Source organism: Grampus griseus (assembly GCF_964374135.1).
Source record: "Grampus griseus genome assembly, chromosome: 20".
Classification (NCBI taxonomy): Eukaryota; Metazoa; Chordata; class Mammalia; order Artiodactyla; family Delphinidae; genus Grampus; species Grampus griseus.
This window is the reverse complement of record NC_139014.1, coordinates 23,298,813-23,359,760: the sequence shown is the minus strand read 5'-3', so window position 1 is coordinate 23,359,760 and position 60,948 is coordinate 23,298,813. Positions and strand designations below refer to the sequence as shown.

General features: G+C 43.4%; 1 protein-coding gene across 1 annotated transcript; it reads right to left on the bottom strand.

The window, feature by feature from the left end:
• Positions 1–2,723: 2,723 nt before the first annotated feature.
• On the bottom strand, positions 2,724–27,862 carry B4GALNT2 (beta-1,4-N-acetyl-galactosaminyltransferase 2 (SID blood group); the record flags this gene model as incomplete). Its single annotated transcript, XM_082678951.1, has 10 exons — positions 27,786–27,862; positions 26,711–26,848; positions 23,272–23,378; positions 22,050–22,087; positions 19,276–19,456; positions 18,155–18,241; positions 6,505–6,692; positions 5,629–5,769; positions 3,763–3,982; positions 2,724–2,929 (listed from the first exon to the last, which is right to left on the bottom strand). Exons 1-10 carry the CDS (start codon positions 27,842–27,844, stop codon positions 2,724–2,726), a joined length of 1,365 nt encoding a protein of 454 aa, XP_082535077.1. The 5' UTR covers positions 27,845–27,862.
• Positions 27,863–60,948: the final 33,086 nt, after the last annotated feature.

Sequence of the window (60,948 nt, the reverse complement as noted above, 5' to 3'; positions counted from 1 at the left end):
CAGCCTAGAGCCCGTGCTCCGCAACAAGAGAAGCCACTGCAATTAGAAGCCCATGCACTGAAATGAGGAGTAGCCCCCGCTCGCCGCAACTAGAGAAAGCCCGCGTGCAGCAACAAACACCCAATGCATCCAAAGATAAATTAAAATAAATAAATTTATTTTCTTAAAAAAAGGAACAGAGAAACATTTCTCTAGAGCCTGAACAGTGTTTAGTCCCAAGAGGGGATATTTAGGGAAACAGGTTATGCTGTCCCGGCGCTAAGCACTAGATCCTGAGTGACAGAGATGCCCAAATGTTCATCAGTAAATACATGTGTTTGTTCTTTTCCTCCAGTTTTATTGAGATATAAATGACCGACAGCACTGTATAGTTTAAGTAGAGCATAATGATTTGACTTAGCATACATCATGAAATGATTATCACCATAAGTTTAGTGAAAATCTATCATCTCACATAGGTACAAAATTAAAGAAATAGAAAAATAATATTTTTTTCTGCGATGAGAACTCTTAGGATTTACTCTCTTAACCACTTTCATATATTACACACGGCAGTGTTCGTTATATTTATCATGTTGTACATTATGTCCCTAGTACTTATTTATCTTATAACTGGAAGTTTGTACCTTCTGACCACCTTCATCCAACTTTGCCTTCCCCCACCCCCTGCCTCTGGTAACCACAAATCTGATCTCTTCTGTGAGTTTGTTTGTTTTATTTATTTGGTTGTGCTGGGTCTTAGTTGAGGCAGGCAGGCTCCTTAGTTGCGGCTCACTGGCTCCTTAGTTGTGTCATGTGAACTCTTAGTTGCAGCATGCATGTGGGATCTAGTTCCCTGACCAGGAACCGAACCTGGGCCCCCTGCATTGGGAGCGTGGAGTCTTAACCACTGTGCCAACAAGGAAGTTCCTGTTTGTTTGTTTGTTTTTAACATCTTTATTAGAGTATAATTGCTTTACAATGGTGTGTTAGTTTCTGCTTTATAACAAAGTGAATCAGTTATACATATACATGTGTCCCCATATCTCTTCCCTCTTGCATCTCCCTCCCTCCCACCCTCCCTATCCCAGCCCTGTTTGTTTCTTGTTTTTTTTTTTTTTTTTGCGGTACGCGGGCCTCTCACTGTTGTGGCCTCTCCCGTTGCGGAGCACAGGCTCCGGACGTGCAGGCTCAGCGGCCATGGCTCATGGGCCCAGCCACTCTGCGGCATGTGGGATCTTCCCGGACCGGGGCACCAACCCACGTCCCTTGCATCGGCAGGCGGACTCTCAACCACTGCACCACCAGGGAAGCCCTGTTTGTTTGTTTTTGAAGTAAATACATGTGTCTGTGATATGCAGGGTTCTCTAAAGCACAGGATCCAGGTAGGGGCTCGTCTTGCCTGGGTCTAAGGACAGTACTGAATGGAGCAATCCAACATTGTCCCCCTATATAGCTATGGTGTTGTACATAAAATACATACTATTGCACTAAATGATCATGCATGCTAAAGTTATAAAAACTTTATAACTATGTTTATGACATACACAATGGAATGAGGTGTGTACTTTACTCCTGTTTGGGAGAATAAACAATGATCGCCAGTCTGTATTTGTATCTGAGAAACGCTAAATTGAAGTTAAGCCAATTTCTTTACAGCAGGACTTCTCAGAACCTTGAATATACTAATGTGAATTGCGACTGTCCAAGAGGGAGACAGAGCGTGCAGTATTTTTCAAAATTATTTGACCACCAAAACATTTTTCATGAAGTTTTATTAATATCTCACAGACACATTTTCAGAGATCCTGAACTACCCTCGGCCATCTTCAGTAGGAAAGAGTAGAAACCAAAAGGCAGAGCCAGTGCAGCACTGGGAGAACCTCCTGACTCCCAAGGTAACCGAGAGAGCCTGCCTCATCGTGACGGCTCCACTCTGCAGATGACACGGGTCTCGAGCGGTCAGCAACTGATCTCAAGGCCCTAGAATTTAGTGGCTTGGCCACTGCACTTACGCCGTTTATCATGGCTCCTCAGCACAGTGTCTGAGTTCAATCCCAGGAAGTATGGAATCTGTCTTTATGATAGGGAGTCTGATGCCAGGGAAATCTTTATTCCAGCAGTGAGTGGACTACCCCAGGGATCTCATCCCTCCAACTGCCTGCGTCCCATCTGTGTGCCGGGCTCCAGGTGAGCTGACTCCCTCCTCGCCTGCCTGGTCCGCCTCTCATCATCTGATCCGATTCCACTAGTGGACTGAACTGAACCAGGCTTCCACCTTCTCCAGGCAAGGACCCTGGGTTATTCACATTATTTGAGTCCACAAGGTAGGACCAAAAAAAATCTGTGGATGGCAATGATGCTGGAGATGATCTGTGATATAATTTCCACCAAATAACCCTCAAGGACCCAGCAGCCATCTTTTTGACTGAGGATACCAACCCATCATATACTCTTTTGTGTGAGATGAAATGAGATAATGTGAGACACTATATGTACAAATGTTTCATAAATGGTAAGACATCATACAAACAATAATGAATACAGTCTCCGTTGCCCTGATCAGTGATTGGTCCATTTCTAATAACCCTCAGGTTTGATTGAGATTTCCAGTACCTGAGCCAGACCCATCTGCCCTGTCTGTCTTATCTAGAGTTCAAATTTTGATAGCCCATCCACCAGTTCCTCTGTTTTAGATACCTGCAACCGCTCAGCATAGCGCTTTTCCAGTGCCCGGACAACCTTTACGTGGCACATTGGAGATGGTTCTTGAAGTAGTGGAGAGCCAGCTTGAACTGGATCTGAGCTTTGGTGTTGGTCCGGTATATGTTGTAGCTCTTCTCCAGGGCTGCCAGCTCTGGGTCCGCCACTGGAGAACGGGGCTGGTGACCTACAATCACATTTGAGCAGGACCCCACAAGCAGGCTTCCGAGCCCATCGATAAAGAACTCTGCCAAGAGAGGGAAAGTGCGAGAAGGAAATGTGAGCTTCCGCCAGAGACCCAGGGCCATACTGCAGGTCTGGGAGGGGAGTCGGGGGGAGGGGACACAGTTTATACCCCTGGGGAGCTTCCGCCCCTGTGAAGCCACCTGCCCAGGCTACTGAGTTGAGGACAGACAATGGTATGGGTAGAGAGACACAGATTGGCTTCCAACTGGACGGAACTGTGGACTCCAGGACTGAGAGGAATGAGAGGGGAAGGTCACCAGCTGCAGTTTCATAGGAGAGGATGTCTGGAAAAGAAGCAGCAGCAGCCAGGTGAGAAAAGAGGGAGGGGCCAGAGCTGGAGGCAAAGGAAGGGGAAGGGCGTCGTGGAGAAGCAGAACAGCCTGGGGGAGACAAGAAGGCAGAGAGGGTGGTGGGAGGCAAGAGAGACCACGAGGGACTTCCCTGGTGGTCCAGTGGCTAAGACTCTGAGTTCCCAATGCAGGGGGCCTGGGTTCAATCCCTGGCCAGGGAACTAGATCTCACATGCCGCAACTAAGGGTTCGCATGCCGCAACTAAAGACCCTGCATGCTGCAACAAAGATCCTGCACATGGCAATGAAGATCCAGTGTGCCGCAACGAAGACCCAGTGCAGCCAAGTAAATAAATAAATATTCTAAAAAAAGAGAGAGACCACGAGCTCTCCATTTTAGGGAGAAAGGGTGAGCTCCCCATTTTGGGGAGAAAGGACAAGCTCCCCTGAGCAGTGGCACACGGCCCTCCCTCCTTGGGAAAAAATAGGCTTCTGAGATCTGTCCACAGCACAGCTCCCTTCCTCACTCTTCCAGCCTCCCCACCTGAATGAGCCACTCGCTGCAGGCGGGGGTCGAAGCCCACTCTTTGGAGCCGCTCTGTGTGGGCCAGGAAGAAGTTGACAACGCCACTCGTCACCACGCAGCTGGGGAAGCCGTCCAGGGGCCGGAAAGATCCTGACCGCCGGTGGAGACAGTTCCCATTCTCACTGTGCTCCAGGAACAGCTTAAACTGGAACACGTTTCCAAGCACACTGCCGCCTACCTAGCCGGTGGGCAGAGAAATCCACATTAGAGAATAGACTCAGTATCCATGTAGCTGCTGTCAAGAAGCCTTCCTGGACTGAACCTCAGTTATGATAAAAATCACACCCTTTATCTACCCTTCATACTACACTTACACCAAGTCCAAAGGGCAGACAACTCTGCTCCGTTTACCCTCCAGCAGGCTCACTCTTTCCAGGTGACTCACTCCCTTCCAGTACAAGGAGTGGTGTTTAGGTGCAAGAGGCAGCCTGCTCGTGCAGGGGTCCCTGTGTGGACTTCCTGCAGCCAGTAGTTTGTCTCAAGCTGCCTTCGTTCCGTTCTCTGCTCCCGGCTCACCTCTCTGTGCTGCCCGTCCCTGCACTCGTGGGAGATGCATGCATCTAGCTGTTGGAGCCCAAACAAAACAGGACAAGCAATTATATCTATTCCTGAACCATCATAATCACCCTGGGTAGCACACCAGTCTGATTGTCTGCCATCACCTGTACTTTCCCTCCCCCCTTAGTAAATGAACCCTCTTGAGTTTTAACTGGACTAAATTAAAGTCTAGCCAATTAACCCAATAAAGATGAAATTTTCCCACTTCCCTTGCAAGGTCTGACCATGTGTCTAAGTCCTGGCTGAAAGGATGTGATTCAGAACAGATGTCTGCAACTTTTATAAAGATCTCAATCTTAAAAGAGAACTTGTCCTTCACTTCCCCTCTCCCCATTTCTTCCGACCATACAGCTGAGGACCACGAAGATGGACAAACAACGGGGAAGGAAGCTGGTCCAGGATGACCCTGGAAGGAGAGTCGAGTGCCAGCTTGCATTCTTACACGGGTGGGAACTGCACCTTCTATGTCATTTACGCTATTGTGATTGGGTCTCTAGAGACATCTTAGTCAAGTCAGATGCTTTGGGGACTGTCCACCTGGAGTATGAAGTAACTGTGGTCACTGTGCTACTTCTTATACATTTTCTTTCTTTTTAACAGCTATATTGAGATAGCTTTGACATATTAAAATTGTATATATTTAAGGTGTACAGCTTGGTGTTTTGATGTATGTATACGTTGTGAAAAGATCACCACACAAGCTAATTGACAAATCTATCACCTCTACCTAGTAATCTCTGCAAATTTCAAAAATACAATGCAGCATTATTAATTACTGTCACCTTTTTCTTCTCTTTTCTATATGTGACTTGACTTTTGATGTTTTTGTTATTTTTTTAATGTCCTTAAGGCCACATAGTCTTTTATAGCCTTGTGCCATTTTCATTTTTGTAACGGTGTGTGACAGCGCCAGAGCCCCGCTCGCTTTCTCTGGCCACTCCAGAGAGGAGGAAGGTAGAAGTAATAAACACACCATTTTAAAAACAGAAAAACGGTGAGTTTTGGGCGTGGGTGTTGGTGTAATTTGCTCAAAGAAAAGTAAGAACAGAGGCAGAAGCGGAACTCGTGTGTCTGATTCCCGCGTGATGGTCTCAACCCCGGAGCTGTGCTGCATCACCTCCTGCACCGGGCCCTCCCCCACCCCTTCTGCCCTCCCTTCTCTCTTTCCCTCCTCTTCTTTCGCATACTTCCCTCTCTTCCTTTCTCCTCCCCTTCCCCTCTCACTTGTCAGATTGCAATGGGGTAGAACCAGCAACTCTCCCTTACCACGTCCAGTTCTGTCTTCTCTAGGACATCCACCAGCACCTCAATCTTGGTCTTGTCGTTGAAGAGAAAGTCATCGTCCACCCAGAGAACGTATTTGGTGGTGACCTGAGATATGGCCAGGTTCCTACCAGCAAACCAACCCTGTGAGTAGAGTGAGGTTAGATGGTGGTTGCCTGCCCTGCTTCATATCAGCGTCACCTGGGAGATTTCTCAGTTCCCAACAAGCAGGCTGCACCACAAACAGTGGCTGAGAACCTCTGGGTTAAAGGGAGTCCATGTCTCAGAGACACTGGAAGAGGGACAGGGACTCTCTGGATCAAAGACTGAGACAAAGGCAGAAAGTCCTTCCTTGGCCCTGTGGCTAACATGGACCGATGGAAGTCCCCTTTCACCCCAGAGAGTCTCTGTGGCTCTCCCGCCCTTTCCCCTCATGCAGCCTGGAAGCTGTTGGAGCGGGGGACACTCTGGTACGTATAATATCCACTATCCACTTCCTCCTGTGTGTGCTTGAAAGATGGTGCATGGGGGAGAGAGACGCTCCAGCGAGGGGGTAATTATAGGGATGAGAGGTTTCTCTGCTGTTGGACCTGCATGTTAGGAAACCTTAGCCTGTCGGACACCTCAAGTCACTTAGAAGGCCCTCAATCAATTTCCACACCAAGTGTGAGGAGAGGCAGATTAACTACCCTGTTAATGCAGAAAAGGGAGAGTGGCCTGATTTCTCTGTGAATTCGGAATCAGCAAGGGGACTCCCCGCCCATGCCAGGCCCCTGCTGCCTTGGGAGGGCCACTGAAGCAGCCCCATTCAGGGCAGAACCTGACTGTGGGCCCTCTTGTCCCGGGATCCGGGTGTCTCCCCATCTGGGAGGGACATACCTTCCCATAAGGCATGGTGTAATACTCCACGTGGCTGTCATTAATTTTCAGGGGCTCCTTGCTGTCATCAGCCACGATCACGGTCAAATCTGGGTAATACTCACGAATGCTCCGGACCATGGTCATGAGCTTATGGGGACGGAGGAAAGTTTTGGTGGCAATGGTCACCAGGTCTCTGAGCTTCCTCTCTGAGCAAGAAAGGGTAGATGTCAGAGCTCTGTCTTCAGGAAGCCTCGCTGTCCTGACTTGCATCATTCTGGGGGCACATGGGTCGTCTGGTGCGGTGGGGTCAGCTAAAGTTAACGCATGCTGAAAGCTACACCCTCACCTATTGTTGTGGGTGAATGCAAGAGAACCCGACTGCAGAGCCACTTTTCAGAATGACAGAAATCAGAAATCATTCTATAAACCCTTTTCAGTACATGCTGCAGCATTACCCAGCTTCTCCTGGGTCTGTGGGAGAGAATGGAAATGAGACAGGGAGACAAGAGTACAGCCATTTTGGAAAAAGACCGGTCTTGGGTAAACAAGACTTGCAAACTAAAGAACAAAGGCCCTGGGGGCCCGAGTCCCAGAGGAAAAAAACCAGACTCACAGGAATAAAAGATTAACTTTATCTCTGTGCCACTAAGAGTATACCTAGTTGCCACAAGACAAGAAGCTCAACTGTAAGTTTTCGCCTAATCTGTTCCTGGGCTTTCTTACAGAACATTCTCATGCATTTCTTCCCCCTCACGGAAGGGCTCCCTATTCCTGACAGCCACCATGCAGCCACCCGCTGCTGAGCAAAGAAGTTGGATGATTTCTGGAAATTATCCGTGATCGTGAGACAAACCTCCCTTTTGTTATAAAAGCAACTCTTCCCTTCTACTCGAGGAGTTGGCACTTTTTTCCCGCCTTCTCTCTCTCTCTCTTTTAAATTTTATTTTATTTTTTATACAGAAGGTTCTTATTAGTTATCCATTTTATATGTATTAGTGTATACATGTCAATCCCAATCTCCCAATTCATCCCACCACCACCACCCCCCCGCCACTTGGTGTCCATACATTCGTTCTCTACATCTATGTCTCTATTTCTGCCCTGCAAACCGATTCATCTGTACCATTCTTCTAGGTTCCACATATATGCATTAATATACGATATCTGTTTTTCTCTTTCTGACTTACTTCACTCTGTATGACAGTCTCTAGATCCATCCACATCTCTACAAATGACCCAATTTCGTTCCTTTTTATGGCTGAGTAATATTGCATTGTATATATGTACCACATCTTCTTTATCCATTCGTCCGTCAATGGACACTTAGGTTGCTTCCATGTCCTGGCTATTGTAAATAGAGCTGCAATGAACATTGTGGTACTTGACTATTTTTGAATTATGGTTTTCTCAGGGTATATGCCCAGTAGTGGGATTGCTGGGTTGTATGGTAGTTCTATTTTTAGTTTTTTAAGGAACCTCCATACTGTTCTCCATAGTGGCTGTATCAATTTACATTCCCACCAACAGTGCAAGAGGGTTCCCTTTTCTCCACACCCCCTCCAGCATTTGTTGTTTGTAGATTTTTTGATGATGCCCATTCTAACTGGTGTGAGGTGACACCTCATTGTAGTTTTGATTTGCATTTCTCTAATAATTAGTGATGTTGAGCAGCTTTTCATGTGCCTCTTGGCCATCTGTATGTCTTCTTTGGAGAAATGTCTATTCAGGTCTTCTGCCCATTTTTGGATTGGGTTGTTTGTTTTTTTAATATTGAGCTGCATGAGCTATTTATATATTTTGGAGATTAATCCTTTGTCTGTTGATTCGTTTTGCAAATATTTTCTCCCATTCTGAGGGTTGTCTTTTCCTCTTGTTTATGGTTTCCTTTGCTGTGCAAAAGCTTTTAAGTTTCATTAGGTCCCATTTGTTTATTTTTGTTTTTATTTCCATTACTCTAGGAGGTGAGTCAAAAAAGATCTTGCTGTGATTTATGTCAAAGAGTGTTCTTCCTATGTTTGCCTCTAAGAGTTTCATAGTGCCCGGTATTACATTTAGGTCTCTAATGCATTTTCAGTTTATTTCTGTGTATGGTGTTAGGGAGTATTCTAATTTCATTCTTTTACATGTAGCTGTCCAGGTTTCCCAGCACCACTTATTGAAGAGACTGTCTTTTCCATTGTATATCCTTGCCTCCTTTGTCATAGATTAGTTGACCATAGGTGCGTGGGTTTATCTCTGGGCTTTCTATCCTGTTCCATTGAACTATATTTCTGTTTTTGTGCCAGTACCATATTATCTTGATTACTGTAGCTTTGTAGTATAGTCTGAAGTCAGGGAGTCTGATTCCTCTAGCTCCATTTTTTTCCCTCAAGACCACTTTGGCTATTCGGGGCCTTTTATGTCTCCATACAAATTTTAAGATTTTTTGTTCTAGTTCTGTAAAAAATGCCATTGGTAATTTGATAGGGATTGCACTGAATCTGTTGATTGCTTTGGGTAGTATAGTCATTTTCACAATACTGATTCTTCCAATCCAAGAACACGGTATATCTTTCCATCTGTTTGTATCATCTTTAATTTCTCTCATCAGTATCTTATAGTTTTCTGCATACAGGTCTTTTGTCTCCATAGGTAGGTTTATTCCTAGGTATTTTATTCTTTTTGTTGCAGTGGTAAATGGGAGTGTTTCCTTAATTTCTCTTTCAGATTATTCATCATTAGTGTATAGGAATGCAAGAGATTTCTGTGCATTAACTTTGTATCCTGCAACTTTACCAAATTCATTGATTAGCTCTAGTAGTTTTCTGGTGGCATCTTTAGGATTCTCTATGTATAATATCATGTCGTCTGCAAACAGTGACAGTTTTACTTCTTCTTTTCCAACTTGAATTCCTTTTATTTCTTTTTCTTCTCTGACTGCCATGGCTAGGACTTCAAAAATTATGTTAAATAATAGCGGTGAGAGTGGACATTCTTGTCTTGTTCCTGATCTTAGAGGAAATGCTTTCAGTTTTTCACCATTGAGAATGATGTTTGCTGTGGGTTTGTCATATATGGCTTTTATTATGTAGAGGTAGGTTCCCTCTATGCCCACTTTCTGGAGAGTTTTTATCACAACTGGGTGTTGAATTTTGTCAAAAGCTTTTTCTGCATCTATTGAGATGATCATATGGTTTTTTTCTTCAATTTGTTAATATGGTGTATCCCATTGATTGATTTGCGTATATTGAAGAATCCTTGCATCCCTGGGATAAATCCCACTTGATCATGGTGTATGATCCTTTTAATGTGTTGTTGGATTCTGTTTGCTAGTATTTTGTTGAGGATTTTTGCATCTATATTCATCAGTGATATTGGTCTGTAATTTTCTTTTTTTGTAGTATCTTTGTCTGGTTTTAGTATCAGGGTGATGGTGGCCTCATAGAATGAGTTTGGGAGTGTTCATTCCTCTGCAATTTTTTGGAAGAGCTTGAGAAGGATGGGTAATAGCTCTTCTCTAAATGTTTGATAGAATTCACCTGTGAAGCCATCTGGTCCTGGTCTTTTGTTTGTTGGAAGATTTTTTTTTTTTTTTTTTGCGATATGTGGGCCTCTCACTGTGGTGGCCTCTCCCATTGCAGAGCACAGGCTCCGGACATGCAGGCTCAGCGGCCATGGCTCATGGGCCCAGCCGCTCCGCGGCATGTGGGATCTTCCCAGACCGGGGCACGAACCCGTGTCCCCTGCATTGGCAGGCGGACTCTCAACCACTGCGCCACCAGGGAAGCCCTGTTGGAAGATTTTTAATCACAGTTTCAATTTCATTACTTGTGATTGGTCTATTTATATTTTCCATTTCTTCCTGGTTCGGTCTTGGAAGGTTACACCTTTCTAAGAATTTGTCCATTTCTTCCAGGTTGTCCATTTTATTGGCATAGAGTTGCTTGTTGTAGTCTCTGAGGATGCTTTGTATTTCTGCAGTGTCTGTTGTAACTTCTCCTTTTTCATTTCTAATTTTATTGATTTGAGTCCTCTCCCTCTTTTTCTTGATGAGTCTGGCTAATGGTTTATCAATTTGGTTTATCTTCTCAAAGAACCAGGTTTTAGTTTTATTGATCTTTGCTATTGTCTTCTTTGTTTGTATTTCATTTATTTCTGCTCTGATCTTTATAATTTCTTTCCTTCTAATAACTTGCGTTTTGTTTGTTCTTCTTTCTCTAGTTGCTTTAGGTGTAAGGTTAGATTGTTTATTTGAGATTTTTCTTGTTTCCTGAGGTAGGCTTGTATTGCTATAAACTTCCCTCTTAGAACTGCTTTTGCTGCATCCCATAGGTTTTGGATCATCATGTTTTTGTTGTCATTTGTCTCTAGGTATTTTTTGATTTCCTCTTTGATTTCTTCAGTGGTCTCTTGGTTATTTAGTAACGTATTGTTTAGCCTCCATGTGTGGTTTTTTTTTTAACGTTTTTTCCCTGTAATTGATTTCTAATCTCATAGCGTTGTGGTCAGAAAAGATGCTTGATATGATTTCAGTTTTCTTAAATTTACTGTGGCTTGATTTGTGACCCAAGATGTGATCTATCCTGGAGAATGTTCCGTGTGCACTTTAGAAGAAAGTGTAATCTGCTGTTTCTGGATGGAATGTTTTATAAATATCAATTAAATCTATCTGGTCTGTTGTGTCATTTAAAAGTTATGTTTCCTTATTAATTTTCTGTTTGGATGATCTGTCCATTGGTTTAAGTGAGGTGTTAAAGTCCCCCACTATTATTGTGTAACTGTCGATTTCCTCTTTTATAAGCTGTTAGCAGTTGCCTTATGTATTGAGGTGCGCCTATGTTGGGTGCATATATATTTATAATTGTTACATCTTCTTCTTGGATTGATCCCTTGATCATTATGTAGTGTCCTTCCTTGTCTCTTGTCACATTCTTTATTTTAAAGTCTATTTTATCTGATAGGAGTATTGCTACTCCAGCTTTCTTTTGATTTCCATTTGCATGGAATATCTTTTTCCATCTCCTCACTTTCAGTCTGTATGTGTCCCTAGGTCTGAAGTGGGTTTCTTGTAGGCAGCATATATATGGGTCTTGTTTTTATATCCATTCAGTGAGCCTGTATCTTTTGCTTGGAGCATTTAAGCCACTCATGTTTAAGGTAATTATTGATATGTATGTTCCTTTGACCATTTTCTTAATTGCTATGGGCTTGTTTTTGTAGGTCCTTTTCTTCTCTTGTGTTTCCCACTTAGAGAAGTTCCTTTAGCATTTGTTGTAGAGCTGGTTTGGTGGTGCTGAATTCTCTTAGCTTTTGCATGTCTGTCGAATCTGAATGAGATCCTTGCCGGGTAGAGTAATCTTGGCTGTAGGTTCTTCCCTTTCATCACTTTAAATGTATCATGCCACTCCCTTCTGGCTTATAGAGTTTCTGCTGAGAATCAGATGTTAACCTTATGGGAGTTCCCTTGTATGTTATTTGCCATTTTTCCCTTGCTGCTTTCAATAATTTTTCTTTGTCTTTAATTTTTGTCAGTTTGATTACTATGTGTCTCAGCATGTTTCTCCCAGGGTTTATCCTGTATGGGACTCTCTGCACTTCCTGGACTTGGGTGGCTATTTCCTTTCCCATGTTAGGGAAGTTTTAGACTATAATCTCTTCAAATATTTTCTCGGGTCCTTTCTCTCTCTTTTCTCCTTCTGGGTCCCCTATAATGCAAATGTTGTTGCCTTTAGTGTTGTCCCAGAGGTCTCTTAGGCTGTCTTCATTTCTTTTCATTCTTTTTTCTTTATTCTGTTCTGCAGCAGTGAATTCCACCATTCTGTCTTCCAGGTCATGTATCTGTTCTTCTGCCTCTGCTATCCTGCTATTGATTCCTTCTAGTGTATTTTTCATTTCAGTTATTGTATTGTTCACCTCTGTTTGTTTGCTCTTTAATTCTTCTAGGTGCTTGTTAAACATTTCTTGCATCTTCTCGATCTTTGCTGCCATTCTTTTTCCAAGGCCCTGGATCATCTTCACTATCATTATTCTGAATTCTTTTTCTGGAAGGTTGCCTATCTCCACTTCATTTAGTTGTTTTTCTGGGGTTTTTATCTTGTTCCTTCATCTGGTACTTAGTCCTCTGCCTTTTCATTTTGTCTATCTTTCTGTGAATATGGTTTTCATTCCACAGGCTACAGGATTGTAGTTCTTGCTTCTGCTGTCTGCCTTCTGGTGGATAAGGCTGTCTGAGAGGCTTGTCTCCTGCCTTCTCTCTTGTGCACAAACTATCTCTTTTAATAAAAAGCTCTGTGTGCCTAAGAGTCTTGCAGAAGCGATATTCATTTCTGTGGTATTGCTGCTGCCCAAGAATCTGGAAAGGGCTCAGTAACAGAAAGTGTCAAGTAAATCATGTTCAAGAGCATGGCAAATGAATCCCCTCCTACCTTTTCTCTTCTCAGGCCACATGATAAGTTTGGTTCTTTTGTTATAGTAAAGAGAGAATCAGGGGCCTGAATTACCATAGGAGGTGGTCAAGGTAGGGGACTCCCAGCCAAGTTGGTGGTATAGAATTTTGCTTTGAAATTCCATATTTTTCCAAACACATAGCAATGATAAAGAAAAATGCAGACACAGCTGTGCTCAAAAATAGACAACATTTCTTCCAAGAACAGATATCAACAGCTGTGAGCAGAGCTGGAGCTGGGTGTGCAGCAATCTGAGGTCAGAAAGGCAGAGGAGTCTGGGAGGCCAAGTCTGAGTGTTTTAATGGAATAAAAGTGTCTCATAAGGTATGTGGGTCCACAGCCAGGCTTTTTGCTAGAAGCCACACACTGAAGCCAGGCTGCACTCCCTCCATCTCTCACCACATACTACCTGCTGGGCAAGGAACCCCAAACATCCATCATCCCTGTACACAACTCTGGTTGCAGAGATGACACCACATCACAGCCAAGCCCTGTGCCAAGCCACCCTTAGGCCCAGCAACTGGCTCTTCAGTGATGACAGTATCACTAGGGAACAAGGACCCCAACACTCCGGTATGAAATGATGGACTAGGAATCTTGGGCTAGTGGAAGTAGAAGCAATTGTAAAGCTGTGAGATGGGAACAAATCAGGAGAGAGAGAGAGAGAGAGGAAAGAGGGAGAAAGAGGGAGAGAGGAGAAAACAAAACAAACAAGCAAAAGCCTCCTACTCAAGATGAGCCACCAGCAAAAATTCCAAGACACTCAAAGAAAACTACAGCCAGCAAATCGACCCTGCACAGTGTGTATCTACCACTCTAGATAGACAAAATCATAGAGGAAGCTGAAAAGGATTTTAAATGAGAATGTTTAAAATCTTTAAAGTGACAAATCACAGAATCACCTATATGAAAAAGAAAATATGGAACAAAAACAGGCATAAATGAAACGAGAATATTTAGATATGAAACCAACTTAAAATTACTGAAGATAAGTGTAAAGAACCAAAAGGGAGACCTGACTTCAGATATTTAAAATTTTTTAACTAACATAAGAGAATGCTATGAACAGCTCTATGACAAAAAAAAAAAAAGTAGGCAATTTACATCAAATTTAAGACAACTTTACAGAAACATTTTAAAAATTGACTCAATGTACATACAGATCAATAACCATTAAAGACACAGAACTGATAGTTTTAAATTTCTTCCCTTTCTCTCACTCCTTCCCATCCACATTCCCATCCTTAACCACCTTCCCCAAAACTTGGACCAAAAAAAAAAAAAAAAAAGACATAAGGATCAGATAAGTTGTAATAAAACTCCAAGAGACGTATTATTCTTATTTTATTACAATTCACTTCAGCAAACAGTGAAAAAAGGAAAGCTATCCAACTTGTCTTACGAGACTTGTATAATATTGACAACAAAACTGGGCAAGGACATTACAGGAAAAAATAGTCTCAGTTTTGAATACAGGTGCAAGAATCCTATATAAAATTTCATCAAATTTAATTCAGCATTTAATCAACTAATACATTGCAATCAAGATGGGTTTATTCCAGAAATACAGGAACAATTTCAACAGCAGGAAATCAATAATGTAAGTCACTACACAAACCCAATTAAAGGAGAAAAATTATTTCAATGGGTACAGACAATTTATCTGATAAAATTCAATACTCATTCATATAAAAACTCTCTGCAAGGAAATAGAAAGTAGAAATAGAAAAATTCTTAGCAGCAGTAATAGAAGGAAAGGGACTTCCCTGGTGGTCCAGAGGTTAAAACTTTGCCTTCCAATGCAAGGGGTGCAGGTTCAATTCCTAGTCGAGGAGCTAAGACCCTACATGCCTCACAGCCAAAAAACCAAAACATAAAACAGAAGCAATATTGTAACAAATTCAATAGAGACTTTAAAAAAATGGTCCACATCAGAAATAGAAGGAAAGAAGGAAACTTTCTTACCCTGACACATCTACCACACTCCTACCCAGCAAACATGAATGGTAGAGCATTCGAATGTTCTTAAACTCAGGAACAAGCAAAAGTGCCTTCTACCACTGCTATCATTCAACACTGTACTGCAGATTTTAGCAAAATGCAGTAAGACAAGAAAACTAAACAAATGATAAGAACTGGAAAAGAAGAGACAAAAATTATTATTTGTTCAAGAGACTCTATGTTAAAAACGATCACTAATATGAGTGCAAGAACGATGCTGCTTGTGTAAGTTCAGCATTCAAAAATCACTAATGTCCTATATACCAACAGCAACCAATTAAAATGTAGAAGAAAAAGATCCAATTTATAAAAGCAATAAGAAATATAAAGTACCTAAGACTAAATCCAATGAAGTGTGCAATTCCTTTACAAATAAAACTAGAAAATAAATTATTGAAGAACCTATGAAGAGACTATGACATGGAGATTATAACATGGAGTGGTATACCAGATTCATGGTTGGGAATATTCAACTTCATAAAACTGTCAATTCATCTCTAATTAATCTACAAATTCTATGAAATTCTCATCAAAATCTCAAGGGATTTTGGAGGATCTTGATGAGCTGATGCCAAAACGCTAATGAAAAAGTAAAAGACCAAGAAGGGCTGAGAAAAGTTTGCTAAATGAAATACAGTCATCCTGAAGTATAGAATTTATCCCCACTAGATACAAAACCTGTTATAAAGTGTATGGAAACATTATGGAATGAGCCCAAGGATAAATAGATCGATGTGACCTAAGAAAGGTTCAGACCCCTGCATGCATGAAAGTGGGTGTGTGAACGGCTGGCTGTACGAGCAGTAGGCGGCTGCACCACTAGGTCTGTGGTGGTGGGACAACAGGCTCTCCATACACAAAAAATTAGGTCCTCTTCACATGCCACACATAAGTATCTAAATGTAAGAACCAAACATGTGCAACTTTTGAAAAAAATAGAGGAGAGTATCTTTATGGCTCCAACGTAGGGAAGAATTTCTTTTTTTTTTTTTTTTTTGTGGTACGCGGGCCTCTCACTGTTGTGGCCTCTCCCGTTGCGGAGCACAGGCTCCGGACGCGCAGGCTCAGCGGCCATGGCTCACGGGCCCAGCCGCTCCGCGGCATGTGGGATCTTCCCGGACCGGGGCACGAACCCGTGTCCCCTGCATCGGCAGGCGGACTCTCAACCACTGCGCCACCAGGGAAGCCCGGGAAGAAGTTCTTGAATAAGGCACAAAAAGCAAAAGATAGAAAACAACGAATCAATTCTATTAAAGGATAAAGCTTTTAATAACAAAAGACCCCGAAGCAAAATCAAAAGACAAGCCATGGACTGACAAAAGGTCAGAAACTAGAACTTCATGCCATACAATGTAACTTTTATGAGAAGTTCAAAAATGCATTGTACCACACTGTATATGCTGTGTGTGTGTGTGTGTGTGTACACATGTGTAAGAATAGAAATCTACATATTAAAATGTACAAAAACAGGGAAAAGAAAGATCATGACTGCTGGAAGAAGGGAGGGGAAGAAGATTGTGGTGATTTCCATTTTATTGGTAACACTTTATCTTTAAACAAATCTGAAGCCAGAAAGGGTTTTTTTGTGAACTCCTTGTACTTATTTCTTTTATTTTTGAGATAGTTATGATGTTAAGCCCATACTTTAAATCCCTCTCCACAGATATTTAATACTATTACTTTAAAATAACAATTTATATTTTGAAAAGAATCTATTTGAATAGATTACATTTTGAATATATAGGTAATACAGTAAAAAAATGTCAACTGTTCAAAATCCTAAATGTATTGAAAGTTATACCATGAAAATACTTCTTCCCATCTCTGTTCCCAACTACTTGGTTTCTTCCCAGGAGTTTACCAGTATTACTAATTTCTTGTTTATTTTTCTGTAATCAAGCAGTTATGTCTTCTTTCCCCCTTTCTTTTTACAGAAAAGGTAGCTTACTCTTTACTCTTTTCTGTACATCTTGGAAAGCATTTTGAATCAGAATAAAAACCTTCCTGCTCCTGTTTTCCTCCTCCATCCTTCTGAATGGCACTGCGTGGCATTTCATTATACCGATGGACCACACTTGATTTAACCCGTGCCTCCCACTTTTAAGGTTTTTGGCATTGCAAACAATGCTGCAATAAATACCTTCAAACAAATGTCATTTCACACAGATGTAAGCATCTTAGGATAATTTCTAGAAGCCACATGATAAGTGGCTGGACCAAAGCACATATACGTTTAAAATGCTGATAGGACTTCCCTGGCGGTGCAGTGGTTAAGAATCTGCACTTCCACTGCAGGGGGCACGGGTTCCATCCCTGGTCAGGGAACTAAGATACGGCTCGCAGTTTATATTTCCCCACTCTTCCAACACAATATGAATGTAGTTTTCATTTGCACTTTTCTTAGCATGAAATTGAGCATATATTTTAATGGCTAAAAGTATTCTTGAATTTAACTTTTTGTGAATTGGCTTATTCTTTTCTTATTGTTCTTTTCTTATTCATGTTCTTTTCTTATTGATTCACAAGTGCTCTTAAGTAAAATTAGACCTTTGACTTTAATGTGTGTTGAAGATATTTTTTCCCAATTCATCCTTTGTCATTTGACTTTGCATATGGTAAGTTTCTGTCATAAAAACATTAAAAATTGTTATGTATTTTATGTTTTTAGTCTTTTCCTTATGGCCCGTGGGTTTTGTGTCATATTTAGAAAAGCATTATACGCCAAAGTTTTTATTAATTAATTAATTTACTTGGCTGTGCCACACAGCATGCGGGATCTTAGTTCCCGGACCAGGGATTGAACTCATGCCCCTGCAGTGGAAACACAGAGTCCTAACCACTGGACTGCCAGGGAAGTCCCTCCAAAGTTATTTTTAAACTCCACGTTTTTTTCTAGTACTTCAAAAAAAATAGATATTTGCCTATTTGGAATTTATCTTGGTATGAGCTGTGAGATAGATTCAACTTGTTCTTTTCCACATAGTTACACAGTTATCCTGCATGATTTCTTAAATAATCCATCTTTTCTCCCTTTAATTTGAAAAGCTACCTTTATCACATGGTAAACTATCAACATGTCTATTTCTAGATTTCTAATTTGATTCCATTGATGTACATATTCCTGCTCTAGTACCACTCTATCTTTATAATTATTCTTCTCCTCCATCTCAGATGGGATCCCTTCTGAATCTCACCAATATTCTATAGGACCCACCATGAAGCCCCAGAGACAAGGGCCTTACCTGGTCCAGGATCATATAACTTGGGCATAACAGGAAGGCGGATGGTCACTGGAAACTTGGCCACTGAGGACTTGGACTCCAGACTCACTGGAGAGAGAAATAAGGTCAGGTTGGGTGCACTGTGTCTGGGTCACTCCCCACGCTGCCCGGGAAGCCGACGGGATGCGGGAGTGGACTGGTGGAATGAGACTGAGGACCGCATAGTCTATGGCAGTGTGGCTCATAACCTGCTGTGCATCCCTGGGGCAACCTGCTGATCACCTCCAAAACTCACGTTTCCTCCCCGTAAGAATCTGTTGGGTAAAGTGGGCTTGGAATCAGAGGGATGGATTAAATTTGACTTTGCCTTGTTATCTGAAATTCCTTGGATAAATCACTTCACCTCCTTCTCCATCTACAAAAGCAAGATAATACTACCTGCCCCATTTTATACCTCACAGGGTCATTTTGTGATAAGAAACGTTTGAAAATCTGAAGGTGAAAAGAACTTTGCCTCTAGTTTGTGCTCATGGGAAATCTGTCCCACACTTCATTTTTTCTGTTGGTGTCCTGGGAATGCATCCTGTGTAGCTGCTCAAAATGGGAACGGGTGCCTTGAATTCAACCAGAAAGAAACTGGGGCTGCCCTGCCGGTGGCAGGAGTTGTTCTCCCAGGAATTCTGGGGATGGGAATGGGGACTGGGATGGGAGGAGGAAGACAAAGCCACTGACCTGGGGGCTTCTAGTTCCCCACATCCCTCTTTCCTGTTAGTGCCCAGGACAAAATACTGATGCATAGACTGCCCCCCATCTACTGCAGCCAACATCTTCAGGTTTGCTTGCTACTGAGAATGAGGAACAGAACTGGATGGTTTCTAGGGACACAGCATGAATGATCTGTCTTCATGGAGAGTCGAGCAGGCATTTTGCCTGTCCTTTCCTTTGAGTCACTCTATGTGGTCAATGGCAACGTGGGGGATAGCACTGGGTACAGTAATTGGGAAGTTAGGTGTTTAGAGTTAGAAACAGGAGCTAGAGAGGCAGGCTTCCTGGAGGAGGAAGACTTTGAGGGCCTGATGGTGTTTTTCTGGGTCCCTAAGCATTTTGGACAGGTCCCTAAGCATCCAAGGACAGCCTCTCACCTACATCCACCCTGCAGCGCTGATACTCTGTGCTTGTGTATGTCACGTGCTGGAGTATGAAATTCAAAAGCTTCCGGTTACTGGTCGAAATGTTCAGCTGCTTCTGGCCTCTGCCCTGTACCACACTGTCTGGGATGTCAGCGAGGGTGTTCAGTGTCCCCAGAGAAGCTGTCAGGGTGACCTAGGGTGGATGAGATAGAAAGATGAAATGCAAAGAACAGCACATACCCAGAAAGGCCAGTAGGGAGCAGAGTGCATAAACACGAGAGGAGAAGGGTCACGGGTGCCCCTGAAACCTAGGGTCTGGCTCTGCGGTTGCTGCCCCAGCCCCAGTAAAGAAGAATCAAGTTCTAGGACCTGGTGTGTTCAAGGGCCATTTCTGAAGCATTCTTAACTCTTGCCTTGCAGGATACCATTCTTAAAGATTTCTTCCTACCCTTTCCTACCCCGGCTGCTCATATATATATCTATCTCTCCCTCTCCCTCTCTCTCCCTCTCTCTCTCTCTCTCTCTGTCTCTCTCTCTTATTTATTTATTTATTAAAATTTATTTATTTATGGCTGCGTTGGGTCTTCGTTGCTGCGCACGGGCTTTCTCTAGTTGTGGCAAGGGGGAGCCACTCTTCATTGCAGCGCACAGGCGCTTCTCATTTCAGTGGCTTCTCTTGTTGCTGAGCATGGGCTCTAGGCATGCAGGCTTCAGTAGTTGCGGCACATGGGCTCAGTAGTTGTGCCGCACGGGCTTAGTTGCTCCACGGCATGTGGGATCTTCCCAGACCAGGGATTGAACCTGTGCCCTCTGCATTGGCAGGCAGATTCTTAACCACTGTGCCACCAGGGAAGCCCCATGGCTGCTCCTTTTGAATTCCGTTTGCCGACTCCTTGTCTATCTGACCTCCAAAGAGAGTTTTTCAGGGTTTGGTTCTGCATCCTCTTCCCTTCTTAATCTACACCTTCTCACTAGAGGAGGCAGCAGCTTTAAATACTATTCATATGCTGATGGTTTAAAAATGTACATCTTCAGGGACTTCCCTGCTGGTGCAGTGGTTAAGAATACACCTGCCTGCAGTGGTTGAGAGTCCGCCTGCCGATGCAGGGGACACAGGTTCGTGCCCCGGTCCGGGAAGATCCCACATGCCGCGGAGCGGCTAGGCCAGTGAGCCATGGCCTTTGAGCCTGTGCGTCCAGAGCCTGTGCTCTGCAACAGGAGAAGCCACAACAGTGAGAGGCCCACGTACCACAAAAAAAAAAAAAAAAAAAAAGAATATGCCTGCCAATTCAGGGGACAAGGATTCGATCCCTGGTCTGGAAGATCCCACATGTTGTGGAGCAACTAAGCCTGTGCGCCGCAACTACTGAGCCTGTGCTCTAGAGCCTGTGAGCCACAACTACTGAGCCCACGCGCCATAACTACTGAAGCCCGCGCACCTAGAGCCTGTGCTCTGCAACAAGGGAAGCCACCACAATGAGATGCCTGCGCACCGCAATGAAGAGTAGCCCCCGCTCGCCGCAACTAGAGAAAGCCTGCGTGCAGCAATGAAGACCCAACGCAGCCAAAAATAAATAAAGTAAATAAATAATTTTTTTTTTTTAAGTACATCTTCAGCTCCTATCTTTCTGAAATCCAGCTGCTTCGTTGGTTGCTCTGCTAGGAAGTTTCACAAGCAGCTCAAACTGATATCTTCAAAACTGAACTATGTTTTTTTCTCGAGAAACCTGTTTTCCACCCCGTCCCTGGCTCTCCTTGCCTTGTGAATGGCATCTCCACCCACTCAGCTGTTCCAGTCCCCAAATGAAGTCATTCTTGTCCTGCTCTTTCCCCAACACCTACAGCCAATCCATGAGTGAGTCCTGCCCGGTCCACCTTCAACATGTAGCTAGAAGCCATCTGCTTCTCTCCATCCCCACTGCTACTCTCTTCCCTTGCCTTCTTGTCTTTTGCAACAGCCAGTTATCTTTAGGAAAAGTAGCCTAGATTATGTCATTCCTGCTGAAAACACTTTAGTCATTCGAGAGGTGCTTTCTGAGATCCAAACTACAGGCACTGGGAAAAGAGCAGTGAATAAGACAGACTCCCTGCCTTCAAGAAGCTTATAGTCTAGTGAGGAAGAGTGGCAATAAGCATATCATGACACATATAAAGTAATTCAGGTATGATAAGTGCCATGAAGAAGGGAACACAGAGTAGAGACAAAGTGACAAAGGTGTAGGGGGCAGCGGCGGTGAGGGTAGTTGCGGGGGAGGTGTCCAGAGGCGCTCTCTGGAGGACAGAGCAGCTTTGCTCAATCACCACCTATTACAGCCCCGTGTGGCATGCAGAAGGAGGAAAACTAAATTTCCCAGACTCCTTTTCAGTTAGGGTCTGGATGTGATTTACATCCCACCCCTTAGACATACTTGCATAGACCTTGATTTGGAGCTATCTTAAATGGGAAAGAAGGGCCAGCCACAGAGCATCCACCTTGCTGGCGCTGACCCGAATAGAGCCAATACAGCCCGGCTGTGGCCGCAGCTTCCTCTTGTAGCTGAAGGACCCTTGGTGGCCCAGTCCTCTGCAAGTCCTCCCTGGAACTCCAGCTACCCCACGGCTGGAAAATTCTTGACGTCTATAGGCACCCTTCCCCCTCTCCCCACCATGGACTCACGTCTAATATTTAATCAGGATAGAGACTCTGTCAAAATCTGAAACCGGCTACCATGGGGGGAAGAGGGCACAGGCAGTGAGCAAAGGACAGGATGCCAAGTGCAAAAGGGAGCTGGGAAGGGGACCCTTGCCTCATAGATGGGAGCATCTGGTCCTTCAAACTGGAGACCTGGAGAACACAGGAAAAAGGACAAAAAACAACATTTGAGAGGATGCCAAGGACTCCCTGATGCTCTCACCTTCCTGACTGACTCCTACACAACCCTCCAGAGGCCCTTTAAGTGTCACCTATCCAGAGAGTTTGCTGACCACTCCCCTCTCACCAGGGCTCTATTAGATGGTGTCCCATGGTCCTTCTCAAATTCCAGCAGTTCTAAAGCCACCAATGCCCACCCTCAGTTTTGGATGGGTGCTGTGAATTAATCCAGTCCCTTCTAGGTATCTCTGTTACTAAAGGGAAGGAAGCAATAGATAAATAATGAATTATCCTGAACACGCTCAGTTTCCTGGAATAGTCAAATTCATAGAGACAGAAAATAGAATGGTGGTTGCCAGGGACTGAGAGGAAAAGGGAGTTACTGTTAAATGGGTGCAGAGTTTCAGTTGGAAAGATGAAAAAGTTCTAGAGGTGGTTGCTGGTGATGGTTGCAGAACAATGTGAATGTACTTAATGCCACAGAATTAGACACTTAAAAATGGTAAATTTTATGTTATGTATGTTTTACCACAATAAAAAAAGAACTACCCAAAATGGCAAATCATTTTTTAAATGACTATTCAAAAACACTAGCAATTCATCCGAAATGATTTTATTTTAGAATCTATCTCTGTTCTTATAATATGATCAGTTCAAGCTCTAATTCAGACATATTCTTCTTATGTGGCCTCAGATAACTCTGTGAAGTTGGCAAAATAATATTTACCTCACAGGGATGTGATGCTGAACTAAAAGAGTGTGTAAAATTCCCTCGTAGAGGAGAGTTTTAACTGGCATAAATATCCTTTGCCATATGCACTCCCTGGAGATGGGCTCATGCTTTGCCTGCTCCCATGATGCTGGAGGCCACCAAAAAGCCAATTATGTCCCAAGATTCCTCGATGCACATAGATTTCTGTCCTCTTCTGTTATCTCGGATACCCAGGGAGGTCACAGCTACTAAGGGCGATTCCCAGTGGTGGCAAGAGTGAGACTAATGAAATGGTTTCATTTCATTAAATGAAACCATGTCAAGCTTCACTGTGCTGGGTACACAGCAGGTACCCTATGAATGACTGTTCCCTTCTGCTTCCTCCTTTTGCTTAAGAAGGAATAAGAAAGTTGCTCGGGTCTTTTCTGAACGGAGATGTACCTACCTGGGATGGGAACCGTGTGCAGGGGCATCACTTCCACCCCGTGGACAGGGTACCCAAAGGGCAGGTTGGGCTGAGCCAGCAGGGGCGGTGGGCGAGGCAGCCCTTCTCTGCAGAGAAACAAAACCATTGGCAGCTGCTTCGACGCCTGTCCCTACTTAGTTCTTAAAGTGATGTTTGTACCCAGAGCTTTGGGCTGCCAATGGTGAGAAACTGAAAGTAGATTGGCCCGATCTGCCCTCCATTTTCTCTCCTCCTTTATTCCTGCCCCTCCCTCCAGCCTCTAATTCCGCACAGGAATTGAAGCAGATTACAACAAAGCACATTCAAAGTCAAAATCACAACCAGCAAAAAAGAAGAAGCAAAATAATCAGACCATATCGGCCAACCCAGCAGCAGTGGCTAAACACCAAAGACACATCTGAACTTCCTGGTAGGCAAGGTACAAAGTAATTGACAACCAATACGCTGGACAAAGGGCAAAGCAGACCAACTCCTGAACGGTGGTAAAACTTTTCTTGTCACTGAACAAATAAAATATATAAAACTTTATCTAGGAGTGGATGTTGTCTCAATATTTTTAGAGCAACCACAGTGACCATTTCCAGGTGGCTTTGTTGTTGTAACAACCTTCAGTCAAACGCATAACACAATCCAGTGATATTTTGACTGTTTGAGGGACTAAAGGTAATACGGTTGTTAGGTAGGCTTCAGGGATCCGCTTAACCATGGAAATCATTTAGATTACCTGGAAGGAAGATTAGACTCCTGAAGTATTTACGGGAACATGAAAAGGACAAAATTTTTAAATGGAAAGGTACAGAAATAGGCAATTAACAGAAGAGGAAATACAAATGGCTAATAAATATATGGAACACGCTCAGCTGCAATATTAATCAGGGAAATGCAACTTTAAAAACAATGCAAAAAACAATGATACCTTTTCCTTGAAGCTTTAAAATTTTATGATAGCCAGTGTTGATCAGGTAGACAGTATGTAAATAAGGTACTACACTTACCGATTCTTCATGAAAGTGTGAATTAATATTGGTCCTCTTGAAGGCAATCTGGCCATATTTATTAAAAGCAGAAATAAGTATATCCTATGATTGAGTAATTCAGATGCTAGGTAAGGGGAGAAACTTGTGGTTGTCAACAGTAGGACATGCATAAGGAGGTTTGTTTCAGCACTGCCTGAAGTGAACATCCTTATACACATCTTAATAAATGAAAGAAAGAATGGAAGTATAATGTAATATTATTATAAATTATGTAAATGTAATAATGAAAAATTTGCAAAAATCTGAATATCTTTCAACAGGGGAATGGCTTAATAAAATTCATTGCATTCATATTCATAGCTGTATAGCAATTAAAAGGAATGAGTTGGATGTATCGAACGCTCTTAAAAATGTATCATTGAGGCTCCTGGTGTTGCTTGAGTGCTCATTTGGTGCAGACCTGGTACCTCTTTTGTGAAACGGCAGCTGAGGAGACTCCCGGCGCTCGGATGACGGACAAAAAGCCCAAGAGTTTGTGCATCTGAGTATAGTTTATCCAGAGTGTAATTACAACTGGGGGTGGGGGGCGTCCCTCAGACCGCAGGGGAAAATGTGAGGATCTTGAGCCCTTGAAGGGTTGAGGTGAGGAGAAAGCCCCAAGCAGGATCTTCTTTCCTGAGCATGGGGGACTGACTAGCAGAAAAATTTCCCAGAGCCGGGCCTCTTGGATACCCCTAAATTGGTAGCCAGCGTATCAGCCATTGAAAGCAGGTGCCTCAATGACTTGGCCCAGCCCGCTGTCCCCTGGAAAGCTTAGACACTTTGTGTGAAAGGGGCTTGTAAGGCAATATCTTGCTTACTCACTTGTCTGCCGCCAAGGGACACACAGCCATTGATATTCATGTATAATAGTGGTGTGTGAGATCTGGTTGGACTGACACAGGAGAGTCAATTGTTGAATTTTCAGGAACTTTGAAAGCCAGCTTTTAAACACAGCCAGTAATAAAAATTAAATTATATACATTTAAAATTAAATACAATGGGAACACAGGTAATAAATACTCAAAACTCTCCACTTCCAAATTATTTTACTACATTTTCCTATTATTCTGCTCTTGAGGTTATTTTCATCTATTGTGTCTGTGTGGTGGAGATATTTTATAACTGGAATTCAGTGATATCTTGTCTGTAGCTTGAAATCAGCCACAGTGTGATTATTAAACCACAGAAATTGGCAGACACTACAAGCCACTATCAAAAGACCATTGTGAAACATTTACACCACTGTTCATACTTCTCCCCCCAACATCCATAAACACACCTCCACACACACACGCAACACACAAATGTCCACCCCTCTTCTAAAAACACAAACTAATACACTGTACAAACTTTCTGCACCTTGATGCGGAAAGGTGCTATTCTACTTCACCTTCTAAAGGTACAGCGGGATCTACTTCATTCCTTTTTAATGCCTGAAGCTTCATCCTCCAAACTGCTTCTCTTCCCTCAGGAAGTGAATCACACCCAGAGCTCTGTCCAGAGTCACACATCACCCCATGCCTCTTATTCATTCATTTCTTGACTTGCCCAGCACAGTGCTAAACTGAGGACAAAGAGATCAATAAAGTTCCTTTCCTGGAAGGGTGAGAACCCAGAGCCAGACTCCAAAAGCTAGAATACAAAGTCATCTGTTCAGTAACAGAGGTCAGGCCAGCTCTGAATGTCACCTTTTTCTTGAAGTTCCTTTTTCAATTCTCAGAGCTAGATGCTGTTCTCCCTCTTAAAACCTACCACATCCCTCCCTCTGACTGCTGTTATAACATTGAGCTTGGGATTGAACTCTTGAGTTCCATGCAATTTGCTGAAAACACTCCCTGGGCCACAGACTGCTCGTGTGCTCTGTGATGATGGTGGCGCAGGGAGGATGTGGTGGGGAGAGTGGCCACTTGACCCCGGTGGCAGGGCACAGTCTGTATCCCTCTATTATACTGTAAGCTCATTGAGAGATGTTGTCTAGATCAGATTGATCTTTTTTTTTTTTTTTTTCCGGAACGCGGGCCTCTCACTGTTGTGGCCTCTCCCATCGCGGAGCACAGGCTCCGGACGCGCAGGCTCAGCGGCCATGGCTCACGGGCCCAGCCACTCCGCGGCATGTGGGATCTTCCCGGACCGGAGCACGAACCCGTGTCCCCTGCATCGGCAGGCGGACTCTCAACCACTGCGCCACCAGGGAAGCCCGAATTCCCAAGTTTTATAAATCTTTATTGAAGGACTATTTCCTCAATTCTCTTTACTTGGTTTATTCCTAATAGTTCCTTCCAGGGACCCTGCAAGAGCGGGAGTGCCTTCCTTCTCTCCCTGGACCCACACCCTCAGGAGACAGTAGGGAGAGCTTCTGTTCCACCTCAGGGCCCAAGAGCCCTCATAGTCTGCATTACCTCCTCTGGAAGTGTTCAAATTCAGCCTGTCTCCTCAGTTTCACCGCAGGGAGGTCACTCTGGCCATAGGCATCCTCCAAGTTATAGCTTCCCTGATGTCCCGAGGCTTCGCATTTGCACTGGTTTTTCGGGAAGAGCCTAGAACAAGATGAGGACTAAGGTCACGGATTGGGTGGGTGGGCTGGTGGGTAAGGCGAGGCCTGAAGCCTAAGCCAGTGTGTTTTTCCCCTCAGACTCTCCTTTCCCATAGCCACCGTCTGGGTTGGGTTGAGACTCTAGAATGACAGCAGTGGCTGTTCCCAAAGACACAGGGAGGGGAAGGAAGGGGAAAGGGCAAGAAGGCCCTTCTCTCAAAACCAACGTATGGCTACCAAAGGGGAAACGTGGGGGGAAGGGATAAATTAGGAGCTTGGGATTAACATAGACACACTACTATAGATAAAATAGATAACCAACAAGGACCTACTGCATAGCACAGGGAACTCTACACAATATTCTGTATATAACTGAATCACTTTGCTGTACACCTGAAACTAACACAACATTGTAAATCAACTAGACTCCAATAAAATAATAAAAAATAAATTTTATAATCCAAAAAAAGGCCCCCTCTCTTGAGTCATCTCCTGCACCAAACTTCTGCCACACTGCACGGCTTGTGCTATCTTAGTTCCCCGACCAGGGATCGAGCCCAGGCCCGGCAGTGAAAGCTCAGAGTCCTAACCACTGGACAGCCAGGGAATTCCCCAAGCTTCTTTAAACTTGAGAGTCGCAGGAATGTCAGTGGCATCTCAGCAACCCCGACCAGAAGAGGAGGCCAGAGGGACAGAAAGGCAGCATCTTTCCTGTGGTTTGGGTTAAACAGGCGCTCCAAAATCGTAAGGGACTTCGTTCGCTGGGAACAGAGTCTGTGCCCTGCAGACCAAGCCTTTTCCTGGTTCCGTGGTTTGGAATCACGTTCGCAATCAACACAGGTGCAGGAAGGTAGGGAACTGGCTGTAAAGTGGGCACAACAGGACACTGTGAGCCACAGGAAGGAAAGGTCAGACCAAGGTGGAATAACTTGTTATCTCACCAGATTCCATCATAGGCAAAGAGGCTCCTGACACGTTCCTCAGGTAGAAGCTTCAGCATCCCAGCAGCCGGAGCAGGGTGAGGGAGCCGTGGTTTGTGGTTACTAGACTGTGTATAAAGGTATACACTTCTGAACATAAATAACACAACGCCCAGGACCAAGAGTAAGACCGGCATCTTGAGGATCCACAGACATCTACAGCTGTTGGGACACAAAAGAGCAAAGGCTGTTAAAGTTATTTTTCTTGATTATGTAAACAAAAAAGACTTGATTGTGTAATATAGACGGGAGCAGTAACTGGAGGAAAAACGTCAGTTAAACCTGTATCTTACACTACTTAGCAAGATTGATTTCTGTTAAATAGAAGAGTAAAGAATCAATTTGCAACAGAGAGACTCAATAAAAAATCAGAAATAAAAGAATAGGCGGGGGCTTCCCTGGTGGCACAGTGGTTGAGAGTCCGCCTGCCGATGCAGGGGACACGGGTTCGTGCCCCGGTCCAGGAAGATCCCACGTGCCGCGGAGCGGCTGGGCCTGTGAGCCATGGCCACTGAGCCTGCGTGTCCGGAACCTGTGCTCCGCAACGGGAGAGGCCACAGCAGTGAGAGGCCCGTGTACCGCAAAAAAAAAAAAAAAAAAAAAGAATAGGCAAAAAGAGCCCAAGGGGAAATAAAGAGTAAGGTTTGCAATATTAATGTCAACACAGTTGAATTCGAGGCAAAAAAAATTATTAAGTGGGACCAAAAGGATCACTTATCATGATCACATGCATGATCCAGAAAACAGACGTAGAGGTCATGACCTTTATCCATTAGATAATAGCATTAAAGCACACAAAGCAAAGAATGGCAGGACATGGAAGGAGAAGGATTACAAATACGAAGACAGTCACAGGTTCTAACCTTCTCACATCTAACACTCTAAAATCTCAGTCCTTAACGGATCAAGTCTCAAAAATACATAAAGCAATAGAGCAACTAAATTATAGAACTCATATTCTGTTAAAGAGCTTTTAGAACATTTACAAAAATGGGCCACTTAATTGAACACAAAGAAAACCATAATAAAGTAGAAATCGTTCAGATTATACACTCCACACTCTGACAAGTACAATCAAAATGAAATCAAAATAAGCCCCCTCTCCCAACAATGTGGAAAAATTTTTTTAAAGCTTTCCAAAGCTAGTGTTTGAATCAAGGACAACATTAGGACAAAAATATAAAACTAATGAGGGTACTACATACAAAACTGTGGAACACACTAAAACTACACTGAGAGGAAAATTTGAAGCTTTAAATACAAATTTCTGATCACAAGACATAAAATTAATAAATTAAACAATCAAATAAGAAGTTTGAAAATAGATAACAAAATGAATCTAAGAAAAGCAGAAACAAGGACTTAATAACAATGCAAATGGAAAGTGGCAAATTAGAAAGAAACCTGAAATGAAATAATTGCTAAATCTAAGCACTGAGGAGAAAATTTTTGAGATATCTGCCTACTTTATAACCTCCCTGCTCTAAGACTCTTCTCCTGACCCACAGAGGTGACATCTATGAGTCTAGTTGTACCACACGATGCTCCCCTGGCCATGGCTGATTGGACCAAGGGTGGACACCTCTGAGCTGGGCTGATCAGCCAGAACTTATTCCCAGGAATCAGGAAGCAGAGATATTGATCAGTTAAACCTGGTCCCCTGAACTGAGAATAGAGGGGAGGAGAGAAGGGAGAGGAGATAGAAGATGAGCGACACAAGAAGCCTAGATCTTGAATAGCTAGATGAAAAAGATGACTTTCTAGAAAAACACAAATAACCTAAACAGATCTGTAAAAGTGAAAAAAAATTGAGGAAGTTGTCAAAGGCCTATGTACTCAACAAAGTCTCAAATCCATGTTTCATAAGTAAACAACTCAATGCCAATTTATAAAAACCAGTTTTAGGGACTTCCCTGTTGGCGCAGTGGTTAGGACTCATGCTCCCAATGCAGGGGGCCCGGGTTCAATCCCTGGTCAGGGAACTAGATCCCACGTGCATGCCACAACCAAGAGTTCGCATGCCACAACTAAGGAGCCAGCAAGCCGCAACTAAGGAGCACACGTGCCGCAACTAAGGAGCCAGCGAGCCACAACTAAGACCCAGCACAACCAAATAAATAAATTAAATAAATATTTTAAAAAAAGTTTTACAGCGATGCAAATGTAGGTATAGATGAATAATGATGTAAACATGCTAAACAAATATTAGCAAATACAGCACAGTGGTATCCTAAATGAAAGATTCACCACTAACAAATGGAGTTTTCTCTAGGAGAGCAAGGATGTCTCAGTGCTATAGTGTGGCTGAACCACTCTGACTCCATTTTGTCAGCTTATCTTAGGCCCACAGTCCTACTCGCGCCCCTTTCTTTTCTTTTCCTTTTTTAAAGAATGACAGCGTCATCAAATTCATTACACAATTTTCAACCTAACAAAAAGAAACAAATCACCGACAACAGAGGGACGTGGTCTTGACCTTTTTGAGGGTTGGGTTTTTTTCCTTTTGCCGTCAGGAAATAAAACTAAGAATTATGTCACTGAGTAAAAACGAAAGTGGGGGGAAAAAAATTCTCCAGGTAAATGGCTTCTCTGGTATTCTATAGTTTTTTTCTCCTTCAACTGTTACCTGCTCCCTTTTCCATGTCATCGAGCCTACTCACAAGGAATGTGCCCAAGCAAGGTAAGTTTCCTATCAACTTTTCCCCTGGCCTTTTCAGTCCTGGAAGGACGCCTTTTGCTGACGCAGACGGTTAAGGGTCATAAGAGCCCCAAGGGGAGGGGAAAATAACCCGGTTCCCATCAATATGGACATGATTCTCCCTAGTAGTCAGATTCTATTTTTAGCTTTGGCCCTTTAAATCCCCCTGTACCCTTTTCTGCAGCACAGAGTGCAGCTTCGAATGCCTATGGATCAAATGCCTCTGGATCCTCTGCCAGAGCCAGCCCATATGTAAGTTACCCACAATAAACTCATAACTGCACTTCATGGAGTTGCCTGCTTCGTTTTCCGGTATCAAAGTTCATTCTCAGTTAGAAGGATATTATTCGATGTCTCTGCCTCCCAACAACCACACAATTTATTAATAAATTTCACCAAGAGAAAATTCAGGTCAGGAGAAAACCCAATATGATTATATTGACAGATGATTTTTTTTTAATAAATTTATTTATTTATTTTTGGCTGCGTTGGGTCTTCGTAGCTGCACGCGGGCTTCTCATTGCGGTGGCTTCTTTTGTTGCAGAGCACAGGCTCTAGGCACGCGGGCTTCAGTAGATGTGGCTCGCGGGATTTAGAGCGCAGGCTTAGTAGTTGTGGCGCACAGACTTAGTTGCTCCGTGGCATGTGGAATCTTCCCTGACCAGGGATAGAACCCATGTCCCCTGCACTAGCAGGCAGATTCTTAACCACTGCGCCACAAGGGAAGCCCTTGACAGATGATTTTAAAAGTATTTAATAAAATCCAACATCCATTCTTAATTTGTTAAACATCCCTCATTTAAGAAAGGACCAAAAACGTCTCCCAAGGCAATAGAAAAGCAAAAATAAACAAATGGAATCTAATCAAACTTACAAGCTTTTGCACAACAAAGGAAACCATAAACAAAACAAAAAGACAACCTAGGACTGGGAGAAAATATTTGCAAATAATGTGACTGACAAGGGCTTAATTTCCAAAACATACAAACATACAATTCAATAACAAAAAAACAAACAACTCAATCAAAAATGGGAGAAGACCTAAATAGACATTTCTCCAGAGAAGACATACAGATGGCCAAGAGGCATATGAAAAGATGCTCATCATCGCTAATTATTAGAGAAATGCAAATCAAAACTACAACGAGGTACCACGTCACACCAGTCAGAATGGCCATCACTAAAAAGTCTACAAATAATAAATGTTGGAGAGGGTGTGGAGAAAGGGAACTCTCCTACACTGCTGCTAGGAATGTAAATTGGTGCAGCCACTATGGAGAAACTAAATCAGAGCTACCATATGATCCAGCAATCCCACTCCTGGGCATATACCCAGACAAAACTATAATTCGAAAAGATACATGCACCCCTATGTCCATAGCAGTACTATTTACAATAGCCAGACCCCCTGGAAACAGCCTAAATGTCCATTGTCAGATGAATGGATAAAGAAGATGTGGTGTGTGTGTGTATATATATAATATATATATAATATATATATATAATATATATACACACACACACAAACACACACACAATGGAATATTACTCAGCCATAAAAAATAAAATAATAATACCATTTGCAGCAACATGGATGGACCTGGAGATTACTGAGCAAAGTAAGTCAGAAAGAGAAAGACGAATACCATATGATATCACTTATATGTGAAATCTAAAATATGACACAAATGAACATATCTATAAAATTGAAACAGACTCACAGACATAGAGAACAGACTTGTGGTTGCCAAGGGAGAAGTGGGAGTGGGGGAGTGAAGGACTGGGAGTTTGGGATTAGCAGATGCAAACTATTATATAGAGAATGGGTAAACAACACGGTCCTACTGCATAGCACAGGGAACTATATTCAATATCCTGTGATAAACCATAATGAAAAAATATGAAAAAGAATATATATATATATGTACAACTGAGTCACTTTGCTGTACAGCAGAAATTAACACATTGTAAATCAACTATAATAAAAAATTTTTAAAAAGAAAGGACCTAAAAGAAATGACACCACACTAATAATCGTAAGCACACCTAACACCTGGATCTTGGTTTACATACAGTATTCCCTTCTAAAGGAAATCAGAGCCCCTTGGAGAAATGGTTGATTCTGGCTTTGGGGCAAGGAAAATTCAAAGCAAGTCTGGAATATCCCGTGGTGTCAGAAAGGAAGGAAGCTATCTAAGAAGACCACAGTTATGTCCAAAGAAAAAGAAGCCAGTTTAGGGTCTTCTACCAGCCATATTTGGGACAATTGATACATCAACAAGAACAATGGCTATAATTAACTATAACACATTGAATAAAATAAAATAAAACCCATGAGGCTTCCCTGGTGGCACAGTGGTTGAGAGTCCGCCTGCTGATGCAGGGGACACGGGTTCGTGCCCCGGGCCGGGAGGATCCCACGTGCCACGGAGCGGCTGGGCCCGTGAGCCATGGCCGCTGAGTCTGTGCGTCCAGAGCCTGTCCTCCGCAACGGGAGAGGCCACAACAGTGAGAGGCCCGCGTACCGCAAATAAATAAATAAATAAATAAAACCCATGAAACTAATGATACCCAAGGGAAAAAAATGCAAGGGGTGAGTGGGGTACTTAAAAAAAAAAAAAACTTTTTAATTATAGAAAAAAATCCAAGTAAATACAAAAAATAAAGAGAAAAATAAAATAAATTTTACTGTACCGATTACCCACCTCCTACTCCTGTACAAAATGGATTTATCTATTTCTTTACCTATTTCCCTCACTTCTCAAATCATTTTGAAGAAAATTTTGACATCATATCATTTCATCAGCAAATATTCTATCTCTGAAGGGTAATGTGGTAGTTTTGTACTCAAACGAACCGAGCTGGAACCACGTTTCCTTGAATTCCCTTCCCTGTGTAACGCCAGGTTAGTGATGGCCACAAGAGAAATTTGCATGAGATTTAGAGGCACTGCAGGTACTGGCAAGTTCCATCCACTTGATCCTCTTTCCCTCGACTCTGGGTCCAGCACTCCTTCCCAACTACTGGTCCTGCTGACCAGCTACCCCAGGTTCACTACCAGAACTTCCTCTGAGAATTCACAGTAGTGGTAACCATGAGGGACAAGCTTTCATATACTTCTCCAGCAACTCTGTTTGTGGCTGTACTCCAGAAAAACAGATGCTTCTGAATTCTTTTTTTCTTTTTAAAATTTATTTATTTCTTAAATTTTTGGCTGCATTTGGGCCTTTGTGGCTGCGCACAAAAAAAACTTTCTCTAGTTGGCGGCGAACGGAGTCTACTCTTCGTTGTGGTGCGCAGGCTTCCCATTGCGGTGGCTTCTCTTGTTGCAGAGCATGGGCTCTAGGTGTGCAGGCTTCAGTAGTTGTGGCACACGGGTTTAGTTTCTCCGTGGCATGTGGGATCTTCCCAGACCAGGGCTCAAGCCCATGCCCCCTGCACTGGCAGGCAGATTCTTAACCACTGCGCCACCAGGGAAGCCCTGCTTCTGAATTCTTGCAAGTTCCAGCTCATTCACCTGTGACAAGGTGGCTGGTGACTTTTCTCTAATTCTTTTTTTTTTTTTTTTTGGAACTTTTATTCCCCAGCTTGTCCCACAATTGTGTTAATTCCTATAAAAATATTTCTTATTCTACAATACTCATAGAAGTTTTCCTTCTTTGCTTAAGGCTTCAGATAAGGGTTCTTACACAGACACACAATACCATTATCAGCTAAAAATTTAACATTCATTCTCTAATACCATCAAATGTCCACAGAGTTTAACTTTCCCTTTTGTCTTTTTTTTTTTTTAAGGATCAAAGCAGAATCCAAATAAGGTCCATACACTGGTTGATATGTCTCATCAGTTCCTTTTTTTTTTTTTTTTTTTGCGGGCCTCTTACTGCTGTGGCCCCTCCCGCCGTGGAGCACAGGCTCCGGACGCGCAGGCTCAGCGGCCATGGCCCACGGGCCCAGCCGCTCCGCAGCACGTGGGATCCTCCCAGACCGGGGCACGAACCCGTGTCCCCTGCATCGGCAGGCCGACTCTCAACCACTGCGCCACCAGGGAAGCCTCATCAGTTCCTTTTAATATACAGATTCCCCTATATCTATTTTTTTCTTGCAACTTATTTGTTGAAGGAACCATGTTGTTTATCCTACATGATTTGGATTTTCCACATCTGGACTGTGCTGATTTCAGCCCCCTGGGTCATGTTCCTTTGTCCCCTGTATTTTCTATAAATTTGTAGTTAGATCGAGAGGCTCAGTCAAATTCAGGTTTGATTTCTGAGAAAACTACTTCATAGGTGATGATGTGTGCCCCTCCATCCGGGAGGCGAGGCACAGAATAGCTCATCATCTCTCTTTCAGGGGATATTAGCAGCCATTTGATGCTTGCCCAAATCACTGGTTCTGAGTATTTTTGGTCTCAGGACCTCTTTATAATCTTAAAAATTATGGAGGACCCCCAAAGAGCTTTTGTATTTGTGGCTTATATCTGTCAATGTTTACCATTTTGGAAATTAAATTTGAGGAGTTTTTAGAAGTATTTATTAATTTAGAAGTAAAATAATAAACCCATTACATGTTAACACAAATAACATATTTTAAGAAAAAAAACTACATTTTTCCAAATAAAAAGTAGTGAGAAAAGTGGCATCGTTTAACATTTTTGCCTATCTAATGTTTAGCTTAATAGATAAAATGAATCCTCACAGTGTTTCTGCATTCAATCTGTTATGATATGTTGTTTGGTTGAAGTATATGAAGAAAATACGGCCCCACACAGATGTATAACTGGAAAAGGGAGAAACATTTTAATCGCGTTTTCAGATAATTGTGGATATTCATCTTTGATACCACACCAAAAATCAAGAAGTGGTAGTTTCTTAAAAGATTAGCAGCCCTCCAGGACCCCCGACGGGGCCCTGCACTCCTGGAAGCTCCCTCCCCCGGCGCCCCCTCCCTCCCAGAAGGCCTCGGGGCAGAGCGGTCCTACACCCTGCGCCCAGAACGGAGCCCGCGTTTCCGCAGAGCTGGAACTCCCGGCTCGGGGTCTCTTCCTCCGCCGTCGCGGAACTGCCCCGGAGCCCGAGGGGAGGGCGGCCTCACTGAGGCTGCCGGCTCTGGAGAGGCCCCGGCGGCCGAAGCTGCGACAGTAGTGGGGACAGCGGGCCGGAATCATCGTACCTGGGGGGGTTTGGAGAAGATGGCGGAAGAGTAAGACGCGGAGATCACCTTCCTCCCCACAGATACACCAGAAATACATGTACACGTGGAACAACTCCTACAGAACACCTACTGAACGCTGGCAGAAGACCTCAGACCTCCCAAAAGGCAAGAAACCCCCCACGTACCTGGGTAGGGCAAAAGAAAAAAGAATAGACAGAGACAAAAGGACAGGGACAGGACCTGCACCAGTGGGAGGGAGCTGTGAAGGAGGAAGGGTTTCCACACACTAGGAAGCCCCTTCGCGGGCGGAGATGGCGGGTGGCACAGGGGGAAAGCTTCGGAGCCGCGGAGGAGAGCACAGCAACAGGGGTGCGGGGGGCAAAGCGGGGAGATTCCCGCACAGAGGATCGGGCCGACCGGCACTCACCAGCCCGAGAGGCTTGTCTGCTCACCCGCCGGGGCGGGCGGGGCTGGGAGCTGAGGCTCGGGCTTCTGTCGGGAGCGCAGGGAGAGGACTGGGGTTGGCGACTTGAACATAGCCTGAAGGGGTTAGTGCGCCACGGCTGGCCGGGAGGGAGTCCGGGGAAAAGTCTGGACCTACCGAAGAGGCAAGAGACTTTTTCTTACCTCTTCGTTTCCTGGTGCGCGAGGAGAGGGTATTAAGAGCGCTGCTTAAAGGAGCTCCAGAGACGGGCGCGAGTCGCGGCTAAAATCGCGGACCCCAGAGACAGACATGAGACGCTAAGGCTGCTGCTGCCGCCACCAAGAAGCCTGTGTACGAGCACAGGTCACTCTCCACACCCCCCTTCCGGGGAGCCTGTGCAGCCCGCCACTGCCAGGGTCCCGGGATCCAGGGACAACTACCCCGGAAGAACGCACGGCGCGCCTCAGGCTGGTGCAACGTCACGCCGGCCTCTGCCGCCGCAGGCTCGCCCCGCGCTCCGTGCCCCTCCCTCCCCCGCGGCCTGAGTGAGCCAGAGCCCCCAATCAGCTGCTCCTTTAACCCCGTCCTGTCTGAGCGAAGAACAGACGCCCTCCAGCGACCTACACGCAGAGGCGGGGCCAGATTCAAAGGTGAACCCCGGGAGCTGTGAGAACAAAGAAGAGAAAGGGAAAGCTCTCCCAGCAGCCTCAGAAGCAGCGGATTAAAGCTCCACAATCAACTTGATGTACCTGCATCTGTGGAATACATGAATAGACAACGAATCATCCCAAATTGAGGAGGTGGACTTTGGGAGCAAGATATATTATTTTTTTCCCCTTTTCCCCTTTTTGTGAGTGTGTATGTGTATGCTTCTGTGTGAGATTTTGTCTGTATAGCTTTGCTTTCACCATTTGTCCTAGGGTTCTGACCATCCAGTTTTTTATCTTTTTTTGTTTTTTTACTTTTTAAAACTTTTTTCTTAATAATTATTTTTTATTTTAATAACTTTAGTTTATTTTATCTTACTTTATTTTATCCTCTTTCTTTCTTTCTATTTTTTCTCCCTTTTATTCTGAGCCATGTGGAGGACAGGCTCTTGGTGCGCCAGCCAGGCGTCAGGACTGTGCCACTGAGGTGGGAGAGCCAGGTTCAGGACACTGGTCCACAAGAGACCTCCCAGCTCCACGTAATATGAAACGGCAAAAATCTCCCAGAGAGCTCCATCTCAACGCCAAGACCCAGCTTCATTCAACGAGCAGCAAGCTACAGTGCTGGACACCCTAAGCCACACAACTAGCAAGACAGGAACACAGCCCCATCCATTAGCAGAGAGGCTGCCTAAAATCATAATAAGTCCACAGACACCCCAAAACACACCACCAGACGTGGACCTGCCCACCAGAGAGACAAGATCCAGCGTCATCCACCAGAACACAGGCACTAGTCCCCTCCACCAGGAAACCTACACAACCCACTGAACCAACCTTAGCCACTGGGGACAGACACCAAAAACAACGGGAACTACGAACCTGCAACCTGCGAAAAGGAGACCCCAAACACAGTAAGATAAGCGAAATGAAAAGACCGAAAAACACAGCAGATGAAGGAGCAAGGTAAAAACCCACCAGACCTAACAAATGAATAGGAAATAGGCAGTCTACCTGAAAAAGAATTCAGAATAATGATAGTAAAGATGATCCAAAATCTTGGAAATAGAATAGAGAAAATGCAAGAAACATTTAACAAGAAACTAGAAGAACTAAAGAGGAAACAAGCAATGATGAACCACAATAAATGAAATTAAAAATACTCTAGAAGGGATCAATAGCAGAATAACTGAGGCAGAAGAATGGATAAGTGACCTGGAAGATAAAATAGTGGAAATAACTACTGCAGAGCAGAATAAAGAAAAAAGAATGGGGCTTCCCTGGTGGCGCAGTGGTTGAGAGTCCGCCTGCCGATGCAGGGGACACGGGTTCATGCCTCGGTCCGGGAAGATCCCACATGCCACGGAGCGGCTGCGCCCGTGAGCCATGGCCGCTGAGCCTGCGCATCCGGAGCCTGTGCTCCGCAACGGGAGAGGCCACGGCAGTGAGAGGCCTGCGTACCACAAAAAAAGAAAAAAGAAAAAAGAATGAAAAGAACTGTGGACAGTCTCAGAGACCTCTGGGACAATATTAAACGCAGCAACATTCAAATTATAGGGGTCCCAGAAGAAGAAGAGAAAAAGAAAGGGACTGAGAAAATATTTGAAGAGATTATAGTTGAAAACTTCCCTAATATGGGAAAAGAAATAGTTAATCAAGTCCAGGAAGCACAGAGAGTCCCATACAGGATAAATCCAAGGAGAAACACGCAAAGACACATATTAATCAAACTATCAAAAATTAAATACAAAGAAAACATATTAAAAGCAGCAAGGGAAAAACAACAAATAACACATAAGGGAATCTCCATAAGGTTAACAGCTGATCTTTCAGCAGAAACTCTGCAAGCCAGTAGGGAGTGGCAGGACATATTTAAAGTGATGAAGGAGAAAAACCTACAACCAAGATCACTCTACCCAGCAACGATCTCATTCAGATTTGATGGAGAAATTAAGACCTTTACAGACAAGCAAAAGCTGAGAGAGTTCAGCACCACCAAACCAGCTTTACAACAAATGCTAAAGGAACTTCTCTAGGCAGGAAACACAAGAGAAGGAAAAGACCTACAATAACAAACCCAAAACAATTAAGTAAATGGTAATAGGAACATACATATCGATAATTACCTTAAATGTAAATGGATTAAATGCTCCCACCAAAGGACACAGACTGGCTGAATGGATACAAAAACAAGACCCATATATATGCTGTCTACAGGAGACCCACTTCAGACGTAGGGACACATTCAGACTGAAAGTGAGGGGATGGAAAAAGATATGCCATGCATATGGATATCAGAAGAAAGCTGCAGTAGCAATTCTCATGTCAGACAAAATAGACTTTAAAATAAAGACTATTACAAGAGACAAAGAAGGACACTACATAATGATCAAGGGATTGATCCAAGAAGAAGATATAACAATTGTAAATATTTATGCACCCAACATAGGAGCACCTCAATACATAAGGCAAATGCTAACAGGCATAAAAGGGGAAATCGACAGTAACACAATCATAGTAGGGGACGTTAACACCCCATTTTCACCAATGGACAGATCATCCAAAATGAAAATAAATAAGGAAACACAAGCTTTAAATGATACATTAAACAAGATGGACTTAATTGATATTTATAGGACATTCCATCCAAAAACAGCAGAATACACATTTTTCTCAAGTGCTCATGGAACATTCTCCAGGATAGATCATATCTTGGGTCACAAGTCTAGCCTTGGTAAATTTAAGAAAATTGAAATCGTATCAAGTATCTTTTCCGACCACAACGCTATGAGACTAGATATCAATTACAGGAAAAGATCTGTAAAAAATACAAACACATGGAGGCTAAACAATACACTACTTAATAACCAAGTGATCACTGAAGAAATCAAAGAGGAAATCAAAAAATACCTAGAAACAAATGACAATGGAGACACGATGACACAAAACCTATGGGATGCAGCAAAAGCAGTTCTAAGAGAGAAGTTTATAGCAACACAATCCTACCTTAAGAAACAGGAAACATCTCAAATAAACAACTTAACCTTGCACCTAAAGCAATTAGAGAAAGAAGAACAAAAAAACCCCAAAGTTAGCAGAAGGAAATAAATCATAAAGATCAGATCAGAAATAAATGAAAAAGAAATGAAGGAAACGATAGCAAAGATCAGTAAAACTAAAACCTGGTTCTTTGAGAAGATAAACAAAATTGATAAACCATTAGCCAGACTCATCAAGAAAAAAAGGGAGAAGACTCAAATCAATAGAATTAGAAATGAAAAAGGAGAAGTTACAACAGACACCGCAGAAATACAAAGCATCCTAAGAGACTGCTACAAGCAACTCTATGCCAATAAAATGGACCACCTGGAAGAAATGGACAAATTCTTAGAAATGCAAAACCTGCCGAGACTGAACCAGGAAGAAATAGAAAATATGAACAGACCAATCACAAGCACTGAAATTGGAACTGTGATTAAAAATCTTCCAACAAACAAAAACCCAGGACCAGATGGCTTCACAGGTGAATTCTATCAAACATTTAGAGAAGAGCTAACACCTATCCTTCTCAAACTCTTCCAAAATATAGCAGAGGGAGGAACATTCCCAAACTCATTCTGTGAGGCCACCATCACCCTGATACCAAAACCAGACAAAGATGTCACAAAGAAAGAAAACTACAGGCCAATATCACTGATGAACATACATGCAAAAATCCTCAACAAAATACTAGTAAACAGAATCCAACAGCACATTAAAAGGATCATACATGGGCTTCCCTGGTGGCACAGTGGTTGAGAGTCCGCCTACCAATGCAGGGGACACAGGTTCGTGCCCCGGTCCAGGAAGATCCCACATGCCGTGGAGCAGCTGGGCCCGTGCGCCATGGCCACTGAGCCTGCGCGTCCGGAGTCTGTGCTCCGCAACAGGAGAGCCACAACAGTGAGAGGCCTGCGTACCGCAAAAAAAAAAAAAAAAAAGGACCATACACCATGATCAAGTGGGGTTTATTCCAGGAATGCAAGGATTCTTCAATATATGAAAATCAATCAACGTGTTACACCATATTAACAAATTGAAGGAGAAAAACCATATGATCATCTCAATAGATGCAGAGAAAGCTTTCGACAAAATTCAACACCCATTTATGATAAAAACCCTGCAGAAAGTAGGCATAGAGGGAACTTTCCTCAACATAATAAAGGCCATATATGACAAACCCACAGCCAACATCGTCCTCAATGGTGAAAAACTGAAACCATTTCCACTAAGATCAGGAACAAGACAAGTTGCCCACTCTCACCACTATTATTCAACAGAGTTTTGGAAGTTCTAGCCACAGCAATCAGAGAAGGAAAAGAAATAAAAGGAATCCAAATCGGAAAAGAAGAAATAAAGCTGTCACTGTTTGCAGATGACATGATACTCTACATAGAGAATCCTAAAGATGCTACCAGAAAACTACTAGAGCTAATCAATGAATTTGGTAAAGTAGCAGGATACAAAATTAATGCACAGTAATCTCTGGCATTCCTATACACTAATGATGAAAAATCTGAAAGTGAAATTAAGAAAACACTCCCATTTACCACTGCAACAAAAAGAATAAAATATCTAGGAATAAACCTACCTAAGGAGACAAAAGACCTGTATGCAGAAAATTATAAGACACTGATGAAAGAAATTAAAGATATACAAATAGATGGAGAGTATACCATTTTCTTGGATTGGAAGAATCAACATTGTGAAAATGACTCTACCACCCAAAGCAATCTACAGATTCAATGCAATCCCTATCAAACTACCACTGGCATTTTTCACAGAGCTAGAACAAATATTTCACAATTTGTATGGAAACACAAAAGACCCCGAATAGCCAAAACAATCTTGAGAACGAAAAATGGAGCTGGAGGAATCAAGCTCCCTGACTTCAAACTATACTACAATGCTACAGTAAACAAGACAGTATGGTACTGGCACAAAAACAGAAACATAGATCAATGGAACAGGATAGAAAGCCCAGAGATAAACCCACGCACATATGGTCACCTTATCTTTGATAAAGGAGGCAGGAATGTACAGTGGAGAAAGGACAGCCTCTTCAATAAGTGGTGCTGGGAAAACTGGACAGGTACATGTAAAAGTATGAAATTAGAACACTCCCTAACACCATACACAAAAATAAAATGGATTAAAGACCTAAATGTAAGGCCAGAAACTATCAAACTCTTAGAGGAAAACATAGGCAGAACACTCTATGACATAAATCACAGCAAGATCCTTTTTGACCCACCTCCTAGAGAAATGGAAATAAAAACAAAAATAAACAAATGGGACCTAATGAAACTTAAAACTTTTGCACAGCAAAGGAAACCATAAACAAGACCAAAAGACAACCCTCAGAATGGGAGAAAATATTTGCAAATGAAGCAACTGACAAAGGATTAATTTCCAAAATTTACAAGCAGCTCATGCAGCTCAATAACAAAAAAACAAACAACCCAATCCAAAAATGGGCAGAAGACCTAAATAGACATTTCTCCAAAGAAGATATACAGACTGCCAACAAACACATGAAAGAATGCTCAACATCATTAATCATTAGAGAAATGCAAATCAAAACTACAATGAGGGCTTCCCTGGTGGCGCAGTAGTTGAGAGTCCGCCTGCCGATGCTGGGGACACGGGTTCGTGCCCCGGACCGGGGGGATCCCACGTGCCGCGGAGCGGCTTGGCCTGTGAGCCATGGCCGCTGAGCCTGCGCGTCCGGAGCCTGTGCTCCGTAACGGGAGAGGCCACGGCAGTGAGAGGCCCGCGTACCACACACACACAAACACACACACACACACACACACACACACACACACACACACACACAAAAGAACTACAATGAGGTATCACCTCACACCAGTTAGAATGGGCATCATCAGAAAATCAGGGTCTGGGGTGATGCTGAGGGTGGAGGAGGGGTGGTCAGTAATGGAAGATGTTGGGAGGGGGGTGTTTAGAGGGTTGACCCAGAGAAGGTTGCCCCGAAGAAGAAAATTAGAATTCCTGTAATTTCTCGGGGGCTTTGGGTAGGTTTCTTGGGGGCTGGTTTTGAAGCCAAAATCTGACTCTTAGTAATGGAAATTTTGGTGTGTGTGTGTGTGTGTGTGTGTGTGAGACTCTCGTTTTCCAGCCCTAAGTCAATGAATTTTTTGTACACTGTTACATTAAAATCCACTGGTATGACTTGGACTTTGAATGTATCTTTTACCTACTCATGATTTTATTATACTATACATTAGTCATATGGAAAATATTGGTTAACTGAGTTATGCTGATCCCCCAAATGCTTATGCATTTATTTATTTGTTTGTTTGTTTGTTTATTTATTAGCTGTGTTGGGTCTTTGTTGCTGCGCACTGGCTTTCTCTAGTTGCGACGAGCGGGGGCTACTTTTCCTTGTGGTGCTCGGGCTTCTCATTGTCGCAGCTTCTCTTGTTGCGGAGCACAGGCTCTAGGCGTGAGGGCTTCAGTAGTTGCAGCACGTGAGCTCAGTAGTTGTGGCGCATGGGCTTAGTTGCTCCGCGGCATGTGGGATCTTCCTGGACCAGGGCTCGAACCCGTGTCCCCTATATTGGCAGGCGGATTCTTAACCACTGCACCACCAGGGAAGCCCTGCTGATGTATTTTTAATGCAATATCGAGAATTCACATTCATTAATATCAACACCAATCTCATCAGAAAAGTCTTTAAATATTAAGACTGTCAAACTCATTGCGGTGGAAATAAGTTTTACAAAGTTCTAATTTATGGAAAGCTTGAACTTTATGATTGGCAACTAATACTGGCAACTGGTGCATCACATGGTCCATTTTTTTGAGAAGACATCTACCCAGTACAGAAGTCTGAATAACCAGCTTATTCTTATTCATTCTTATTCTTTCAAGCAAAAAACATTTCCTTTAAAAAGCATCTACTTCAGGGGCTGCCCTGGTTGCGCAGTGGTTAGGAATCCGCCTGCCAGTGCGGGGCACATGGGTTCGAGCCCTGGTCCGGGAAGATCCCACATGTCGCGGAGCAGCTAAGCCCGTGCACCACATCTACTGAGCCTGTGCTCTAGAGCCCGCGAGCCACAACTACTGAAGCCCGCGCTCTACAGCCAGTGCTGGGCAACAAGAGAAGCCACGGCAATAAGAAGCCCGTGCACTGCAACAAAGAGTAGTCCCCGCTCACTGCAACTAGAGAAGGACTGGGCGCAGCAACAAAGACCCAACGCAGCCAAAAACAGAAAAAGAAAAAAAGAGATTTCCATTAAAAAGCAGCTACTTCAGGGTCTTCCCTGGTGGTGCAGTGGTTAAGGATCCACCTGCCAGTGCGTGGGACACGGGTTAGAGCCCTGATCCAGGAAGATCCCACATGCCACGGAGCAGCCAAGACTGTGTGTCACAACTACTGAGCCTGTGCTCTAGAGCCCGCGAGTCACAACTACTGAGCTCACGTGCCACAACTACTGAAGCCTACGTGCCTAGAGCCTGTGCTCCGTAACAAGAGAAGCCACCACAATGAGAAGCTCACACACCACCATGAAGAGTAGCCCCCTGCTCTCCACAATTAAAGAAAGCCCTCCTGCAGCAATGAAGACCCAACACAGCCAAAAATAAATAAGTTAAAAAAAGAAAAAAGAAAAGCAGCTACTTCAGCTCGCTACTCAAATTGCACAAGCACTTTTTCTTGAGACAACAATCACTGCACTTCATTCTCTGTCAGGAATGTTTTACGTGTACCTATCATCAAAAAGTCTACTTAAAATTGACACTTTTTTAAAAAAAATAAATCGATTTTACTGTTTCATCAAGGATATTCTGAAGTAAACTGGCTTTTTCCCCTGAGTGTGGTGGGAAAGTACAACTCCCACCAGTTCAAGCTAAGGTACCAGCAGCAGTTTTGCCCATCATTGCCTTTGCATCATCAGTGCAAATGTCAGCACAGTGGAAAAAGCAAGTAGCATCTTACTATTACCATGAAATAGTTTTCACCTTGCAGACTCCCTGAGGGTCACTGGGACCCTCGGGATTCTACGGCCCACAATTGGAGAAGCCCTGCTAGCGCATTCTCCTACAGGCTTTTCCTTCCCTAATTTTAGAAGCTCTTGACGTACAGAGATATTCACCTTTTGTCTGTGGTGTACATAGCTAAGGTTGTCTTTCCCAATTTGTCGCTTGTCTTTTTTCTTTTAAAAAAATGTTTAATTGTGGGAATAAACATAAAGTTTACCACCTTAACCATTTCTAAGTGTACAGCTCAGTAACGTTAAGTATCTTGTTCACATTGTTGTACAATGGACCTCCAGAACTTTTCCCTTTTTTCTTTGCTTATATTTTTGCATGCAAATATATTTTATCAATTTTTCTGTAATTGAAATCTTAATCTTTTATCAATTTTTCTGTAATTGAAATCTTAATCTTCCATTGAAGAAAAAAAGCTCCTCTTTACAAAAAAATGAAAATTAATGTATGTAGGAGAAATGATAGAATTAGAGAAATAAATCGCCACTTTGCTACCACCAATGTAATAAATGATTCTGGCCAGGACCATCAATGCATGTTAAAACCAGCGGGTGGAAGGCTGTTGGGGAGCAGGATATTGAATGGTGCCAACGTCCAGATTGCTTACTATTTACAAAGAGAAAAAAACTCACCTTTACAATGGAATGATCAGGTAGTCACTACCTTAACCACGTGATCCAAATGAGCATCACTAATAGTGAGACAGCCTAACAAAATGTCCCCCTGATATGATGTGATATGAAGCACACAAATCACTTATGGAGTATTAATGCCAAAAATGTTGAATCAAAATGTAATCAAGACTCAGAGACCTCACTACCAGTTTATAGGAAATAACAGCAGATAAAAAAGCAAACTGAATAACACCATCAACAACTATCAGACACATCAGGATGTGGAACGTTCTGTAAGACAACTGGCCTGGACTCTTCAAAAAGACAATGCTATGAAAAGAGAAAAAAGAAAAAAGTGGAGGGATGGGATAGCTTTTGATAGTCTAAGGAGACTAAAAAGATCAAACACTTTGTTATAAAGCAGAAACTAACACACCATTGTAAAGCAATTATACCCCAATAAAGATGTTAAAAAAAAAAAAAAAAAAAAAAAAGATCAAACAACAAAATGCAATGTGTGAACTTTGACTGGATCATTGTTTCAAAAAACAGTTTTGAAAGACATTTAGCACTAATTATTAGAGAAATGCAAATCAAAACTACAGTGAGGTACCATCTCACATTAGTCAGAATGGCCATAACTTAAAAATCTACGAATAACAAATGCTGCAGAGGATGTGAAGAAAACAGAACCCTCCTACACTGTTGGTTGAGATGTAAATTGGTGCAGCCGCTACGGAAAACAGTATGGAGGTTCCTCAAACTAAAAATAGAGTTGCGATATGATCCTGCAATCCCACTCCTGGGCAAATATTCGGAGAAAGCTATAATTCGAGAAGACACGTGCACCACAATGTTCACTGCAGCACTATTTACAATAGTGCTATTTACAATAGCCAAGACATGGATGCAATCTAAATGTCTATTGATAGATAAATGGATAAAAGAAGATGTGGTATATATGTATATAACACACACACACACACACACACACACACACAAAATGGAATACTACTTGGCCATAAAAAAGAATGAAATAATGCCATTTGCAGCATGTTGATTGGACCTAGAGATTATCACACTAAGTGAAGTAAGTCAGACAGAGAAAAATATCATATGATAATCACTTATATGTAGAATCTAAAATATGACACAAATGAACTTATCTACAAAACAGAAACAGACTCACAGGGGAGTTCCCTGGTGGCCTAGTGGTTAGGATTCTGTGCTTTCACTGCCATGGCCTCAGTTCAATCCCTAGTCATGGAACTGAGATCCCACAAGGCCGCGCAGAGCAACCAAAAGAAAAAAACACTCACAGACATAGAGAACAGACTTGTGGTTGCCAAGGGGGAGGGGGGTGGAGGAGGGAAGGATTGGGAGTTTAGGATTAGAAGGTGCAAACTATTATATATAGAATGGATAAGCAACAAGGTCCTACTGTATAGCACAGGGAACTATATTCAATATCCTGTGATAAACCATAATGGGAAAGAATATGAAAAAGAATGTACATATGTGCATAACTAAATCATTTTGCTATACAATAGAAATTAACACATCATTGTAAATCAACTATACTTCAATAAAATAAATGTAAAAAGCCATTTAGGGGACAATTGTGAACATTTGAGCATGGGCTGAATGTTAGATCATGTTAGGGGATTGTTCATTTTTTTTAGGTGAGATCATTATATTATGATTATATAGGAGAATGCTGTTATTCTTAGAAGTATGCTCAAGTATTTACGGGTGAAGTGTTAAGATGTCTGAAAATTCTTTTCAATGGTTCAGCCATTTGAAAGTAGGGGTGAGAGATAAAGCAAATGTGGTAAAATATTAACCTAGGTGGATCTAGGTGCAGGGTGTATGAGTGTATTCAGTAACATTGTTTCAAGCTGTCTTTAGTTTGACAATTTTAAAAATAAAACTTTGGGCTTTATAAACAATTAAGTAAAAATTCCTCAGGTAAAATAAGAATAGGTGGATGCTTTCTTAACGTGGCAAAAGATTTACCTTTCAAGCCAAAGCCAGCATTATGCAAAACTCCATTATATCCAGGAACAAGATAAGAATGCCCACTGCTATTATTTAATATTATCATGAAAGTATTAATAAATGCAATGAAATTAGCTTATGGACTAAAAAAGATATATAACTAAAAGGGTAATTAAAAATATAATTATTTACAATACATAATAATTGCATATTTGGAAAAACTAAAATGTTTTAAACGGGAAACTATTAGAAACTGAGGTTTTAGTAAGGTAGCTAGTTACAAAATAAATATTTTTAAAATCATAATAATTATAGTTATAATCTAGTGACCACCTACTATGTTTTACCCCTCTGCCAAGAGCTTTGTGTGTATTTAATTCTCCCAACATAATAAAGACGTTCCATTACTCCACCCAATTAACAGATGAATTAGCTGAGGGCGAAAGCAACTTGCACAGTTGGTTGGTGTTAGATGCAGGATTCAAAACCAGACCACACTTTTTTTTTTTTCAGACCACACTTTTAAACACTACATTACCCAGTTTTCTATAAGCCAACAAACATGAGTCAAAACGTAATGAAAGGGATTTCCCTGGTGGCGCAGTGGTTAGAATACGCCTGCCAATGCAGGGGACACGGGTTCTATCCCTGGTCCAGGAAGATCCCACATGCCGGGGAGCAACTAAGCCCGTAAGCCACAACTACTGAGCCCACACGCTGCAACTACCGAGCCTGTGTGCTGCACTACTGAAGCCCACGCCTAGAGCCCATGCTCCGCAACAATAGAAGCCACCGCAATGACAAGCCCACACACCACAATGAAGAGTAGCCCCCGCTCTGTGCAACTGGAGAAAGCCCACGCGCAGCAACGAAGACCCAACGCAGCCATTAATAAATAAATAAATAGACAGACAGATAGATAGATAGATAAATAAAAGAATTAAGAAAAACCAGTATATTAGGGAAGTACAAATAAATGGAGATAAATTTCTTATTCTTGACTAGAATAATTCCACACTGTGAAAATGGAACTTCACCCTATATTAATGTATAAATTCAATACAATAACTACATAAATGAACCCACAACAAAAATTTTTTTTCATTTGTCAAAATGACTCAAAATGAAGTAACACATGAGAATAGCAAGGAAAATATTATACATAAGGAGAGCCATACTACTAGAGAATAAAATTATTGTAAAGCTAGAGTTAACTAAAAGCATGTTATTGATTCAAGAATAAGCATATAGGTAAATGGAATAAACCAAAGTCCAGAAATACTTGGGACTTCCCTGGTGGTCCAGTGGTTAAGAATCCACTTTCCAATGCAGGGGACGCAGGTTTGATCCCTGGTTGGGGAACTAAGATCTCACATGCCAAGGGGCAACTAAGCCCACACACCGCAACTAAGCCTCTGCGCAGCAACTAGAGAGCTCACCGTGCCACATCTACTGAGCCCGAGCACTCTAGAGCCCAAGCACCACAACTAGAGAGAAGCCCACGTGCCACAACAAAAGATATCGTGTGCCGTGGCTAAGACCTGATGCAGCCAAATAAATATTAAAAACAAACAAACAAAGTCCAGAAATACTTGAGTGAAATTTTATGTGGAATTTTCACTATTTTGTTATATATTTCTGTAACATCTGAATTTTCTAAAATGGCATTCAGAACAAGATAGATATATTTAAACTATTCAAGTTATAGACATGCCCACAGAAAAAAGGCCTTTACTTCCTTAGTCAAGTTTCAACCATCTGATCAGACCCCTCTCAGCTTGGAGTTTTGATTTATCAAAGCTGGTTCCAGCTAGGGACAGCATTTTGTGATGCAGTCATTCATAGGAATTGTTCGGTAGGAGATTCCTAATAAAATGTTCAACAGCCGAATTTTTAACAGACGACTACAAATGTTCTACACTGTTAAAATCACACTGTTTATGTGCTTATGTGGGGATATTAAAATTATAATTGTATGGGTCTGCTATTCTGGTTGGACCATATTTGAGAAACATTCGAAAAAGGGCCAAAATCCAATTTATAAAGTCAATGAGAAATAAGGAAATGAGCTTGTCATGTGTATCAGCTGATGGCAACTTGTCCCTTCAAGCCAGGTGAAGCTGTTAACCCTGCCAAGTGGTTCTCCTAGTCCAACTACAGAGGGCTTTGGGACCAGGCAGAAACTAGAGAGGCAGCCTGAGTCCTCAGTCAAAGGTGGTGATGCTCATTGCCCCAAAGCACTCTTGTACCCGAGCAAGTAGGGTCTGATGTTAAGCTGTCTCTGCAGACAGTGGAAACCAATTAGTCAAGATTTTCCTTTTGCCTAAAAAAGTAGTCTCATGATTCTGTGAGCTTTATTACAATAATCCCTTTGTGAACCATGACACTTTGACAGCATAGAAACATCTACAAAGAGAAAGATTTAAATATTTAAAGATGCATCAGAACTTTTAAAAATGTCTGCACAGTGAAAAAAAAAACTGAAATCAAAAGGGTAGTATTAGACTACTAAAATGGTTCCTAACAAATATGAGAGCAAAGGTTTAATCTTAATTTACCTACGAGAAAAGCACCAAGACACCAAGTAATAAATGGGCACAGAATATGAAGAAATGACTGACCGAAGAAAAAGTACATTTAGCAGGTGAACACACAGGAAAATATTTGTTCTCACCTATAAGTTAAAAAGATTTATATTGAAAATAACACTGAAGTAGCTTTTTTTTTTTTTTTTGCGGTACGCGGGCCTCTCACTGCTGCGGAGCACAGGCTCCGGACGCGCAGGCTCAGCGGCCATGGCTCATGGGCCTAGCCGCTCCGCGGCACGTGGGATCTTCCCGGACTCGGGCACGAACCCGTGTCCCCTGCATCGACAGGCGGACTCTCAACCACTGCACCACCAGGGAAGCCCTGAAGTAGCATTTTATGCCTATTAAGTTAATAACCAAAAAGGGTGGGACTTCCCTGGTGGCACAGTGGTTAAGAATCCGCCTGCCAATGCAAGGGACACTGGTTCGTGCCCTGCTCAGGGAAGATCCCACATGCCGCAGAGCAACTAAGCCCTAGTGCCACAACTATTGAGCCTGCACTCTAGAGCCCGTGAGCCACAACTACTGAGCCCACGTGCCACGACTAAGAAGCCTGTGCGCCTAGAGCCCGTGCTCCGCAACAAGAGAAGCCACCGCAATGAGAAGCCCGCACACCACAACGAAGAGTAGCCCCCGCTCGCTGCAACTATAGAGAAAGCCCACGTGCAGCAACAAAGACCCAACATAGCCAAATAAATAAAATAAATATATTAATTAATTAATTATAAATAAATAACCAAAAAGGTTTGGTGAAATTGTGGGCAAAGGTGATATATACACACTACTTTTAAATATTTTAGTCAGGAATTTTTGGTTGCAAGTAACAGAAACTTAGTCAAATTATTTACATAACAACTATGAGTTATTATGTAATTATATAATACCTATGAATTGCTTCACTATGTTAAGAACACAGATAACATTAGCCTTTTTTCCTTGAACTAAATTAGAATTGGCTATATCCCATCCTCTACTGTGATTGGTAGAAAGTCAGAAAAACATTCTGATGGAGCTCCTGCCTCCTCTACTGGCTAGTCTAAGAGCCTTAGAGGCAAAAGAGACTTCTGCCTCCAATAACAATTGACTGGGCAATTCAGACCAACGTTCTCACTGATGACAACTAGAAAAGCTGAACAACTACAACAACAAATCTGCCTGAAAGGATCAGATGGCTACCAAGACGGTGAAGAATTACTGGGACTGGATTCAAGAGATAACGGAGGCTAAGGATGGAGGCTACTTTTTCCTCTGGATGTGTTTGCTGATTCCTAAGTGGGCGGCTCACAGGCTGAGCATGTTTATCTCAGCCCCTTGGGGTTAAGGGAATAAACGTTAGAGTCCAAGATCCACCGTAAGTGGAGATGGGCGGGGGGTGGCGGGGGGGGCGTTCCTGGTGAATCCCCTTTGCTTTGCATTGGAACTCCAATGGCTTACACCTCGGAGGAGTGAACCAGAATCAGATAGGAATTCCCAGGCATGGCCATAAGGCTTCCCGTCATCTCTTGAAGTTGGATTGAGGCAATCCCACATTGCTAGTGAACCCAGTGCCTAGCAGAACAAAACATAAATCATCTCTGGCAGAAGTTATCCTAGGTCTCAGATTATTTTCACGAACTATTTTGTAAAGACATTGTTTGGCACATGTGGAGATAGCATTTTTAAAAAGAGGAAAATAAGGCAATGAAAACACAGGGCTTCAGATACTGGAGTTATCAGACATATATTGTAAAGTAAATAGACTTAGTATTAAAGAACTGTAAATTAATTATGGAGAATTTTAACACAAAATTGGAGAATACAAAAGGAAACAGACAGAAATTTTAGAAATACAAAATAAAATAACACTATTGAAAAGTTAAGTGGATGAATTTAACAGACAATTAGACAAGACTGGAAGATAAGTCAGACTATAACTGCCAAGGCAGGCGGAGGGGCGGGAGGAATAAATTAGGAATTTGAGATTAACAGATATACGCTGATATATATAAAGCAGATGAACAACAAGGACCTACTGTATAGCACAAGGAACTATATTCAGTGTCTTGTAATAACCTATAATGGAAAAGAAACTGAAAAAGAATAGATATATATATGTATATGTATAACTGAATCGCTTTGCTGTACACCTGAAACATTGTAAATCAACTATACTTCAATAAAAAAATAAAATAAGAGCGGCAGACGGAGTGGACGCTGCCGCCTGAGACCGAGGCCTGAAGAGAGCTGAGACGCGCCCCAGGAGCGCAGTTAGGATCTGAAACTCGCCTGGGTTTCATGCAGAAGGCCGGAGCAACGGTGTAGAGAAGTGGCGCACAGGCGAGCGGGTCTGCAGACCGTCCGGGGTCGGGCGCGCGCGGGTCCGGCGTACTGTAGTCAGAGCCCGCAGCCCGCCCGGGCGAGTTACGCTGCAGGCGGAGTATTGAACACTAAGTAGTGGCTATGCAGATACAGCTTGAAGCAAATGCAGATACTTCAGTGGAAGAAGAGAGCTTTGACCCCACAACCTATTTCTCGATTAGAGCAATGTGGCATACATGCCAATGATGTGAAGAAATTGGAAGAAGCTGGATTCCATACTGTGGAGGCTGTTGCCTATGCACCAAAGAAGGAGCTAATAAATATTAAGGGGGGGGGGGCCTTCCCTGGTGGCGCAGTGGTTGAGAGTCCGCCTGCCGATGCAGGGGACACGGGTTCGTTCCCCAGTCCGGGAAGATCCCACATGCCGCGGAGCGGCTGGGCCCGTGAGCCACGGCCGCTGAGCCTGCGCGTCCGGAGCCTCTGCTCCGCAACGGGAGAGGCCACAACAGTGAGAGGTCCGCGTACCGCAAAAAATAATAATAATAAATAAATTAAATTAAAGAGATTGTTAGTTAACTTTCCAGCAGATTATACGGGAAGCCAGAGACACTGAAATATCTTCTATACCATCAGAACTATTCAAAAATGAAGGTGCCCATAAAGGCATTTTCAGACAAGCAACATTTGAGGGAATCTGTCACCAGTATACCTGCACTAAAGTAACTACTAAAGGCAAATTACTCCAGAAGGAAGATCATAAGGAAAGAAGGAAGAGAAATAAAAATGACAAATAAGTGGGTAAGTCTAGATGACTACCGACTGTGTAAATTAATAGTGTTTTGTTCCTAAACAAAACAGTAAAAAAAATCATAAAGCACACTATAACCAAAAAAGGGTAAAGTAATGACATGTAAATCAGGAAAGGCAGCAAACAGACTAAAATCGTTCCAAGGTCTTTGCATTGTCTAGGAAGAAGATTAAAAATACCAAGTAATTTTAGACTATGATAGGTCAAGAATATGTTATAATCTATAGAGTAACTACTATAGAAGTAGTACAAATAAGAAATAATATTCAATAGGAAAATGGGATAATAAAATAATACAAAATAGCACAAGAAAAGAGAAGAACATAGACCAGGTAGAACAAACAGAAAGCACTCATTGAGATGTTACATTTAAACCAATTGTATCAATAATTACATAAATGTAAACTGATTAAATGCTCCAATTAAAACATAAGGCAATCAGAACGGATGGAAAAAAGAAGCCCAATTATACACGGTTTGCAGGAGACACATCTAAAACAGTGATACAGAAACACTGAGAGTAAAAAGGAAGATAAACATACCAAGTGTAACGAAGATAAAGTTGATATCTCTATATTAATATCAAATGAAGTAGACTTTTAAGACAAAAAGCCAAAACCACAGATACCTCAAGTTATAACATATTCAGTTCACAGGAAGAGATGACAATTCTTTATTCTAATAACATAGCCTCAAAATACATAAAGCAAAATCCTGAAAGAATTCAAAGGAGAAATAGACATATCCACAGTCATGGTGTGAGATTTTAACATACTACCTGGCTCAGCAACATAGGCTCCTTTCAAGAGTCAACTTGCAATCAGAGTAAATATATAACATTCAGAATTGTTCAAGCTGGCTTAGGGAGAAGTTTGTGTCCCTAACCTAGGGGGTACTACTCATTCCTCCATCTATGCAATAGATGTGAAATAAACACTAATAGCACAGCGATTTTAAAGATGAAACCAAGCATCAGTTACTTCAATTCGGCCATTCGTGTGAGCACTTTGAGTTTTTCATTAGTGTTTAAAATTTAAAACAGTGCAGACTGCCAAGTATATTTTGTCTAGTAAGTGTGAATTTACCACGTATGGATTAATTCATACACAAAATATTTTACCCAGTTTGCATATCTTTAAAAATTGTAGTTTTTTAAAATTGTCTTCAAATGAAAAGAAAGCAAGACAACAGTAATTATCATTGGTATTACATAGTATTACTGAAAATAATTCTGTCCTATAGAGAAGGGGAGTATTAAAAAATGATCAGCTGATGATGTCAAATACGCTAGAGTCATAACTTCTCCAAGAGGTCGTGTCAGTTGTATTCCCAGTACCTAGTATGATGCCTCGCACGTGGTAGGATTATCAAACTTTTGTGGAATGAAATATTATGAATAAAATGTCCCACACAATCAAAAAAATACTGGCTTTATCCCCAAATGGAGTTGGATTCCAACCTGCTCCTTCCATTGTAGTCTTTGGGCAAACTTCATTTCATTCTCCATTTCCACAACTACGGCATGGACATAATTCTTCAAAGAGTGCTTCGGTGAACACCAGTGGCACAGTCTAGAACAGGGCCTATACATAACAAATAAGTGCACCACACTGAATGAAATGAAATGAATTTACCAACTAACAGCCCTCTTGTCTGTATTTCCCATCAGTCTGAAAACTGTTTTTGGAGACACCCTGCTCAACATAACGCTGCTTCATTTCCCCTGACTCATATGCCACGTGCTGCATTTGCCGATGAAGGTCCTGCGGTATTACCGAAGAATAAAAAATATGAAAATCTAGATTATTCCTGCCAGCTAGTCTAAGTCACTGACATTTTAGTTTTAAATAAAACTTACTAATATGCAAAAAAAACCTAACATTTACTGAGTTTACTGCGTGCTACTGTAGTGATCATTTCCTGGGTTGGTAGGGTGTGTTGGAGTCAACTAGCCTATCTCAGAGGGACAAAAATCAGAAATACCTATTTCAAAGCCAGATACTTTCTTTTTTTTTTTTTTTTTTTTTTTGCGGTACGCGGGCCTCTCACTGTTGTGGCCTCTCCCGTTGCGGAGCACCGGCTCCGGAAGCGCAGGCTCAGCGGCCATGGCTCACGGGCCCAGCCGCTCCGCGGCATGTGGGATCCTCCCGGACCTGGGCACGAACCCGTGTCCCCTGCATCGGCAGGCAGACTCCCAACCACTGCGCCACCAGGGAAGCCCCAAAGCCAGATACTTTTTAATAAAAAGGAAAACTAAAAAGGCAAAGAAAAGAAATAGTTTCTTCGGAGGAAGAAACGTTACTTCCCCAAGGCCACAAAGGCCAGCCGCCTTAAGATCATAGAGATGTAAATTAAACAGCAACAACATCATTTAAAACCCAGACCTTTTGTTCACGGTTCCGGCTGCCCATATGTGAAAGGAAAGTCAAGTTTGCCGAGGACTTGCCAGCGTTAAATTCGTTGGCACCAGGAATGTGGGGTGAGGGAATGAGGAAGGTGCTGGAATGAAAGCCTTAGCCAGGGACTTTCGGCGACACGAGGGCTGCCTCCTTCCCCTCGCTCCGCCACAGCCTCTGTACAATGTGTGCTTCATTTTAGTGCTCATGAAACATCATCTGACCAGCACGTTTTTGCATTGTCGGGAGACACCTTCCTTGTTAGCGTTAAATGATCGTTCTAGTTTTGAAAAAGAAAAAGTAAACTTTGGGGATAAAAGGCACAAAATGTATTTCTGATCCTTCTTCCTGGTTTATAAAAACTAAATGAGCCCTCCAAGTCTACTCTTCCCCCGTTAATTAATATGCTATGCCTTAGAGGCGTTAGCGCCCGGAGCCCCAAAACAGACGCTCAGTCTGCCTCGAGGCTGTCGCCTGAACCTGAAAACCTACTTTTCGAAACCCCTGACTCCAAAACCCCGGGCTGTTTTCTGAAGCTGCGTAAGAAGGAGCAGCCTAGGTTTCCCGACTGCCCGGAGCCCGCGGTCCCCTCGCCGGGGACCCACATCACCAGGGACCCACATGTCCAGCCCTGGTCAGAGCGTCCGTGTTCCAGGCCGCCCCCCACGCTCGGCACCACAGCACTACGCACTCCAAGCACGAGAGGCAGCCTCCACGTCGAATTTTCCACCTCGAAAACCAGTGTTCCCTGGAGCGCAGCGCTGGAAAACGAGCAGGGGCTCTCAATACCGTCCCCAGGTACTGTCTCCTCGCTGCCCCACCTACGCAGGGGACCGGTTGGACTTAATTTAGAGATCGGCTCCCCCCTCCCTCGGCCCTGGCTTCCGCGGCCCCCGCACCTGGCCGCTTCCCGACGGTGCGTCCGGCTGGCCAAGTCTGACCTCCCACTTTTCTCTGCTTCGGGGACACTCACCCGCACGAAGTCATCCCGAAACCCGCCGCCTCGCACGTTCCGAGGTGGTGGAGCCGGGCAGCCACCCCGCCGATTGTCCAGCCCTTGGCATCGACCCGGGGTAGAGGAAGCCGCGAGAGCTTGGGTCGGACCTGTCCACGTCACCACCAACCCCCGCCCTCCTCCTGGGTCTTGCCTTCCGCCCAGCTTGGCGCCAGTCCGTCCCAGCATCTTTGTGGTCTTTTGGGGACGACCGCACCTTACAGGATCTTAGTTCCCGGACCAGAGATCGAACCCAGTGCCCCCTGCAGTGGAAGCCCCGAGTCCTAACCACTGGACCGCCAGGGAATTGCCGAAAAGGTGACAGTAATGACCACAGCCCCTGCTTGTGATAGATACTAGGCAAGGGCTTGGGGGCTAAACGCTTTATTTACGTTGTACCATTTATTCGTCGCAACAGCCCCAAGAGACGAGTGCTGTTATTAGCCCCACTTTTAGGATGGGGAAGCTGAGGAGAAGTGGGGTGATCAGCTAGTAGGTGGAAGAGCTGGAATTCGAAGTGAGTCTGGGTGACTCGGAAGCCCCGGGCGAGTGGAGCAGTTTCCGTCCCTTGTACGCGGAACCCCCACACCGGCCAGACGCCACCTTGTTGGTGGTCCGAGGTGAAAGAAGGGGCCTTTCTGCGAAGAACCGCGTGGACCCAGCGTTTTACCCCGCGGCACCCGCGCTTCCCTTCTCCCGGCCGGGTCACCAGCCCTGGGCTGTCGGAGCCCGTCCTCGCAGCGCTCTTCGAACGCGTAGCGCACCCTACCCAAGGGCTGCAGTCCCGCTCCCACGCTTCTCTCCCAACTTCCCAGACTCGATCTGGGACCACTTCTCCCGCTCGGTGGGTAAACGGAGTTCCAGCTACACCTTAAGGAGCAACAAAATCCCTGCGCCCACCTCTAGCCTCCCTACCATCGCGGCCTCTCGCTTTCCTTCCCATTGAAACCGTATCCACCTGTCCGCGAGCCTCACTGCCTCCCGCGCAGCTCAAGCTAGAGTTCCGTCTTTGCCCCGCCTCCACCTCGCTCCGCACTCCACACCCCACCGGAACAGTTCCGGCAAAAGAGGCGGGGAGGAAAACTGGAGTGGGTTGAAACCCTCTAACAGCCCCTTACAGCCACTTAATGCCTCTGTGTCTGGACGAGTCTGGTGAATTTCACATGAAATTAGCATTTGCCGGAACCTTTTCATAAGCCAGGTGCGGTGCTGGGCGGCTTCCTGTGCTTCATCTCAAGTGCGATTGTACTGTATTTTACTATGACCCAGCTTAAGTCACAAACATAACCTTGCTTTAAACTAGACAAAACAATGGCACTGGGCTTCCCAGGTGGCACCGTGGTTAAGAATCTGCCTGCAATGCAGGGGACACGGGTTCGAGCCTTTGTCCGGGAAGATCTCACATGCCACGGAGCAACTGAGCCCCTGCACCACAGCTACTGAGCCTGCGCTCTAGAGGCTGCGAGCCACAACTACTGAGCCCATGCGCCACAACTACTGAAGCCCGCGCGCCTAGAGCCCATTTTCCGCAACGAGAAGTCACCACAGTGAGAAGCCCGAGTACCCCAACGAAGAGTAGCCCCAGATCGCCACAACTAGAGAAAGCCCCAGCGCAGCAACAAAGACCCAACACAGACAAAACTATATAAATAAAATAAATAAATTTATTTTAAAAAAATAAAACAAAGGCATTTAAAATGCTTGCAAAATGACCGGTGTTTCTATGTGTATATAGTACGTCCTTACTTATACCCTGCCGTGTCCCAAAAAGGAATTTAAGACAGAGACATAAAATAGAATGTCGTGCAAATAAAAGAGAAAAATGACAGTCAATCAGTCAAACCAAATAAGTCTGGAAAGAGATCTGCTACCAGAGGGATCTACGACCTTGCTGCAGGTGAGTCCCAAATTCGGCTCAGAGCTTCTCAGCAGCCAGCAGAAAAGAGAAACCCTGCTGGAGAGAGTTCTGAAGCAGCTATTATAGGTAACTATTTTCTAGGAATAGCTGTGAAAGGGATACTATGCTTTCCCGGGCAAGACTAATCAGCAAAGCGTTGTACGTTGTACTATTTGCCACGTACATGTAATAAAAACACCTCACCGTTTACTAAGGGCTTTCACATGCATTGTCCTTCTTAATTCAACGGATAATAAAGCTGTGAACCGCTTCGCAGATGTGAACACCCAGCCTGTGAGAGATTTCATGACTTGTTCAAACTTTTGTGGCCAGCCTGGAGCTAGGACTTGCACCCAGGAGTTGTGTCTCTAAGGCCAGTGCTGACTCCACTCTACCGTGCCCCCTCCCCCAGCTCTATCTAAATGGGGAGCTCTTCTTGTGACTTGGAAGTGGGACTGGATTAATTCAGCCAGATTAACGCTTGCCTCACAGACGTATTGTTGAACCGAGAAGGACCCTGTGGGGTCCTCCTGGGCACAAAAGCCTTTTGGGTGTCCCCTATTTCTTTTCTTTTTTTGAATTTTTTTATTTTTTTTTAATTTTATTGAAGTATAGTTGATCAGGTCCCCCATTTCATATTTGCAGGATAAAGGTTTCAGCCTTCTAGACCTTCCCTGAGTACCAAAGAGCAGATTCAAATAAGGAAATAGGGAATGCAGAAACAAAGGAGGAACTATCAAGAAACTATAGTGCAGCGACGGGGCAAGATCCTGGTTCCTCCTCAGGGAATATACATAACAAGACCTTTGAGTTCTTCTACTGGAAGTAAGGCCCCCACCCAAGCGGAGGTGGTAACTTAAGGCTGAACGCAAGATTCTGTTGCCAACCAGGGTTCTTGGTCTTCCCCCATCAATAGAAATTGATTAAGAGGCCAAACAAGAAATTCAGGCAAGGCTTTATTGGGGCCCCTGCTGCAGCAGGGAGGAGGAGCGAAAACAAGTAACAGGTTCCCTTTCTGGCTCCAGAGGAGAGACGAGGGGGGATGAGCTGGTCCCTTACAGGGGGTGAGGGTAGGGGGTGTGTCCAGGGGTCTAGCCAAAGGGGTGGCTTAGGAGGTTTACCCACCCTTTTGTCTGTGTTGAGTGCAGGGGGCATGCGCAGTACCCTGCTTTTGCTCCCGACACCCTGGTATTTGCTCCCACTCTTCAGAGATGGCAGCTGGGTTTTTTTTTCGTCTTTCTGTATCTTGTCCATAATTTGCCCCAATTGCGCATGGACGCAGTTGTTTTTAGTCTCTTATAGTTTCTTTGTATTTTGTTGCTTGAGGAGACTTTTGTCCAGGTGCAAGCACTGCAGCAAAGTGTCCCAGGTCCCAAATCCCAGCCTGTCTCAATTCCTGGAACACCAACCATTACCTCACTACCAGCCAATCGGAATAAAGTCACACACACTGCAGCCCTCACCCCAAATTTTGCCTAGAAAATCTTCTCCCCGAAAACCATTGGGGAATTAGGGGGTTTTGAGCACGAGCCACCCATTCTCCTTGCTTGGCTCTGAAATAAACCTTTCTCTGCTCCGAACTCTGAAGCCTCAGCTTGGCCTCATTGTGCACTGGACACAGAACTTTTCTTCCGTAACATTGTGACCTGTGATTTTGGTTCCAGGGTGCATTCTTTGTGATGGGCAGGAAGGGAAAGTTAGCTAAGTGAGGATGTTTGCTGGTTTTCAGCTCGATTAGCCAGGGGTTTAAACACCAGTTCCCCATGGCAAAAGCCTGGCTGTGGTCCCTGGGTGTCTAGACCCAGAACCAAGCAGTGTTCGCTGCTGCCCTGAGACATAGGGAAGAAGGGGCCCCTCCCGTCTACCTGGAGCCCTAACGTGTGGCCAGGTCTGTGCACATCTTACACCAGGTGCTGCCTGGGCCAGCCTGAGGGTAGCCTCTCCCAGGATGACTTCAGGCTTTTTCATGGTGGCTGGTTACTATGTATTTTACCACCATAACAAGACCTCCACTTCTCCCTATGTGTGGGCCCATTTCTGGCTGTCACTTGATAAATTGGCAAGTTCTTAAGTCATTTGAACCTCCTCTGTGTTTGGTTATTCTAGCCACTCCCAGTGTCCCATTACACCCACCTCCATTACTGGTGTCACTGGGTCAAAGTCCAAACTCTTTTTTTTTTTTAATTGATGTATAGTTGATTTACAGTGTTGTGTTAATTACTGCTGTACAGCAAATTGCACAAACTAGGCACTGTTCATTGACTGAGTGGATGATTACCTTGACTGGTGGAATTGCTTTCTTATCCACATAGTCACTAGCCCTTCCTCCTCCCCAAATCTAGTCCTTGCTGATGCTCAATAAATGTATGCTGAAATTATTTTTATATAAATTTATTTATTTAGTTAGTTTTGGTTGCGTTGGGTCTTCATTGCTGTGCTCCGGCTTTCTCTAGTTGCGGCGAGCAGGGGCTACTCTTCGCTGCAGTGCGCGGGCTTCAGGCTCTAGGCGCACGGGGTTCAGTAGTTGTGGCTCTCGGGCTTAGTTGCTCCGTG